Source organism: Arctopsyche grandis, chromosome 5 (assembly GCF_051622035.1).
Source record: "Arctopsyche grandis isolate Sample6627 chromosome 5, ASM5162203v2, whole genome shotgun sequence".
NCBI lineage: Eukaryota > Metazoa > Arthropoda > Insecta > Trichoptera > Hydropsychidae > Arctopsyche > Arctopsyche grandis.
The window spans coordinates 9,889,223-9,947,671 of NC_135359.1; the positions used below are offsets into that span (position 1 = coordinate 9,889,223).

Consider the following 58,449-nt stretch of genomic DNA (forward strand, 5'->3'; position numbering starts at 1 on the left):
AGGTCAAAATAAAATAATGAAAAAATAATGAAATATTGTTTAAAAAAAAAATACTACTTCCGGTTTACGAATTCTGACCAAAACGTTACCAAATCTAAGTTAGTACATAAACAACACAAATATAAATTTTCAGCTTAATACTTTCAGGGGTGTGGTCAGGATCCAGGCGACAACATTTTTGACCTTCCTTCCGGATGCTTCCGGAAGGGAAAAAATCCCACTTCCGGTTTATTAAATTTAGTGATTTTTTTTTATTTTAATCACATTGATACAAGAATTATACTTGCATTTTTTCGTGAAGACCACACATGTTTAAGGGGTCGAAAAAAATAGTGGAAGAAAAATCGAACAAGAGTAAACTGCCACTTCCGGTCGACGGACGCTTACCAAATTTTATACATAACTTGGTATTGAGCTTAAACTGATCGATATGAAATTTCAGTTCGATAAATCAAAAGGCTTTTGAGAAAAACATAAAAAACCTCGATTCTCTAGAGTAAAAGTACTACTTCCGGTTCAGATAAAAATATTTAAAAAACATAAAATTATAAAAATTATTATTTCTAGTACATGTAAAAAAAATTCAGTCCGATTCGGTTAGTAGTTTGGGAGAAAATCGAATTCAAAAACTTAAAAAAAAGAGGACACCTATAAGGGGAGGTACCATTTCCGGTCAACTTAAAAATTTGAAAAAAATTTACGTAGTGTCTATAAAAATTTCATTAACTGATACTAAGTTTCAGTTCGATAGGACCAACGGTGTTGAAAAAATCCCCAAAGTACACAGACACACACACATTTTTTCTAGATCATTAAAACGTGATCAGTAATCGATTCTGAGTTCGAATCAGTCAAAATCTCGAGTTCGAATTTTCGCATGATCACAAAACTTCATCTATTGTTACTACGTACATAGATAAAGTAAAAATACGAATGTTATTCGAAAATTACGAATAATTGAGAAATGTACTAGAAAAAGTCCTACGGCAGCCTTCTCAGAAAATGAAATTATATTTGTCTTTCTATGTATGTATGTAAAACCTATTTTGTTTAATGGAGTTTAATCAAAATTATATAAAACGACATTTCCAGACATTAATACATACATACATACATGTATATAATGTATGTATATAAATTCGAAGAAACCGGTTGATAAATTCAATGGATAATACGAACTCGTATATCCAGCTGTGCTAAATACAGCACTTAGTATGGAGGCAAAATATATAAATGTGTTTATATAATTATTTCAACCTTTATCCCTTTATCCTTCAACCGCTTAAGGTCACAGGGTGTGTACGCGTGGAGAAAATACATTATATAATACTTCGTATACTCGAACAGATTACAAACTAAATGTACGCTTACACAGAAGCTTTCGCAAGTACATATGTATAATAAATAGTAGGTGTATATGGACATACGTACATACATACATACATATATATGTATATATGTATGTCCATACTTAGGGCAGACAATATTATGCATTACGAACGCGTCTAAAATAGGATCGCGTAAAAGTTGAACATCTCGAAATCGGCTTAAATACACGCTGAACATCTGAAAATATCCACTAACGCATTTATTTCTGTTTTATTGACCGCGTAATGTTGCCGTCGAAATCAGGTTATTAGTCATATCCGATTGCGTACAGAATAATGCGATTCTACCCGATTTCGTTTACGTTCTAAAGATGAAATCTTACTTTTACTGGGAATATTCCATTACATTACTGTGCCGTAAATTAATGTACCTATTGTAAATGCGGTCAGTAACCACAACATCATAGCAGGATCGGTCATTGGATCAACTACGGGTCTACATACGTGACGAGACAGAATGTTAAATGACAGAAAAAGCAAATATCGGAAGGCAAAGATCGAAAATCGAAAGATCTTAAGTCGAAAGATCAAAAAAAAATGGTGCATGGTAAACGGTACATACGCACGTACATACTCACTTAATTTGCGCGAGCAGGATACTACAGGAACAAGAGGAACATGCTTTTCCTCCCGTATTCTGCGCGCACATTAATACGGGAAGAAAAGCTTGTTCCTCTTGTTCCTGTTGTATCCTGCTCGCGCAAATTAATTGAGTATGTACCGTTTACCATGCACCATTTTTTTTTTATCTTTCGACTTAAGATCTTTGGATTTTCGATCTTTGCCTTCCGATATTTGCGTCTTCTGTCATTTAACATTCTGTCTCGTCACGGAGACCGATCAACTACATACATATGTACATACATATGTATGTACATCAGGATCGGTATGTCGTTCGGTAAGTGTCAAAAAAGCAATCGCTTGAAATAAAATAAAATTATTTGTTTATGTATTTTACAAATACATACGTACTTGGTTTGGAAATTAAAAAAAATAATATTACATGAATGATTTAAAAAAAACTTGATAAATACAATTTTACTGAAATATTCGGGTCTCGTATCGGTGTATTTCGTCGTTGAATTTGTATATATTTAACAGTGAAACTGTTATTGTAAGTGAATTTATAATTTCACTAGTGAGATTATAATTTAACTGACTCAAGCAGTGATTACGGATGTAACAATAGAATTACAAATTCACTTCTCAATGTCAGTGAATTTGTAAATCGAACGCTAATGCACCATGCGATAACGCATGTGTACCAACATGTACAAATATATAATGTATATAAATAAATTCGTAAAAAAATGTACATATGTATATAAAAACCCCAACTTAACCTTATCTAACCTAACCTTAAATAAATAAAATCAACCCTAACTTAACCAAGCCTTAAATAAATAAGTGTTGGCTGATAAGATATTATTATTATTAATGGACAAGAGCGGGGTTGCGGGGAGGGTGTATGGGCGCGAGTTCGGCATCGGAGTGGGGATAGAGAGGAGCGGAGTTGTGACGCGGGATGGCACGATTCTTGTCAGCGACGCAATTACAATAATCTTAAAATAATGACATTTCACTATCATCCAACTGTCAAAAATTATAATTTCACTAATAGGGGCCAGTGAATATGTAATTTCCGTAGTGAAAATATACTTAACTATATCCAGTGAAAATAGATCAAACCGCAGTGAGTTATCTTTTTGGGTGGAATTTTCTTTTAAATCAAATTTCCTTTTTTATTAGGACTAAATTTTTTTTATTGTAATCTATATAACGAGTAAGGTATTCTTTAATAGTCTTGTAATTCAAATTACACTCGTCTGTGCGCGGCTGTAAAATAAAAGTCTTCGGAGAAATTTACAAACGCTATACATATATCTACAGCCGTTAAAAGTGAACGTTATTTTTTGGCCATAAGACGACTATTCCCGTTGTCGTCAGCGTCACGTAACTGCGTCTATCTCCCTCCGTCCTCTATCTTCCCTGTCTGGCGAATTTATAAAATCGCAACGAACGGACCGACGAGAAAAATCCACCATCGGAAAAGATATTTGGCACGGACGCCACCCACGCGTTATATTTCGCGGAGGGGTTACTCGATTTTTCTTGCGTCAATCTTATGTAAAAAAAAAACCACATAAATGTGTGAATTCTAGAGCACGTGTGCGTACGTGGCCGTGTCATTAAATCACAAAATAAGGAAGTGATTTAAAGTTAGTTTTTGTGACATGCATGATTTGCGTCAAATGCTACAAATGTTATACTCAAACAGCTTATTTATTCCCATTAAAAATATTGTGTATATGTAATTTGCACTTGAATCACATGCATACGTGTGGAATGAATTCGTTTAAAATCAACCTCCCTATATTACACAGTAGATAGTTCCGTAAGTATATACATACATATAATCTAATATATAATTTCGAAAGAGACTTTGTATATATGTAAGTTTTGATTCGTAGAATCCGTGACGTTAAATTTAATAAAAAAAAAAAAACAAATGAATATTCATATAAATTTAAATAAAATAAAACTATTCAAATAAATTTAATGAAATGTTCACTATTAGATTGGCCATGTTTAAGCGGTTTATATTACAAATACCGAGCGAAGCCGGGTAAAACTACTAGTATATGTGTAATATAAAAAACTTAATGGAAGAGAAAAAAAAACCAAATGAAAGCGTAATAATACCTTTTCCTGCGTTTTCATTTTTTCATTTACTTTCATACATGTCTTCCGTTTTTTATAAACCTCTTATCGATAATTAAATCAATCTACTGTTTAATATAATATGAAGTTTGATCGTCGACTTAAAATCTCAAATATATTAAGCAAACGCAATCAAGCCTGTTTAAAGGATTCGCAATGAAAATTTTCAACGAGCGAAGTTCATTTGTTTATATATTGTAGGTATATTTTTGAATTTATTCAATTGAAACTTTAACGACAGTAAAGACTATTATATCGAGCATGCTCGATTGGATTTGACACAGTGAAGTGAATTTAAATCACTACAAATATTCCGAATACACACGTCACACATCGACATACGAAAATAGCAAATAGCATGTCCCCCTGAGCGTATCCACAAGATCTCCCGAACACTATTCAAAAATAAATTTCACCCAAATAAAATTTGAACATTTTTTTCCTTGCATATATGTTTGTATGAAACACTAGAATTAAATTAGGGGGGGGGGGGGCACTCCGGGGGTTTTCCGCACTCGTCATAGTTTAAGCACTCGAAAAAAATCACTCGAATTGAATAAATTTGAAAATTGAAAATTGGTTCAAGGAGGGGGGGGTGGGGGAAAGGGTTAGGTTAGGTTAGGTTAGGTTAGGTTTAGTGTGTTGGGGTACGTTACCGGTGTTAGCACGCGTAGTTGGGTCGTTGGGTCGTTGGGTCGTTGGGGCGTTGGGGCGATGGGCGGTGGGGCAACGAGGCGTCCGACGCGGCACTGCTGCTGCGGCTGGGCGGCTGGGCGGCTGCGTCCCTCCCATCCCTCCTCTCCTGCCCCTCCCCCTTGCTTCCTCCCCTCTTCGCCCGTCCCGGGGGTATTTTTAAATCTGGCCTCAGAGAGCGCCGTCTCTCACTTATGCAAAAACCGCATTGCCTAAACGGTACATACACATTACTAAATTTATCTAATTGCCGTACGTCGGACATATTTCGCTATCTCCTCCTCGTGTATTTCTCCTTTCCAGTGTATTTGACATGATCAGTCAGTCGAGTCTGAAATTTAAAAGCCAGCGGCATAGCTCGGTCGTTAGGCTTCTGCTTAGCGTCGAGAGGCTAATAAAATATTCTCGAGAAACGAAAAATAAAATTTCTCGAGATTTCTCGATCACAACCTCTACTCAGTGTTACTTATAGCAGAGCATCGTAACCTTTGGATATTCGCGGCACACATTGTTTACGACTCGTAGAGGTTGTCAGCTACGTTCATACATATGTACTTTATCGGCAGTCGCTACTTATTCCATATATACATACATATATAGCCAGCAGTTTGGCTTAGTGATAGCGTATATATTTAGCATCACTGAGGTCATAGGTTCGTGTCCTCGCCACTGCTGGTTAGATTTGGGGGTTTTGTGACTCCAAATCGATCGTTTCTCTATCAGAGTTTGCCAATTTTATCTGATCATTGCTGAAACGGTTCCTGAAAATTGGTATTAAAAAAAATCTAATCCTGTTGTCACAAAAATCTGCCTGTGTATAATTTGTATTAATTATACACAGTAATCTGAAATCCATAGATGTCACTGTGATTATTATTTCTGATTAATTGTTATATTCTATATATTCTGATTGTATATGTATGTATTACTGTATTTCTGATTTCTGATTGTTTATGTATTTCATTAACGTACACCCGTCGCATTGGAGCAAATCTGTAATGGCGAGTGTGTATTGATTTGTGACAATAAAATAAATAAAATAAAATAAAATATGCGTAGGGAGAAAACACTAACTAGCATCGGTTTTCTCCCTCACTCGCACGCATTAGGCCGAAGTGCTGTTTGGAGAGGTTACCTGACAACTCGTTCACAGATTTTCCGTAAACCGAGGACGCGCTCCAGGCATTACGTATACGGCCAACTCTTTCTCAGCCCGTCTGTTCACCAAGATCTCGTTTACTGACGCGGCGCTCTAGCCATTACGTTTGCGGCCATCTCTATAAAGCTACGCATTGTACGAAGATATAAACCAAGGCACCAGCCGCAGACGCCAGTGAGCCTCTGGAGTTTAGCCTGTGCAACGCTAAACTCCTCCCAAGTCGAGCAACTATCAATTTCGCCGTACATATGCACAATAATACTTGTATCCACTGAATATAAATACAAATCCTCTAAATAATTCGACCAAGTCTCCATAGGCCTGTAAATACCGAGTTTCCATAAGCCAGCAGCATAGCTCGGTGGTTAAGCTTCTGCCTAACACCGAGAGGCGCCGGGTTCGATCCCATGAGCTGACCTCGATTGAAAATAAATTTTCTGAGTATATCTGTAGTCTCAGACCTGGATATTTGTAACTCCAGGTCAATCGTTTCCTATCCAGTTTTTTGTTTGCCAATTTTCTCTGATTTCATTGTTGAAACGGTTCCCGATTATAATCCTTCCTACCTATGTACTATGTCATTACCATTTGAGTATGATTAATGTACAATACAATTTATGTGCAATTCATATATGTCTCGTTAATTTGAGAGTTTTCAATGTCTCGTAATTTAGCGAGTTGTATAATAAAAATGCTGTTTGTAATTGGCCAGGAAGGCGCATTGGGGCCTTCCTGGTATAAATTAAAAAAAAAATGGTCAAAACATAGCCACCCGTCTATAACTGGTGATCCCCGAAGATATTTAAATCTACATATAGTGCTACTGGATATTTGTGACTCCAGGTCGATCGTTTCCTATCAGAGTTTGCCAATTTTCTCTGATTTCATTGTTGAAACGGTTCCCGGTAAAGTTGGCTGAATATCCTTCCTACCTACTATGTCACCACTAGTTGTTTTACCCGGTTTCGCTTAGTATTTGTAATATAAACAGCGTAAACATGGCGAATCTAATAGTAATAGCCAGTAGCATAGCTCGGTCGTTAAGCTTCTGCTTAGCGTCGAGAGGCACCGCGTTCGATCCCATGAGCTGACTTCGATCGAAAATAATTTTTCCGATTATATCTGTAGTGCTGCTGGTCAGACCTGGATATTTGTGACTCCAGGTCGATCGTTTCCTATCAGAGTTTGCCAATTTTCTCTGATTTCATTGTTGAAACGGTTCCCGGTAAAATTGGCTGAATATCCTTCCTACCTACTATGTCATCACTAGTTATTTTACCCGGTTTCGCTTAGTATTTGTAACTTCAACGGCAAACTTCAACGAAGTGAATTGAATCAATCGACTTTACCGAAGTCCAAGATTCAAATCCGACTATTATTTTACTTTATCTATGTTACGTAGTAATAATAGATGAAGTTTTGTGATCATGCAAAAATTCTAACTCAAGATTTTGACTGATTCGAACTCGGAATCGATCACTGATCACGTTTTCATCATCTAGAAAAAATGTGTCTGTGTGTGTTTCTCTGTGTTTTTTAGTTGACCGAAATGGTATCTCCCCTCATTTTTAACTTTTCTACGAGGAAAAAATCCCACTTCCGGTTAATTAAATTTAATGATTTTTTTTTTATTTTCATCACATCGATACAAGGATTAGACTTGAATTTTGTCGTGAAGAGCATACGTATTTTAGGGGTCGAAAAAATGTGCAAAGTGTGCATGAGTTAAAATCTCGAGTTCGAATTTTCGCATGATCACAAAACTTCATCTATTATTATTACGTAAATAGATCAAGTAAAAAGGCAATCGGTATAAATTAAGTTAATTGATAGTTTTTTAGTGATGCAGTTTGATTGACGATTTTTGTTTTACGATGTGAAGATTCTTGGAAAAAAAATTATTTAACCAATTTCTGCCTGCCAACCCCCCTCCCCCCCTCCCAGGAAATAGTTGAAATGACGCCCCTGTCAATAAAAATCAATAAGGATAGAGGTTTACGTATACTTAGTACGTTCATATTATAGTTAAGCTAATCAATCTAAAGATCAAGAGTTTGCCTCTTAAAAAAAATTAAAAAACCGTAGGAAATCATTTATACTTTTCAAAAATTTTAAATCATTTAAAAATTATACTTTTTAAACATTTTAAATCATTTTAAAATGATACTTTCAAAAATGTTGTGACTATACTCTATCAAAAACCATCTACAGTCTAAACTAGAATACCGTGATATCTCAAATTTCAAATTTTAAAGCTCAAAATTAAAAACTGTAAATTTGCGTATTTGCGTAAATAAACATTTCATCATTATATACAGATGCAGTATTATAGACAGCTAAAAATAATAATTCGTATTAAAATTCATTGAAGATATTGCAGATGTGCAAATTTAAATAAATGATAATTTAGACACTATCGTCATAATCTGACATGTTCTTAAATAAGGAAAATAATACCATCTTAAAATTCTCTGTAATACTTTAGCTTTCTTTTGCGAAATTTTCAAAAGATTTCAGTTACTATGTACATATACTTTACACCGATATATGTATATACGTATGTATATATGTACATCGTTAAGTTCGGGTCGCATTCTGTGTTTGATTTTTCGCCGTGAAAATTCCATTAAAACTGTTGTTTTTAACGTAATGGCCAGAAATGTCTGGATGACAGTCCAAAAATTCCGATCTTCCTTCTCATTGTGCAGAAATATTGAAGCTTCCAAAGAATGTTTCTTTCAACTCATAAAGCACCGCTTCTCTTAAAGCCGTACGATATTGTACGAAGTAATGATAAACCAGATATTATATTATTTTGGATTTACGGATATTTGTGGAAAAATTACGACTGTCGTTTTCCCAAATCTTGAATTAAATTCCTTTTTTTACAAGCTTTTATTAGCTTCACTCTATTATTTTACCTACAATGGTGGCCGTTAGATTCACTCTGTTATTTTACTCAATGGTGTGCCGTGAAAATCTCTGTTTTTACATACCTCATTTACGTTTCACTTAAGATTACAATTCAGGAAAAAGTTTGCCTCTTATCCGATCGTTTTCATAGTTAGCCATATTGCTCATTATGGTCATCAATATAAGAAATGGATCCTCCGCCATTACGATAGAGATAAAATATCGTTTAAGAAGCTTTTCAAGTCCGAACATTTTTAATCTCGGTGACAGTTGGTAGTCATTAATTTTATACATAGATGGCGGTAGTACAAAAAATGATTGGTGTTTTTATTCAAAATAATAATTTTATATACAAATTATAGAAGAGGTATGTTTTTAAAAAACTTTTTTTTTATAATAGCTACTGATCTACTGATAATTTTTATCGCACATCTTTAATTACATGTGCGCGAGCAGGACACAAGGGGACTCGGTATTACGTCACCTAGTCCTCTTTTATCCTACATTTGCAAAGTAAGGCTGTGCAACAAAAACAGGGAGACTTTCATAATACGCCACCGATACATATATGTACATATGTATGTGTATATTTTAGAAATGAAATAAAATATAATCTAAAATAGTTCAATTTTCCTTTTATTTTTTTTACGTTATGATTTTTTTTTTTTTTTTGGCATGTGAAAAATTTCTATAGAATCTTACGATCTGTTTTGAAATATTTTTAAAGATAATTTTTTTTCCAAAACACTCCCATGCGTTTCTTTAATTATTTCATAGTGATATTTCGGAAATACAGCAATCTTTAACTTACATATAATATTTCCAATACATATAATATGTATAATACATTAATACAAAAAAAATTATATAAAGCTAATTTCAAACAATTTATAATAAAAATAATATTAAATATATTCATCGATTTTTAATAAATTTATCAAATTTATAAATTTAAATATTTCTTAAATAAATGTATTGATGTGCGGTAATATCAACTAGGAATAGAAAATGAAATTTTGGTTGTTCAATTTAAAGATTCTAGAATTTTAAAATTAAAAATAATTATTATAACAGTTATGTATATGTAGGCGCATCTTGAACATGTTATTAAAATAGATTAAAAACAATAAATATTAAATGAATAGAATAGAATAGAATAAATATTAAAAAAAGACACAGATATATTTTATTACTTAGCTATTTATTTAACATACGCATATTATATAATGAATATTATAAAACTATGTATAAACTTATACTTATATAATGAAAATTACTTTATGTATATGGAATTTCTAAAACATACATGTATGTAGATACTATTATTTATTATTATTATATATGTGTGCTAAACATGTGATCGTATAATTGCATCTAATTCCAGCTGTACTGCTTCTAGCTGATTATTGAAACACACGAGTTCATCAGTCGTCAATTCTACAAAACACTTTTCGTTTGGTTTTGATGAGTTTTGAACAGTTTTCATATCCAACAAAATAGATGTTTGTTTCTCTTTCTTATTTAAATGAGAGCACAGCGCCAAGTTGAGTTGCCAAGTCGGGTCTGATAGTTGTTCTATCTCTCCTAAATTTGTAAAATTATATTCTTCAGCTATGATTTTCATTAAATCCCGCCATACATTGATGAAGTTCTCAGCTTTGTCTTCATTCATTTTCATTATACTAGACAAGTCATTTAATATGCAGACGGGTCTCATGACAAATTTTGACATCCGCTCTAAGATATAGAGTGTAACTTTGATGACTAGGGTGACTTCTACATTTTCCAATTTGAACACTCTTTCTAGGGCTGTAGCTTCATCTGAAGAAAAAATTTCATTTTTGGTTCTAGTGGCTGAATTTACTTGAATGTGTGCGAGAAACTTTTGAAATTTTGCTCCGTCTAATTGATTGATGATTTTTATTCCATTTTCTAACCTAAAATAAATATTGTACATTAAATATACATTGAACAAACTAAATAAAATTTGTAAATTATATTTTGTTCAAATAAAAATAAAAATTGATTACTCTGGAGTTATATTTATCCAGGGAAAGTCCATGTTATATTCATATACAACGTTCCAATAAAAACAATGACAGTCGTCAAACGCTGACGAAGTGTCAGATTTATTGGTCATAACAGCATCATATTCAACAGCATTCGGTGACCGGAAAAATACACTGATATAGTTGCACTCTCGAGAGACATACAAACTTTCAAAGATGCTCAAGGAGAACTAACGCAATGTAATTCCACCAAAAAGCGTCAATTGGAATTCCACCAAAAAGAAAGAGGAACAAAAAAAGCACCCTCGGATAACATGCAAATTCCTCTTAACGCTTTTTGGTGGAATTCTATTGCGTAAGTTATTTTTGAGTGCCTTTGAAAATTAGGACTTCTCGAAACTGCGCTACTATTGGCTACGTCCATACTACCGATATCTATACCCGATATTCTCGAATTTTCCATATCCAGTTCCCATATTGCAACCTGTGGTTGCTATTTAAGAACTGGTTATGGAAAAATTCGCAAATATCGGGTGTAGATATCGATAGTGTGGACGTAGCCATTCAGTGCAATTTAGTGCATCTTTCCAGGAACCGGTTTGCTGGTAAACGTATTATTCCGCAAAAAGCGATCTCGCGCAAGTCACTAAAATCGCGATCACGAAACATTTGGCACTCGAGCTTTCGTTAATAGAATATTTTGCATGGGTGCCAGGTGTTCCGTGATCGAGATTTTAGTAACTTGCGCGAGATCGCTTCTTGCGGAATAATCACCGAACCGGTTTGCTATTATTTATGGTAAATGTTTTTTTAATTTAATAAAAAATAAATCAACAATTTTATTGAAGTTTAGAAGATTTAATTTAACAAGTAAGACAAAATTTTAAATATTATTTAGTTAACTTTACCATTTTAATTGAAAGTTAAAATATTAAATGGCGTGTTTTCAATTGAATAAGTTTAATTCGAATTTTGTATTTGGGTTTTTTAAAATTCAAAACACTATGCTGTAAACCGCCTGCTATGGCCAAAATCAATATTGACAGATATAAATGTTGACTGTCAAGTAGTTTCGATGTGAGCATGCTATTATGTAAAGTTAACGTTTGAATATGTCTCGACAGCATCGACCAGCCAGACCTCTTCCTCCCGCATATCCAGACACTCCTGCTTCTAACCTCAAATACAAAAAGAAATATGCTCACCTCAAAAATAGCATTAAAACCCTCATCTTCGTGAGTTAACTGCTGCTTTTTAGTACGTATAATATAATCAATTTGTATCTTATTCTACTCTCTCTTATCTAAATCGCTAGGAAAATTCGGCTCTTTGCGACGAAGTTGCTCAAATCCAACAAAACATATTAGTGGTGAAAGAAGAAAGGAAGTTTTTGCTCAAAAAGTTACTGGAATATGAAGATGATCCAGAGCCATGCTTATCATATAGAAATTCGGCATCACCTACCACTAGTTTTTCTGACAATATTTTACCAGCAAAAAAGTTAAAAGGAAAATCTAATTCTGAAGTGCAAGGTACCAACACTCACAATCTCATATTATATATAGATATTCATACAATTTTGTATTCATAATTCAATCTCAAAATACAGACCCCATTGGAAAGCTTCTACCAATTAACTTATCAAACCTTACTGTATATTCCCTTGGCGAAATTGTGGACAAACCTCTCTATCATACAGAAGAAATGATCTATCCCGTTGGCTACATTGCAACTCGAGTGTATGGTAGTATGAGGGATCCACTCAAAAAGTGTGTTTACACGTGTAAAATTACAGATGGAGGAAATGAACCCAGGTATACATCGTTTTTATCATACAATTTAATTTAAATGCCATATCTTTCCCTCATTCATATTTGTATCGAAATATTTCAGATTTGAAATAATAGCAGAATCTGATTTCGAATCGCCTATAATCGGATCATCACCAAATTATTGCCATTCAATTCTACTACAGTATATAAACGATGTGGCCGATATGATAAATTTTAGCATATTCCCAAACGGAGCAAGATTCTTTGGTCTGTCTCATCCCACAATTCTCAATCTCATTCAAAATTTAGTCGGTGCTAAAAAATGCACGAATTATAAAAAAGGACGATCAGAGGTAACAGTCAAACCACATTTTTACCATACAAATACCTGTATATTTTAATGTAATTTCATTTTCTTAATTAGGTACCCAAATTAGAAGAATACGAAGACGGCGAAAGTGACCCCACCATAAACTTTGACAAATTACAAAGATGCATCATGTTATCATACCATACAATTGCAGAAATTAAGGAAGAGCCACCCGATGATATCCTTCACTTTTCTGATCGTCCTGAAGTCACACTCTAACTACATAGCAATAATCTACAAGACTGAATAAATACCGAGCACCCAATTACATATTTATATATATAATAATTGCGAGAACTTCGTTTTTGCATATTTTAATTGAATAAAAATCATTTAACATTTTTAATTTTTATATTTAATTGCAATCCAAGGGATATGATGTACAATGAGGGGAAATATGAAATAATGTACACTCGAAAAAAATCGTTACAATGTATATATTTACAGTCGAAATTTTTACATCGTAGCAAAATGATAAAAAAAACGCATTAGCAGAAGGCATTCCTTTTAACCCTGTACAATCGATACACATATCTATTTACAATTTATATGCTCTTATGAATATTTATTAAATTACAATATCCATTGTAACATGGTTTGGTAAAAATGACTGAATAGCTGTTTAATTCCAATATTCAAAATACATACATACATATATAAAACAAAAACAACAAAATATTTATAATTTTATATTATAATGACATTTATTAAGGTAAATTATTAAGGTGGAAAATTTTAGCGGCCTTATACATACTTACATATGTATACATATGTATATCACATTGACTAGTTGACTTCGTTAACACTTGCATTAAAATCATAAATCCACCTTGTAAAAATGAGATGTTTGATTTTTTAGAGTAATATATTTACATTGAATTTAAATTAGTTAATTTGAGCGTTATTTTATATGTATATGTATAAAAAGGAGATATTCTACTCCACAATTGCATTATAATTAATTAATATCAAAAAAAAACTTTTACTACCAGTTAAATATAGCATAAAAATATATTTACACGGATATAAGCCGAAACTGAACGTCGAATTATTCATACTTAACTTTAAATAATATCGTTTTGAAGTACACATGCATAAAAAATATTATTATTTTATTTAAACAGTCTCATGATTGGTATTATAGTTATTCATCGCCTAAAAACTTTTCCCTCATAGCAATGATATTCAAAAAATAATAATAAGTAAGCTTTGGGGATGTCATGGTAATCGAAATTTAGGAATCCGGAGATTGGTCAATTATTTTGGGAATGATATTACATATATATAGGATATTAAACATTGGTATAATCTGATGTGTATAGGCATCAGACCTTGACACTCCTTAAGCATGCCGAGTCACCTTCTAGCTGGCGTCACCTGTGCACTGGCACCTATAGTGCGATTAAATATTCCATTCGATATTGCGATAACAGGTGAAAACAATTTTAATGGAAAATCGCTAAAAGATCAAAAATATGATATTAAAAAGTGTACATTTTTTTATAAATCGTACTCAAATCAACGATAATTCTTACCATGCTTCTAGGACGGGGCTAGCTTCATTGCCACTAAGTATGAATAATGGAAATAGAATTGAGAAAACGCAACCGCTGAAACATAAAATTTCCGAATTAATCTAATCATATATACTTATACTTACTTTATAAGAATGCCCATAAAAAGTAATATAAATTTACCTCACTATATAAGAACTGGGTAATTGCGTTAGAATAGCTAAAGGCAGACCGAATCCGATAAAATATGGCCAGTTATTTTCAATAAAAGTCAATCTTTTATGGAGTTCCCAACCCATATTAAACCATTTGTACTCGAATGAATACAACGAGTAGAGTAAACAAATATGGATGAGACAAAGTAATTGTCCTAAGTAGGGAATCGGCAGCATGTTAACTAGCATACTCTGAAACAATAAGCAATTTAATAATTTAAATTCCATATATCATATCGATGGCTTGGTGCACAGATATTGCATGTCCATTTTTAAATATATAGTTCTACACAAATCATTATAACAATTACCTGAACGAGAAATAAAGCTTGTACCAATATGCTAAAAAGGGAATCGGCGATCAATTTACTAACACTCGACATCAATTGCGGTCGTCCGCGGCTATATCTATAGGCAGAATCGGCAATGTCCTAAAAGAAGTATAGCACGTCGGTTATACACAATAACACACACTATTATTTAAAGTTAAATACATTACAAATAATCTATTACCTGAAACCATAAACTGTTCACCACCTTACTTAACAAAAACAATGGTAGCACCCAAATCATACCGAACGTCAATGAAAGAAATGGTCTCATCCACGACCATATGGTATGACCTATTCCAGGATTATGACCGAATACGACCGTCAACAAGTACTTGGCCAGAGGCAACAATCCACACTCGAAGACTAAAATGCTTAGCCAAAATACGCCCCCATTCAAAGCGCAGCATTGCAATGTGCGTTTCAAAACTTTAGATTCCCTGCAAAGTTCGAAAAAAACCCAGCAATAAGAAAACAAGTATATATTTCAATGTAATGTGTTTATGTTTAAATATACTCACTCTCTTTTGGAAACTTCTGATTTTGATTTGTTCGAGTTACTCGAATCCTTGGAAGGCGACCTGCGATTGAGTACTCGTTCGTTCATATGCTTATCTAAATAAAAGAGGACTAACGTTCCTCGTAAGCTATCTATAAATCCTCTGAAGAAAGCCACAGTAACAGTCTGAAAGTGTGAGAAAATGATGCATTAAACGGCAGAGCATTGCTTATCAACTAAATTTAAATTTGAAAACTTTAAAAGGTGCCCTGGAGCGACCGTTACATTTGGCTACGTGTTTTCTTTATTTATCCAGTCAAATTATTGTTTAAATTCATCCACGTTAATGAAAGCCGTACTGGTACGCTAGTGATAGAAAAGTTAGTCAGTAGATTACCTGGACGCACGAGTCGTACGTTCAATTACAATAATTGATTGAAGTTTGATATAATAGCAAACAGCTGATGTGAATATTTTAATATTCATTCGATTGAGAAGTTGGCAAGAAATCTATTTTAGAGGGAAATACAGAGATAGAGATAGCGAATGTGTGTGTGTGTGTGTGTGTGTGTGTGTGCGATGTCTGCCAAAACAATGACGGTCCAGACTACAGAAATACATAAAAAAGTGTTACGAGAGTGGAGTCCATGTTGAGATGAGGTTTGGGGTTCTGGTTGGAGTTTGAGTTGGAGTTGGGGTTGGGGTTGGGGTTGCGCCCCCTCCCTGGTCGTCACCACGAGCAAAAACCAGCTGTCAATCTCCCAGCCAACTGTTGACTGCTGATGGTCGCTGTCAAAACTCAATTGACCCTCGCATCTTCTTCTTCTTCGTTTCTCCGCAATCTGCGACAGTCACAATCGCTCATTTTCCGACCAGATTCTTTTTTATTACCATAATTTATAATTGTGTTTTTTGCTTGAAACGGATTATTTTCCACTCTTTTAATTAATAATAACCTATTCAAAAATATAACCACAGTACTATGTACAGTCGATTTGGAAATATTGCATTATATAAATTGTACAAAACTTTTATATTAATTTTTTTTTTAGGAAAATATTGTTTATTTAAAACAATATTTTCATGTAGGGTAGGGGGTATTAAAATATTATAATTAATCGGTGCTCTCAGACTTTTATATTTAGCACTAATTAGGCAAAACTGGAAGCAAAACATGCAATACATCAGTGTGTGCACGACACGGTTCGGTGATTACCATAGAACAGTGGTTCTTAACCTGGGTTCGATCGAACCCCAGGGATTCGGTGAGTCAGTCTCAGGGGTTCGGCGGAGGTCAAGACAAACACCCGACTTCATACGAAGAGTTCGGTGAATGAGCATGTGAAACTGGTGGGGTTCAGTACCTCCGACAAGGTTAAGAACCACTGCCATAGAAGTAGAATGCATAGAATGTTCATTGTTAACAAAAGTGTCGTCTAAAAGCAAGCCATCGAAGAGAGAGACGGAAAGTCAGAAGAGAGACAAGAGAGAGAGAGAGACGAAGTTTAGCAAACAAAGAACAAACTTTTTGTAGCAACATTTTTGGAGGCTGAGAGCGATTCTATGCATTCTACTTCTATGGTGATTACATCCCAAATGTGAATCGCTACCAGGATAACCGCCGCTGCGAAAATCGTGCCGGCGGATCTCCTGTCGCACGAAAATTCACTACACAGGAAAATTGCCATACACAAAACTGCTCAAATATTGATCAGCAAATGCTTTTTTTACGAGATTTTTATTATTATCAACTAGATATATGAACTTCGCATGTTGATACGGACATGCTAATCCATAACGTCATTTTACTTTTGATAATAAGAAAAATCTCGGGAAAAAAATGCATATGCTGAGCAATATTTGGGCAGTTTTCTGTACGCGTGATTTTCATAGCGGCGGTTATCCTGGTAGCGATTTACATTTGGGATGTAACCCGTTTACCGCACGAACTAGAAAAAACCCGGGTTTTTTCCCTGGGAACTTTGGGCGACGGAAATTTTGGGAAAATTGAAAAAAAGTGTATATCAATCAGATTTTCAAATCGACAAATTTTTATTAGATACTCATATTGAGTCAATACCATTGACACATGCAACACTTGAATGAATCTAAACGTTTTCATGTAGTGGCAGTACTGTAAATATCCGGTTTGTGTTTGAGTCGCATGATTTGGGTAAATAATCTATTAGTTATTATCGTTTTTTCGAAATACGCGGTTTGCAAGTGGCAACTACGATGGTCTCGAAATTCAGAATCTCGGATATTTATTTGTTTAATTTAATTTATTATTTTATAAATAGTTTTCATCCAAGGCAATAAATTCTTTTAAATATCATTTGGTTTAATTCATTCAAAAATATAATTATTTTATTCATTCATATTTTCATCCCATTAGAAAATGGTAAAGCACTTTAACCCTTTGTGGCCCAACCTCTTTTTTTCTCTGGTAACGCTAAAATCGAAGTGGTGTCGAAATGGGACACTAGGGAAAAATAATGAAATTGTGGTCATTCCACGGCACCACTGGGACACAAAGGGTTAAAAGAATTCAGCAAGAATCCGGAACAAGTAAGAATTTGGCAATCTAGGTGCGATAAATATCAAGAAAATAGAGGAAATAAAAATAGCGAATTTAATAAACGCAGTTGAGACATCAATTTTAATGGATACCGATATTATTGAGTTACATACTCGTAGATGCAATAGACCAGCCTAATACTTCTGAATCTTCAGAAGTATTGGGCTCAGTGCCGGTTTTCGAGAGTGCCAAATATGTTAGGGCGCCGCTCAATGCGTCAAAGGCACTTTAAATTTTAAAATTAGAGCGCCAAAAGCCATACAAAATTTTAGATTAGAGCGTCAAAGGCGAAATTTTTTTCTAAGGGTGTTTAGAAAATATTGCCTGAGGGCGTCATTGGGTGTAAGACTGGCACTGAGTGGGCTGGTAGCTTTTGGTAACACACAATACAAAGAAACAGATTAACCAATGGTTTAATATTTCAAAGAGTATCAAAACTAGTTTCTGTTAGATCTAATCTAATATTACAAGCAGATGATGAAACGCATAAAAAACATCTATGTATGTATGTGATTCACCTGAAAATTCAGATAATAATTAAATAATTAAACTATAGTCTCTCACATTTTTATAAAAAAAAGGGTTTAATGTTTTTTTTGTATCTAAATATGTAGATATATACTTTTTTTGTAAATTGATGCAAAACTATTTCGTTTTTATGCAATACAATGTTTATAAATGTACTATTGTTACTTTTTACAAAATTGAGTATAAAATAAATATACATACATAAAATTTTCAATGTCAAAGAGAATCTTGAATAAATATGATATTTGACATCCAAATAATTTTACAATTAACATTTTACTACAACAAACATTCTCAATTAAAAAATACAGTTTTATATAAAAAAAACTCCAATTTTCCCAAAGTTTCCGGTTTTTTTCCTGTTCGTTCAAAATTCCCATTTTTGCCCATATCTACGAACGACACATTGGTATATCCACACACGAACTTTCTCCTTTGCTCATATTTTCGCCAGTATGCGAAAATCCTTTTCGTGCACATAAATCTATTTATAATAAGATCTTATTTTTTCAAAATATATTTTAATATGTTGGATTTGTCAAATATCAGAATTCTCCGCAAATTTACCAAAACAAGAGAAAAAAATTAACATAAAAACAACATTGACTCCGCAGTCTGGATAAAAACCAATAACTATCCAGCAGCTGAAAGCTAACATTGAAGAAAAAGCAAAATGGTCAGATCTGAATCCCAATAAAAGTGATGTTTCGAAAATACGTTCAAATGAACCGGGAGGTTGAAATATTGAAAATGGCGATTTTTTTGGCCATTCTTTTTAATAACAAGCAATGCAAAAATATCCCAAACATGTATTAAATAATTCATAAATCAAAAATTTAATATTTTATCGAAAGTTACGACTTTATTTGTACATACATATGTACACGGAAATGGTTCTATTCATATAGAAAAAACTATCAATTTGACATTTTTAAAATCCGAGTCGAAATCGTAATCGCTTTTTTTAACGACTCCACAAACCTATATATGTAATACATTGCACTGATTTATTTTATTTATTTATTGGTTTTATTTTAGGTTGTGGCTATTTGCAGGTACTATATCTGCGAATTATTGGCTATTTGCAGGTACTATATCTGGCGCAAAGCCTTCTGCGCATGCGAGTGAACTTATAATCTGATTATAATTTCTTACATTTAATGTCTGCTAGACTTGTTTAATCAATGGTTCGTTATACATGAGGTAAATAAATTTCGCACGTTATTATAATAGATTTATATCATTTAGCTAGTTCGCGGCTTGTACTTGTATGTACATAGGTATTATACGTTGTATATGATAATAATTTTCTAACAATTAATAATATTAACTAATTTGGATTATATTTTTTACTCTACGTCACTTTACGAGTTCGAACTAAATTTGAAGAGGTTTAAAACAAAATTTTAACAGTAAACACGCTGACAGTGACAGTTCACGTGCATGCACAGAAGGCTCTGCGCCTGTCGCAGATTTAGTACCTGCAAAAAGCCAATAATTCGCAGATGTAGTACCTGCAAATAGCCAATTATGTGCAGATATAGTACCTGCAAATGGCCACAACCTTTATTTTATCAAAATCCAACTCGGATCCAATTCCAACGAAAAAGCCACGACTGCGTTTCCGGCTCAACAACCTTAGTTTTTTTTCTATATAAGTTATATTTTCCTCATACGTTTTTCCATTTCCATTATACATACATACTCATAATTGAGGTCTAGTTTTAGCTGCAACTACTTTTATTATTTTTGTATATAAGTATCTCGTTATCTATAAAATAATTTTGCATATAATTACCTCGTTAAGTATCTATAAAATATAATTTGTGGGCATTTCTAATATATCTATACGTAGAATGAATTTATCTCTGATTCATTTGTTCAAGACATCGAAATAATTCTTTAATATGTACTTTGATCTTTTTGTGTAATTACAGTGTTGCGATATCTGTATCGAATTTATCTTTCGTTTGTGTTAAATTATGATTTTTTTCCTATATGAATGTGTTATCAAAATAATGTTTTCCAAATCGATGAACCTTGCACATCAATCGCAATAGAACAAAGTATTTGTATAGTGTCGTGTTGAATAGAGATCGATGAGAATTATATTACTAATTTAACATATGTATACAAATAAAATCTCTAATCAAAACATAATTCTCACTGATTCTTCAATAAAAATGAATATAATATAATACATATAGAGAATATTTTAATTGTATTTCGTATACAAATTTAAACTAATGTTTGAATTTATCTTAGCTTTTGAAAACATACATACATATCAACATATATTAATATAATTTATAATCAAACAGAATAACAAACATGAAAAGCCTCATTTGTGCACAATACGATGCTGATGATCTCCACGTTAATCATTAGCTGATATAGCATAACATTATGTCTTGTAAGATGTCAATCAATGATACTCAAGATTAATTATAAGCAAAATCAGTTATCTCTCTAAGAAATTAAAATATGTATCAAGCGATAATTTCACCAAATGTAATTAGTGTGATATCTATTATATATATACTAGATATGATAATGTTGATACATACATATATGTATGTACGTAGTAACATGTTGCAAAGCGAGAAACGCAAATTGTTAAATGTAGGCCTGCAATCTAAAGTTTTTGATTAACTATTTAGATTTATTACTAAAAAAAAAACCAATTGGACACTTTTACGTGTATCTATGTACATACATACATATAATGCTGCTAACCATACTAACACACTTGTGAAGAGTCTCGGTGATTACAACAAAATGTCTATACCCTTCAGGTATAAGCACAGATTACCTAAACACAATCTGCTTTAGGTCATCGACTTTAGTGAGTGTTTAATTAATATTTATTTATTTATTTATTTATTTATTTATTCTAAACAGACCATTGTGGCATAACAGGAATTCCTAAAGCGCCACAATGGTCAAAAAATATAACACAAAAACAAAATAACAATTAAACATAAACATAAATACACCCATACATAAACATAAAAAATAGCATTTAATAATAACAGATAAAGTAAAAATATCAAATAAAATATAGCATAAGGAATGCCTTATGCACCTACAGCCAGTTTCAATAAATATGTAAGAAACAACTACAAATACAAAACATCCCTGTAAAGCCCAAATGGAAGAGAGTTAATCAAAATTTCACTCATAAATCACAATCAATCATGAAAACAATGATGAGCGCAGACTACCAGATAAATGGGTTAGAGTAATTTCCGACAATTTACGCTCACTAAGGTGGAAAATATCACATTCAGTCTCGGCAGCAACGATTTCATTAAGAAGTCGGATAGCTCTTGGAATAGGAGCCATTCAAAAAAGGACTGTGCGGGCAGGAGGTACAGCATAATATTAATATTGCATTAGATGTATTATATGCATTTATAAGGATTGTAAATAGGTTTTTGAGCTCTTTTTCCTATTATACTGTAGATTAACATTAGAATAATATAATACTATGATTACCAACCAAATTAAATTAAATTGTAAAATAGAAAATGATCAATAGATCAGTAGCTATTAAAATAGATATAAGATGTATTGTGAACATTATTTCGTAATAATAAAAAGCATTTAAAAATCAATATAATGCTGCATAGTATAAATGGATATAATATGTACATACGTACATATGTACTTTTGAAGTTTCTTGAAATATATAAATTCCTACATATGTATGTACATACATACATGCATATGTATGTAGGAATTTATTTTTGCCAACAAAAATATAAAATGGACCATCCTGGTAGTTATATTCGTAATTTGATTGCGAATTTTTTGGGTTTAAGCCAAAATACCATTTCGCACTCATATCCAAATTTACAATTTTTTTTTAAATGCTACGTTGCAATTTTTGTTTTCTTACAATTTTTAAACGAAATTAATATTGAAAATTTCAAGTATATTTATTTGTGATTAGGAAACTAGCAATGGTCACTATATCAATATGTAAGAAATTATAATCAAGAAATTTGTAAATTGTAAGTGTAGCTATTTAAAAGTTGAGAGCGTCTGGAATCGACGAGCGTATAAGAAATGGCGCTCGTGCTAACCAGAGCTTATTTACCTGAAGAGTTTCGAGAGAGAAACGCGTACGACACTGGCCGTGATTGTTACGGTTTCGCGACCGACAACCCTTGCCCAAAGGGAAGTGAAAACGTTACATTTTTAATAATAATGACCGTGCAATAATTAAATCAAGTGTTCATTGTTCTGGTTAAGTTGTTATAAATTTTGCGATAATTGGCAAAGCGTGGCTGCAGCGAAAGCAATTGTATAATTGTAAGTAAGTTCAAAACTGGATTTATAAAATGCGTTTGATATTTATGATGTAATTCGTTACACAAAATCAAAGTAAAAAGTCATATTTCGTAAAAATAATAAATCAGTGATACTATCGTATAAAACAATATATAATATGTATATAAGTACATACATGGTTGAATTTTATACCTTTAGAGTACAACGATTTTTTTAGATTTGATTTAATAACAATTCTCTAAGTACTTAGAACTTAGTACCAACCGACAAATATCAAATATGTACATTAATCATATATATGTATGATATCGCTAATCTGTGTGTCTGTGTGTGTATCTGCGATAACGCTCGCCGTACTATAAAAGTCGTTACATATGTACGTCACAGTCAACAAAATGTAAGAATATAGTACGAATATAATAACGAAACAAAAAACTTCTATATATACGGTTTGCTACCAATGTTTCCTGTAGGCTAATAGACGGTGCTAAGTCTCTGAACATTTAGCGCCATCTGTTGAAAATTTATTTAATTAATTCATTTTTCTATTGGTGTTTTATATTGTTTATATATGTATGTAGGTATTTAGGTAGTTTTTACCATTTTTTTTTCATATTAAACAATTAAATATATATATATATATATATATATATATATATATATATATATATATATATATATATGTATATATATATATATATATATATATATATATATATATATATATATATATATATATATATATATGTATATATATATATATATATATATATATATATATATATATATATATATATATATATATATATATATATATATATATGTATATATATATATATATATATATTTTAAAGGTAGGATCGAACACAGAACCGACACATTTCTTTTCATTTTTTTAATATTTTAATATGCCAACATCCATACGATGATATTTCATCTGGTACAACCAGTGCCAGTTTTAGGGGGGGGGGCTGGGTCGGGCCAAATAAATTAGGGCGCCAAACGATGCGCCAAAGGCGCTTTAAAATTTAAAATTAGAGCGCCAAAAGCCATTCAAAATTTTAGATTAGAGCGCCGAAGGCAAAAGTTTTTTCTAAGGGTGCTTAGAAAAAATTGCCCGAGTGCGCCATCGGGTGTAAGGCCAGCACTGGGTACAACACTAGTTACTTATATATTTATATAAACTTTACCCGATTACATATGTATTTATCAATATTTTGTTTGATATTCACATATATTTCGCTTCTATGATTAATAATTTATATATTTTTTTAAACCTATAAGGAATGTGCACAGTTCATGTAACAAATTTTTCTTATTTCATAATATTTTAAAGCCAGAGTAAATAGAATTTCAAGTACAAATAATAGATATGTATTTGGTTCATATTTTTAATCAAAAACATGGCGTTAAATGTCTCAACACAATAAGCACTTATGTATGTATGTACATATTTTTATAAGATAAACAACTCAATAGAAAGATGTCAATCTAATTATCTGTTTTTTTTATCATCATTTTACAACGGTGTAACTACGTATGTACGTGCATTCATTGAAATTATTATTTTGATTTAAAAAAAGCCTTATTTTCATATGTAATCGTATTACAAGAGATCAAAACTGCCATATGGAATATAATTAATAATTACATATTTAATGTAATGTGAAAAAATCTTGTCTTTATTGTTTTTTTTGTTGTTTTTATACCGATCATAATTAACGACTCGTATTTTTATGACCTCGGTGATCTAATTTATGTATAAGCGACATATTTGGCCGCATCGCTAACTACATACATACATACATATATGTGTTTATTTCGTTACAAGTCGACGACATTGTCATTATATCTGCGGTGTTGTTGTTTATTGAACTGTTGCACTTCGTAAGAATTTGAATCGAATTATCAACGCTCGGTGAAAATGTGTCAAAGACTCATAAATTCATTATCACCGGCGATTGTCTACAAATAAAATACTTATTACAATCATACATTCGATTCGATAAGTAATTATCATGGAATTTGCAAGGTTCCCTCCCATTCATTATATTCCTTTCGAAAAATACAAATACACATTGCGAAAATAGTTTTATGCAATGATTGGATGATGATCAAAAGTGAAAATAAATACGCATTCACGTAAATTGTGTAAGAATCATTTCGCATCGCGAAAGCATCATTTCCTCACGACTGAGAGTGTAATGAGAAAATGACTTACCGAAATTTTTGACATAGCTCGTTCAAACGTTGACCCATTTTAAACAGTATGAATTTATTATGTGTTAATTTGCGGTAAAAACATTGCATGGCCTGTGTACATTGGAAACGAGAAGTGTTATTTTTTTTTTGCGACAAGAGGGAAAGTCACGTTTATTACCCAAGATATACATACATATGTATGTATGTATGTATGTAGTGAACTTGACATGTTATCTCATTTTACTGCAACATAATCGTACAGAATATTGATAGTGTAAAATATTATTTGATTGTATGAAAAGATAATTTGAACATTTAATATATTAAACAATTGGGAGAAATTACTAAAACACAAAGTACTTGATTATTATTAAAGATATTGTTTCACTTATCATAATTTGTATGTAATTCGAGTTTGAAAAATCATTATTATATACCCATCATTATATACATAAAATATAACATGAAGGAAAATACTGAATTTTAACAGTTAATATTTTCTAGATGAATCTATCAAGACGTTTTCCAAGCATTTTACTATTTAAAAAAAAAATCTGATACGTACATGTGTATTTATGTATTATGGCTTTTGATTTCCCGGATTTTTTCAATTCCCGGGACACGAGATGAGGCTCGGGATCGTTCCCCGGATTCCCGGGATCCTGGGATATATGATGTTCAATGTAATGCATTTTTTATTAACATTAAATTTATTTATTTAAAAATTTAAAATAAACAAAATACATATCTATACAATGAAAAAATGTAATTATAAAAAAAAATTGTTTGAAATACTTTCTTAAGAATACTAAAATATTTAAATTGGAATCCGAAAGCCTATTCCTAGATTTTGCACTAATGTATCTCTTTAAACTCTTTAAATTTCGGTAGAAGCTGGTTTTATAGCCAAAAGGTACGAAAATAATTTTTGGTTTATTAAAAATTATCTGTTTTTTTCTCTCGTCATTATATACATACATATACATATGTTCATAATGACAATATTCATTTATTTTTTGAAGTTGACGCTATTTTTACTGACGTTATTTTGTAGTTTTGTCTTTGATAACTCCTTGTTTAATTCTTCATTCATCGTCAAACACACAATCATCTAATCTTAATCAAAATCTAAAAGTTTCTTCCATTGTGGAATCAACAACACAAAAAGGACACACTCGCTCCATAATAGTTTCATCGTAGGATAAACATTCGCCTTTATTAAACCATTGAAAGATCGTTTCGGTTGAATTATTTTCCCCGGGATTTGAGATAAGTATTACCGGGACCGGGACATAAAAACTTCCGTGGTTTCCCGGGAATTTCTGTCCCGAGTCGGCCCGGGCAGAAACCCCTAGTGTTTACATATGTAGATATCATTTACAATACTTAAAAAAAATAAGCTTAAATCCAACTTCAATTTATTTAAATTTAAATTTGATTTTCCATAAATTATACTATGTATTTTCACAATACAGAAGTCTATTCTTATAGCGACTGATGCAATGATCATTATTTATTTTACTTAAATAAAATTATCTCATATTGTATCGTTTGCTTAATGGATAATAGAAAAAAACCTCTGTTTCAATTCGTATTTAGTATTAATAAAAAGGTTAAATTACACTGGTGCCTACTCCCTGTATTTTTATGGTGCTGGTGTGAATGGCAACGCGTATATACCAGTTTAAATACATTAGCCATAATTGTAAGATTCGTATTTACTATTTCGAAATAAAACATGGTTTCAGTATAACATACATACATTTATGTATTTAGATATTGAAAACGAGGGGTTAAAGATACATATAATATATGTGCATATAATCATAATAAGGTGAGTGGGAATGAAAAGACGCGGCAGCAAGCAAACAATTTGACAATACAAATACACGACGACGTAGGGAGGCCACTATCTTCCTGAAGCCGCTCTCATCCTCAAAGTGAGGCACGTGCCCTTCTATAAACATCTACGACACCCCTCCGTAGCCCGGTAGCATTTGTATTGTACCTTTAACAGCTTCATTGTCTGCTGCTTGTATTTCATTCATAGTTCACCAGTATAGAGGTTAGTCAAAAGGACATAAATAATTGCCTCTTTACCTCTACACTGGAGTGGTAAAACTGTCTTGCAAGCATATTATCTCTTACACATATTGCGTTTCGATGTTACGGTCATTGGAGAGATTCTTCGTCAGCAGGTGTCAGCAGCAAGTTCCTTGACTTACGATTTCAAGATTTCGTCCATTCAAAATTATGTTGGGAACAAAATGAGGACCTACATATGTAGATCGTATCGGAAAATCGAATCGTTTTGGCTACATATTTTTCATACAGTATGTACTTGGATGTGAATAATGTGCTATCTCACTAAAACAATTATTATAATGAAAATGCAACCTTCGAATTACACAATGCAACTTTTCATGCGGCTCAGTCCATTATTATTTTTCCGATTGGCATAAATTAAATACATTTAGCTAATGATGCATCTAAAAAAAGAAAATAAGCGCTGTATTAATTACACGAATATTAACGATTTTGTTCTCAGATAAACAATTATATCTGACTTTAACGTCCCAATTATTATAGATTGTTATTACTTGTACATGTACGGATGTGGGTTATCGCAGTCGCGCACGTAAACGAAAATATGCGATGTTTGGTTTTGAAAATCGAATTCCGATACGTTTTAAGTTTACAAATTTTTTAGCGACCTTGAAATATTGATGTTTACTTAGTCAGATTTGCATAAATTTTAGTTTATTTAAATATGAACACGAATCCGAACCTGTACGTTCAAAGTGCAAACTTAATCATTTGAATTTTTACTTTATAAACTAGTTAATCCGTTCGAAATTTATTTATTTCTTTTCTTATTAAGTAGGAGGTGTTTGAAAAAATACACATTGGTATGAGAAAATAAACAAAAACAAAAATTTGAAGCATTCTTTCCTTTTGACTCATTTATGTGTGTACTTATTACTAAAGCCCGGACCCAGAAGGTGCCGCGTATTGTTCAAATGTTGTAAATGCATTGTTAAAGGTTTGCCGAACCTTTTTTACAAAGGATTTACAACAATGGAACAATGAGCGGCCCCTTGGCTATCCTACCTCTACTTATAACAGCTTAATTGTATACGGATGTTAATTTTCATTGAATACATACATATATGTACGTATAATACATATTTATTGGGTAAATTTAAAATAAATTGATAATAATTACAAACGCATATAAAAAACATTTATCTTTACTCTATATTCTTATTTGATTTTTGTCAACCTTTAATTCAAAAGTAATAAAAATAAAAATTATGTATAAAAAAAGGACGCGATGTATGTATGTATGTGCGAGTGTATCGACAAGTATGGAGATTTCAAAAAAACAAATTTTAGAATACCAAAAGTATATGAACGTTATGCATAGGGATGTGGCGTGATGACCGATCGAATCGATAAGACGCGGGGAAGCGGGGAAGTGGGGAAGTTTGGAGTGTGTGACATGTGCTCCTGATATTGAGCACTTGCGTTAAAACGGGTGACGTCAGCGTCAGATGTAATGCGCGGGCGCGTACACACATACACACATCCACGAAGTCACACTCACACATTTATTAATCGCTCGACATTTTACGATTAATACGCGCGCCTATGAGTTACTATATTTATATACAATATAAATCTTAATTTTAATTCGTCTATCGATTCCTTTCCGAAGCCATCCGTTGAAATCAACGGGCACTAGTAATACATGTATTATATGTATAGGGCAAAGATCATGATTAGAGATCCGTTATTTTAGCGTCTCTATATTTTTTCGCAAAAACATAACACTCACTTGAATCGTGCAAATTCAAAATTTATTAAATATTTTTGTCCACTCTACAAACACAATCACATATATACAAAACAACTAAATTGAGGAAAATTCACGTAACAATTAATTTGCCTTAAAGGTACATTTTAAAATTTCTGTACACCTTTGTATACATTTGTAAATATTATATAATTAGAATTCATAGAAATTTACAGTATCACCAATAAGCGGAAAAATCCCGAACAATGTATAATAACAAATATTGAACACAGATGATTCATCACTGTTAATCAAATTACAATACTATCACATACATTGTACATATCGAAGGTCTAAAATACTTCCTACTAATCAATGAATAAATATTTGATAATTTTATTACTAAACTTTAACTATAAATCGTTCTACGACCTCAAGGTCATATTATATTTTAGTATAATTTGCGATACACGTGCTTGTATGTATGTAATTCTATTCTGGATTTAATTATTACGCATATTATTTAACTAAAAAAAAATTACGACATTGAGTGTGGGTTATTATGTATATTAAACTGAGAACCGCAAATGAAATTTTATATCCGAGGTAGTTATCCATTGGAGCGTAATTACATATACTATACATATGTCCATCTTAAGTGTCATTAGCTTTACGTTCATATCACTTTTAAATTATTATACAATAACATTTATTTTAAACTAATGAATAATATTAGATATTTTTTAAATATAAATAGAATTCGAAGATTCGCTTTGTGAGCATGCATTGACACGATGACGGTGACAAAGACCGTCGCCCTTATCAGTGGTGAATATAGCGCGAAAGTTTGCTTATCTCGTCCGGTTCAAAGGGTGAAACCAGTCAGCACGATCTGATGCAGCTGGATCTCGATCCTGGTCAACAGTCGTTGCAAATTGTAGGCCGAGCTCGAAGGTAAAGACGGCCAACTGGTTTTGCATGGAGAGCTCAAGGGCGCGCAGATCACCGAGCTAATTTCTCGTTCAACTCTGTTGGCATTTTAAATTATTCGCACTCGATTTGTATATGTAGGTTGATATTTTAAATATATTCATACTTATTGAATATATTTAAATTGTTTATAACCTATAGTATTATATGTATATTTCAACATCTCCATTGTCTTGTGAACTGATCACTTATTAATATAAATTAAATGTTTATGTACAAATACAACTATAAAATTTATAACAAAGAAATCTTTTGATACTTACACACAATGTAGGAGCGTATCTATAGATATGAAATTTATTTTCATATACGAACTAGCTGATTTACACGATTTTGCTCGGACGGATAAAAGTTGAAAAATTTAAATATATATGTATGTATGTATGCACGTACATATGTAGGAGGCCTTTGACCCTAAACTCCAACCCCTGCAAAATAACATCTACAAGCTTAATTAAGGAATCATGAGATATTTCTGAATTGAAAATATGTATGATGATTGTTTATTTGTCTATTTGCATAATAGACAAATAAACAATCATCATACATATGACGGGCTTAAAACCAGACTGTTACAAGTGACATTTTAAAAAAAATCTGGTTTAAGTGCTAAAATAATAGCATTTCAAATACTTCATAGTATATAAATTATAATATGAACTTAAATAGGTTTTTTATGGATTTTTTTATGTATGTAAAATATGATGAGTGTTTTTCGAAACATAAAAAATCTCACAGAAGTTGGTGAAAATATTACGATCAAAAACTTGTGAAGGAAAACAGGTTTACTTCTTAAAATGTTTTCTTACTTTTTTCATATTGCAATATTTTCGTATTGAAACCCACCTGAATTATCCTCACCAATTCAATTCTATCAGTATTTTATAAGCAATCGTACATGTACAGGTAGCCCTGAATACGTTTTAGCCTTAATTTGTTATTTGCGGTTAGTTTCTTCTTCTTCTTGTGATTTTCTCCCTTCAAGTAGCACGGCCCTGGCAATCTGTTCCCTCCCCCATCCCAGCCTGTCGTCAGCCCTGCCGATACATACATTTTATAACACTATAACATTTTATTTTATCTTTAATTGATACTAGGAAGGCTTAACAGGTAACCCCAATACGCCTTCCTGTCCAGAAACATTGTACATTTGATATAAATACTATGAAAATTATACAAAGTACATAAATACATATCAATTAACATCCTCAGAGACATTTATTGTCAAATCTGTATATTTGCAGCAATTTATACAATTCAGTGAAATTCGAGATTGATGAAAATTTGAGATTTTGCGAGGATATGGGTAAGGTTGCCAATTTGTTGAAACCGTTTCAATGCAAATCAGATAAATTGGCAAACTCTGATAGGAAATGATCGACCTGAAATCACAAATCCAAGGTCTGGCCAGCAGAAACTAGTGGGATTTGAACCCGTGACCACTCTGTTCGATGCATTATATGCTAACCACCAGTGCCGGTTTTAGGGGGGGGGCTGAGTTGGGCAGCGACCAAGGGCGCCAAATAAATTAGGGCGCCGCTCGATGCGCCAAAGGCGCTTTAAAATTTAAAATTAATTAATTAAAAAATAAAAAGCCATACAAAATTTTAGATTAGAATGCCAAAGGCGAAATTTTTTTCTAAGGGTGTTTAGAAAAACTTGCCCGAGGGCGCCATTGGGTGTAAGGCCGGCACTGCTAACCACTAGTCTATTCTGCTGGTACATACATATGTACATATGTATTTGCATACATATTATGCATTAATATGAAGTATTGCCTCATTGTGTTAATAATTCGGCTCCAATAGGCAACTAAACACTACATAAATAATTATAAAAATGTGACATGAAAACTATTGGTACATATGTATATAAGTCAAATTTGAAAACAAACCATTAAAATATCAATCTAATTTGAAACATTTAGACCGCAAAGTTGCTATTTCCATTACTCGGCCACATCCAAAACAAAGACACTGTCATTAAAATAGAAATTTTCATCATTTCAGTTGTGACCACCGCCGTAAGTTGACGAGCTACAACCACCTGAATCCACTGAGAGTCGAAACAATCTACCCAAGATGAATTTGGCAATGCGAGAGTTGCGCAACGGGTTCCTGTTTGAGGGCACCACAGCATCGGCTGGTCACTCCGAACAAGTGTACCTACCAACCACTTCGACCATCATCAACCCCAGCAATTCCTCGAAGATCGTTCCATTCGTGACTGAGGTCAAGTCCACACAGACTCTGAACGAACAGCCTCCGGCCAAAAAGCCAGACATCTTCCACAGCTCGGGCTCGGACTTGAGCAAGAGCTCTAAAGAGACGGTGGATATATACTTTGAAAACATCCACTACACGGTCTCATTGGGATTCAGAAAAGGTACGTAATCACAATGTAAATGTACCGGGAAGTAGTATATACGTAAGTATGTGTTCCTATATCAACGAAAAACAATGGTTCGCAGTCCTTGATCGTAATGTTTTCGTTGTAAAAATTGCGCGATCTAAACGTGATGAAATTTGTACTTTTCTAGCAGGGCTCTTTCGCTCGGTATTTTGTCGTGATTGAGAAATCTCTGAGCAATAATTGGTTAGTTTCGCTCTTATTTTTTTACACAAGAATTTTATTCAAGCAACATTTTACATATTGTGACATATGGTATTGAATTGTTGTAGTTATCTTTATGCCTATAGGTACATATGTATCAAAATTATTTATTATTATTTTACTCCCTTGCCTCGTCTTTTAAATTTTAGTCAAATACAATAAATTAATATTATTAATATTGTAATAAAATAAATTCTGATCTGGTATGATAAATAATCAATATTTTAAAAATGTATATTTGAATAGGAAAGAGATTTTAGTGCTTAGGGCCAAAATTTTAAAAACAGGCCTTTTTTGAAAAAAAAAGTGCCGGAACTCAATTATTGTCAAGTTTTTTATTAGAAAAGATTATATTCAAATTATATTATATAGAATATTCGTTTGAAACATAAAAAATGCCGATAAAAAAGGTGCCGGAACGCCGTTCCACTGCGTTACATCGGAAAAAGCCCTGCATATATACATATATATATCGCTATTCTGTGTATCTGTATATCTGCGATAACGCTCGCCGTACTGTAATAATCGTTTCGATTTGACATACATATGTACGTCGCAGCTAAAACACTGCCAACAAAATGTACGAATATAATAACGAAAGAAAAAACTTCTATATACAAGTTAAACATTGTCTAAATGTTTCCTCTACGCAAATCAGTGTCTATACATTTAGGGCCATCTATTTAAAATTTAATTAATTTTTCTATTGGTGTTTTATATTGTTTATATATAGGTAGGTAAGTAGTTTTTACCATTTATTTTATATTAAACAATTAAATTAAAATGATTTAAATCGTGTTTGAAAAAAATTCGACGGCGTGCGGATCGAACACAGGACTGGCACATTTCTTTTAATTTATTTTTTATTTAATACCCATGCGATGATATTTCATTGGGTACAACACTAGTTACATATGATATCACTGAATTCATCTCAATTTTATGATGTATTAAAAATTAGTAACATAATTTTGAACAAAATTAATTAACATCACTAATATTTATATTGTGTCAGTAATAATATTTAAAATAAATAAGTAACTTAGAATCAGTGGCTGGCAATTTCTTAAGTTTGAAATTTAATAGGTTGTGGCTATTTGCAAGTACTATATCTGCGAATTATTGGCTATTTGCAGGTACTATATCTGCGAATTGTTGGCTATTTGCAGGTACTATATCTGCGACAGGCGCAAAGCCTTCTGCGCATGCGCGTGAACTTATAATCTGATAATAATTTCTTACATTTAATGTATGCTAGACTTGTTTAATCAATCGTTTATTCAATGAGGCAAATAAACTTCGCACGTTTATTATAATAGATTTATATAATTTAGCTAGTTTGCGGCTTGAACTTGTATGTAGGTATTATACGTTGTATATGATAATAATTTTCTAACAATTAATAATATTAACTAATTTGGATTATATTTTTTACTCTACGTCACTTTACGAGTTCGAACTAAATTTTAAAAGGTTTAAAACAAATTTTAAACAGTAAACACGCTGACAGTGGCATAGTACCTGCAAATAGCCAATAATTCGCATATATAGTACCTGCAAATAGCCAATAATTTGCAGATATAGCACCTGCAAATAGCCACAACCAATTTAATATACATATAATAGTAAAATTTGTGCAAAAAAAAAAACAATAAAGGTGCATTGAGGTCAATTTAGATAACGTTGCATTAGTCATGTCCATTTTGATGTGTTAAAATTTTTACTATAATTGATTTACTGTGCAATTTATTCAAATTAAATAAAAATCGACATTTTCCATTATATGTACATGTGTATATATATGATATTTTAAATGCACAGTCATAATTATTAAATATAAATATTCACAAAATGAATCAAAACAAAAACATCATATGGCTTCTTCTAAAACTATCTACATAATTCGCACTTTTCACAACACAAGCAGTGATGAATCGCGTCTTCCAAGTTTTCCACTGATTTGTTTGGATACTCTTGACAAATCACGTATTGATAACATGATTTAGATTTCGATTTTGAAGATCGGCATGCTTTGCGATAATGGTGTGAATGAACCACGCGATGGTCAACAAGGTCCTCGCGATAACTTTCACGGTCATATTCATCCGCACTTGCGCTTTACGATAGCGAAAACTGCTTTTGCTTCAATTTTGAAACTTCAAGGCAATTTCAACTGACGAGCAACTAATGTAAGATCAATATACTGTTATTACTGCTAAAATCCGACACCAATGCACGATTCCACGAACATTTTTAGTGATTCTTGGCTTATTTTCCTTGAACGTACGTACATATGTATGTGCTTATAAACATTTAATGATATTGGCTACCTTTGCATTGCATTTCAATAAAATTGAAATGTTTTCGTGGATGATGTCATTTATCCGTAATCAATCGATGAGTGGAATCTACAAATAAACTCTAATTACTATTATAAAATTGAAGTTCATTAAAATTATTTTTTGGTCAAGGTAGTATTTATAATACAAAAAAAGATGTTGCATGGATGTTAATTTAATTTGAATTTGTATTTAAATAATTTCGTATCAATTAAATCTACATCTGAAACTTTTTATACTTTTTAATGTGACAAAATCCTTCATAGCAACAAGATTTCATTGATTTCAAAACTCTATTAAACGATGTGTTCGGTAAACAGGAAAATGTAATCTTAGAAACTCGTGAATTATTCATGAATTATTACGGATTATGGAACAAGTCACCGAATTATTTTATTTATTTTAATAATATTATGCAAATATATATCTGCTAATTTAAAAAAAAATTCATATGTATTTTATCGTATATATAGTAGAGCCTCGATTATCCGGATTGTTAAAAACAAACACAAATTTTACGATCTTGAAATGCATAGCATAAAATTTTGAAAACAACATGGATTAATGAGTGTCTTCAAAATTCAATACTCGAAGGACGTTTGTAAATTTAAAATTTGATCGCGATTTAAATATTTATTTTTAATATTACCAATATGGAAAAGAAAACGAGTTGTATTATCATTAAAAGACAAATGAAATATAATCAATGCTTTAAAAAACGGTGTCTTAGGAGGTTTTTGTCAAATAAATATGTTGTTGGAACGTCAATGATCTCGGATATAAAAAAACAAAGTGAAAAAATTATAAATTTTACTGATTTTTAATGTCAGAAGATGGAAGCTCAGAGTGAAGGTTATTAAAAATCAGGAAATGAAGAAGTCGAAGAGTATTTTTGTGTGGTTCATTCAAAGACGATCGTCTGGACAGCCAATATCTGGTCCATTATTGTATGAAAAGTATTCGCGATTTGGCAGCTTCAAAAAGAACAGCCAACTTTAAGCAAAAATCCATAATTGGATTTCTTAATAATAATTTAATATTGAACCTCATATTATTATATATGTAAATATCTATATATATATAAAAATGAATGTCTGTGTGTGTGTGTGTCTCGAATAGGCTCCTAAGCCACTGAAGCGATTACGATGGAATTTTCAGGATTTGTTGTATGCATGTCCGGTAAGATTACTGTGAAAAAAAAACGGGAAAAAGCGGGAACGGAAACGGGAAAACCGGGAATGAGTGTCATTCGCTATAATTTCAAATATTTTCGCGTCGCGACCAGGGTGTTCGCTGCCTGCGTTGTTCCGAAAAATGGGAACGGGAACAGGAACGGGAACGAGAACGGGAAAGGGAACGGGAACGAGAACGGGAACGTGAATTGCATGCGTTATTGTGGCATTGCAACGCATGCAGGGCTCAGCTAGTAGACAAATAAAAATTCATACTGAATGTATACGTCTTTCCCTGTCAATTATGATTTTTTCAATTATCCAGATTTTTCATTATCCGCACTACCTTAATCCCCAATTAGTACGGATAATCGAGGTTCTACTGTAGTTATATTTTATATTATCCATTATTACACTCGGTTCATAAACGAAAAGTTATGTCTAATTTAATTTAAATTTTATCAAGCAAATTTATTAAGTCGGAAAACGTTTGATATTCAATATTATTTAAACAAAAACAATCAATATTGACAGCTCTGTACTGTCAAAATAAAACATTATCATATGAAAAACATTTGGTCACATCGTTTTCGACAGCAGTTTGAAATATTGACTCAATCTGTAACAATTCTCTATTTGTAACGTTTAGTATCATCAACACGTCCACTTTTTTAGACATTGTTCTCACAAACATCAATTCAATTGCGAAACCTAGTAATAAGTTCATTACTTTAAAATCTGACCCATGCACATCTAAAATATGAGATGGGTTATCAATACGTTCATAAATAACACTATCTGGAATTTTGAAAAAAAGAGCATATTGATCATTGGACTAAGCACAATCAGATGTAAATATGTTGTACAAATAATTGATACCGGGGCAAATTGTTATATTTATACCATTACTCATCGATACAGTATAGATATTTGGATTTGGACACAAATTAATGATACTTTATATTTGAAACAATGAGTAAATATAAATGAAATTGTGACGATTTGGATAACTTTTCAAGTTATAGTTCCAAAAAAACTTACAGATATATCTGGCAAAACTGAAACAAACATTCTGGACCAAGTCCAACATGTACGACTCTTTTTATAATTGCATGAATACGCTGAAATTATCGAGGCAATGGTGTCCTCAGTGTTTGTTCACTTGTATAATTACGTATAAAATGCGCACATTGGGGGTAAACGACTTTGTTTATAAACAATACCAATAGTGATAGCACACTCTCTATCAACCGGTGAATGGTGCGGAACAAATAATACAACTTTGGCAAATTGATAACCTTAAACGATAGATATATATCATGTTGTGAAATTGAGTACGGAAATGGTGACTTTGGATTCGACGTCACCTATGTATCTTTATAATAAAACTATAATTACCCGGTGCATAATTATGTACATATATAAATGCAAAATATTAAGCATTGTCGTTTAAGATACAATGTAGTATTGAAGCTGTTGTGAATTCCAAGATTATAACTCTAGGGTCAGGGTTATGAGGAGGTAATAGAACGTTTGTATTGTATAACCATCATCAAAACAATTGGCTGTACAATAATAAAGTTAATAATATAATGAATAACAAGAAATTAATGTACGTTTTATGAATATTTCCATCATTCCTAATACTAAATGTACATACATACGTAATATACTTCATCAATTATATGAATTTTCACAATAAAACATATAATGGAAGAATTTTAAACTTTGATATTTTGCTTGAGTGATATTAAATACAATATTATAATCAGATAATGGATTGTTGTTGAAATTGATGACTCCTACGTTCAATGTATGTATGTATGTATGTACATACATATATAATAATATGATGTGCTGTGTCAACTAGCTTCCGAGTGTTTCGAGAAACTCTTTGTTCAAATTCTCTAGTAACTTATTGTTAAACGTCTCCATAAATAAATTTTCGATTGCCAGCAATGTGTTATTACATTATTGATATTGTTAATGTTTTTAAAGTGCAAATTAAATAATATTCTTAAGAGGGCTGGACACCAGCGCCTTGTCCTTACAAACGTATTACACTTCTCCCTTCCTCAATTATGGCACTAGAGATATTATTTTTTAATATGCTATGGATATCCACCATTGGGATGCATCTATCGTTTTATTTTTTTGATTAGTTATTTTTTATAGGAGCTAGAAGCCGCCAAACATCTATAAAATCGCCTATTTTTTACACCCACGAAAAGAGTCCAGCGTGCTTATTTAACGGTCGATTTTAAAAAAAATACGCACATAGTTGCACAGAAAATATCTTTCTCATACCGATGATGATTTTTTTTTTGAAATTGGTCCAGTTTCGGAGGAAAAAATAGGAGAATACGAAACCTCGATTTTGTCGATTTAAAATACGTTTTATCTGGTCGAAGCGCAACTGTCGCATTCACTCAATATATATATATATATATATATATATATATATATATATATTGATATATATTGTCGCATTCACTCAATATATACATTCACTCAATATATATATCGAAGAAAGGAACGGCAACAAAATTAAGGTTTCGGGTGTACAGCCCTCTTAAGTCTTAATAACCGATGGAGATGTGGATCTTGCATATTCACCTGTACATTGTTAAAGAAATCGGATTATATCACTGAATATGACTTAGAAAATTGTAGAAGTGATTGTATTTTCCTAATTATAATGATTCGTGTATTGGTTTTCAGGGATGAAAGAAATTTTACATGGTGTTACTGGTAGATTTTTACCAGGACAGCTGATAGCCATAATGGGACCTTCTGGTGCTGGTAAATCAACTCTGCTGGATGTATTATCAGGATATAGAATAAGCGGAGTCGAAGGTGCTGTTTACGTTAACGGACGAGGAAGAAATTTAGGTAAACATTGATAGTAAATCTAATTGAAACAATTCATTTTTTTAAGATTGAATGCATGCATGTAGATGGACATGTTTTATAAAAAATGTTAATGATACAGTTTTAACTCAATTCAAAGTTCACTGAGAGACAACGTCATTCCGATAAATTTATATATGTATATAAAACTACCTTTGAACTGATAAATTTAAAATTATAGATTTAATCTTATTTTTGACAATCAAGAATTGTGTAAATGTAACACTTTATTATTACCATGCAGATAGATTTAAGAAAATGTCGTGCTATATAATGCAAGATGATAGACTTCAACCTCTACTAACCGTTCAAGAAAATATGAGAGTGGCGGCTGATCTGAAACTCAGTGAAGAATTAGATCAATACGATAAAGATGATACGGTAACAATTTTATGATAAATATATAGCACTGACCAATGAATTGTAAATTTTTTTATTCAAAATAAATCATATATAATAGATCGAACGTATCCTAACAACACTTGGATTATATGAGCATAAGGACACGAGAGCCTCCCGATTATCCGGCGGTCAAAGAAAACGTCTTTCAATTGCATTAGAACTCGTCAACAATCCACTGGTCATGTTCCTCGATGAACCCACTACGTAAGATTCCAGTCGATAATAGTTTATATGTAGTATGTGAAAATTACAGTCTGATAATTTTGACCTCTTTATTTTCAGTGGCCTCGACAGTGCATCTTGTAGGCAGTGCGTGTCTTTGTTGAAACTTTTAGCAAAAGAAGGAAAAACAATAATATGTACAATTCATCAGCCATCAGCTACCCTATTCCAAATGTTTGATCAAGTGTATGTGCTAGCTCAAGGAAGTTGTTTGTATCAAGGCAGTACCAATAATATAGTGCCATATTTGGAAAGTGTAAATATGCCATGTCCCAAATATCACAACCCTGCAGATTTTGGTAAGAAAGTAATCTATGGAAGTACCTTTTACTTTCTGAAGATGTTTGTTCTTACATTTTCCGTTGATTTTAGTCATTGAAATTGCATCTGGTGAGCACGGTGAAGATAAAATGAAGGCTATGATAGATGGTATGGAAAATGGAAAGTGTTTATCATGGTTTGAAAATCCATCAGATGTGTGCGATCTCAGAACATTAAGGTCGAGGAATCCGATAGCCAAAATGACTCGGTACAGGAAAACTGGCTTGGAAGAAACTTCCGAGACGAATCAACTGAAGGTTTTACTCAAGAGAGGTTTCCTTAAAGCAAGACGAGACTCGGTGAGTGTTATCTACTATGCAAATCTACAATTTTCAATTTAAATCCACTTAGGGTTGCCAACATGTCTCTTTTTAAGAGAACGTGTTCTCTTTTTTTGATTTTGATTTTTAAATGCTTTTTATTATTACGAAATTATGTTCACAATACATCTTATATCTATTTTAATAGCTACTGATCTACTGATCATTTTCTATTTTACAATTTTATTTTATTTGGTTAGTAGTCATAGTATTGTATTATTCTAATGTTAATGTACAGCATAATAGGAAAAATAGCTCAAAAACCTATTTACAATGATCTCTTTTTTAACGCAATTCTTTTGTTCTCTATATTTTTTATATTATACCCATAATGTCCTCTTTTTCAATTTTGACAATAATTTCACGCAGTCCGTACTAATATATATTTTCTCTCACAAGATATGACGTGAGTGGAGAAGTCTTTTGCAATACCTGGCCAAAATGCCAATGTGTGTAGAAAGAATATTTTCCATGATCAGTGGACAGTCCACTAAAGAAAGATATTAGTTGAAAATTTCCACTGCTTGGGGTATTTTAACCGTAGTATATATTTATACAAATATATAATGTTTAGAATTTTATAAAGAAATAAAAGAAAATAGGAAACTTTTGCATCAAATTAGCAGTAAATAATAAATATAACAACAGAGATGATAACATTGAGGGTAGGTATGAAGATGATTAAATTCAACAATTAATTTTTAAGCGCACTTTTCAAGTTCCTAACTATATATGTATGTATGTTCCGGTTATTATGAAAGTGGAATAAGTCATATAATATTTATAGTCATATATATATATATATATATATATATATATATATATATATATATATATATATATATATATATGTATCGTTTGAGATAATTGGACTTTTGGGTAAATTTGTTTTAAAAATTATTTTGATACTACATAAAAATGATTACACATTATGATTCTTAGCCTTATAGATCTTCCCTGTACTGGTGGAATTTTACGATTACCTTGTAAAATAATGGTATTTTTGGTACCTTAAATAACTCCACTTTAATAATAACACATAAAGAAAATTGTAAAAAATATACATTTTTTTGTTAAATATACTCTTTTTTTGCCCTTGATTTTTTTTTTTGATTTTTAAATGCTTTTTATTATTACGAAATTATGTTCACAATACATCTTATATCTATTTTAATAGCTACTGATCTACTGATCATTTTCTATTATACAATTTAATTTAATTTGGTTAGTAATCATAGTATTATATTATTCTAATTTTAATCTACAGCATAATAGGAAAAAGAGCTCAAAAACCTATTTACAATCCTTATAAATGCTCATAATACATAATATTAATTAAAGACTCTCTAAAGTCGATGACCTAAAACAGATTGTGTTTAGGTAATCTGTGTTTATACCTGAAGGGTATAGACATTTTGTTGCATTTTTTTTGCCCTTGACACATGGCAACCCTATGTAGATCCACTAAATTTGATAATATATATATAATACATTATGTAGACTACATTTTTTAAAAATGTCTCATTTTTACCAACCCCAAATTTCACCCGCCCGACAGTTCATTTATATAATATAGATATGAAACTTCTATTATAAATATATGTATGAAATAAATGCTAACAAAAAAAATATATTAATTTATAGACATTGACACATCTTCGCATAATTGTTAACATCGCAACTGGAATTATGCTTGGTTTGTTGTTCATAAATTCCGGTAATGAAGGTTCCCGAGTGCTCGACAATTACAATCTGCTGTTCGCAATATTGATTCATCTCATGATGACCACAAAAATGCTCACAATTTTAACTTGTACGTATTCAAATATAAAAGCATACATGTATGATATGTTAAAATCTATGACAAATTATTAACATGACAATTACATTCTCATAGTTCCAATGGAAATGAATATTTTACTGAAGGAACATTTTAACAGATGGTTCTCGCTTCCGTCGTACTATTTATCGATAACGATAGTGGATATACCGATAGCGGTAAGTTTAATAAATTTACATTTTATGACCAAAATAATCAGTATGCTAAAAATTAGTTTTATTTCAGATATTTTGCTGTTTTCTTTTCAGTGTAATTATTTACACAATGTCGGGACAACCATTAGAACTATTTAGATTTGGAATGTTTTTCACGATATCATTACTGGTTGTATTCGTTGCTCAAGGGTTCGGATTGATGATCGGGGCAGTGTTCGATGTTGTTGTAAGTTCTTTATTGAAAAAAATTGCGCTCATAATTCAAATAACCATTTTATTAAAACATACTGATTTATAATTTCAGAACGGAACATTTTTGGGACCTACCATATCAGTCCCAGTTATGATGTTTGCTGGATTTGGTGTAACTTTACGTGACTTGCCCAAATACCTTTACTGGGGTTCATACGTTTCTTATCTACGTTATGGTTTGGAAGGCTTCGTCGGTGCAATTTATGGTGAAAATCGTCCAATTCTAGACTGCGAAGAACGATATTGTCATTACAAGTGAATAAAAACTGTCAATTTATTCATTATAATACAAAATATGTGCATTATAATATTAATTTTTGTTCATTCTCTTCTTACAGATATCCCCAAAAATTCCTCAGTGAGATTGCGATGCGCGGAGATCAATTCTGGACTGATGTCATCGCTCTTAGCGTAATAGCAGTAGGTTTAAGAATTGTTGCTTTCTTTCTTTTGAGATGGAAGATAACGTCAGTGCGATAGATAAAATAGAAAAATGTATATTTATGCAGAATCATTCCAAATATTTAATTAAAAAAAAACTTATATAAAAGACATCAAAAAATATAATCGGGAATAAGTTATAATCTAATTTATAAGTAAATATGTGTATGTATATATGCAAACATATTTATTAACTGAGTTTTGTTTGCTCAATTTAGTTTAATGTTTTACATTTAAAAATGACATTAGTTTATAAGGTTTTTTTATATTGAAATTCTCAATGAATTACCAAAAATGTTCTTCTTTAATGTTGCATTGTGAAGCAAAACAAAAGGAACAAACCCCTAGAAATGAAAAGAAAGCATGTACAAGTTTTAAATTATGTGATATGTTTATATTTAAGTCATATTTTGTATGTTGTATACTACATAGGATAAATAATACAAAAGACAATTTTGGTTACATGACACATGTAAAATAATATTTTAATAATAAATTATTATATTATACATTTCGTTTTATTCTATAAAAGCTATACACAATACATTTGTACTTAGCAAGGCAAATTTAATATAAAAATAGGGAAGCGATCACGTTTGCGATAAGTTCATAATGTTCGGCGAACTCAACGTATCACTAGAGAGTAATTCGACTTTTTGACCCGTCAAAATATAATTATCGATCGACGAGTCGTTCAAGATCGTATCGTCGATTTCCATTTCGGAATTATCAGCGATTGATAGCATTTCTTCGTTGTTCAATACCACATGGCCATTGTCATTTTCTATCACCGGGTAATCGACAGCCAGTTCGTACTCTTCATTTTCGCGCAGAATGTTCATTTCTTTGGCAATAGATTTCAAAACGTTTATCTCTAAATTGACAGGTACCATTTCTGTTTCATCGCCGTTAACGTGCGAGACATAAGCTTGTAGAGTATTTCGACCCGGTTTATCCGGAACTTTCTTAACTAATATAACCATAGAGCCAGGTTCCACATTTTGCGGCAATTCTTCCATACAATCATCTGTGGTGGTGGTGTTTTGTGGACTATTTTTATCAGGTACTGCACTTTTTCTAATTTCACCAACTGCATTTTCATTCTCGACTTTCGACCTTTTCCGCTTTTTCTTCGGCTCCTCATCGGCTGCCTTTTCCGGGCACTCCAAAGTCCGAAAAGCAGCACCTAAAATATTCAACACATCTAAATTTATAAATAAACTTACATAAATATATACCAGACATGATCCGTGGAAATTTCTTGCACACAGCCATTCTTCGGTGTGTGAGCGATAGAAATGGAGAAATTTCCATGACTGCCTGATATACAATACAAATGCATACACATCTATGTACACATCAAACTTACTGGACTTTCGATAGTTGTTAGGTTTTGTTTGAATTTTTTCTTTTATTGTTTCTTTGGTCTTCTTTAAAAGATCCTCCTGTTCCTTTTTAAGCTCCGCCTCTAACTCACTAATATCAAAATTCAACGGATTCATTAAAGCTCTATCAACCAAAGCAATGTTATGCCGCTCCTCCTTTTTGAACTGTAATTTAATTAAAATTTTATTGAATATAATCGTAAACACTATCAAAGCATGATATTATTGCGAATGACAGTTTATATCAAATACCAGGCCTGATCCTAAATGAAAACATATAGTAAATCAGATGACACATTTCGTTCGCAGATGTTTCGCTCACCGACAACTCGCTCACGGCATTTCGCAAAAAGCCATCTCGCTGACTGACACTTTGTTCACCGATATCTCGCTCACTGACACAACAACTCGCTCATGACCATTGGTTCACAGATATTTAGTTCACGGGTATTTCGTTCATAAATATAAAATAACTAGTTTGCAGAGCTCGTAAGTGAACGATGGAGGGTCGTTATCGAATAATTTTTTTCGGCTTTTTCCATAATTTCGTATCGTTTCGCTAATGTAATTTTTGAAAATCTTAGAATTAGAACCCGCTCCGAAAAGAATAAATTACTGAATGGAAATCGACGGATTGCAAAATTATTTAAAGCTCATTTTGTTGTTAAATAATTTAAAAAGATTTATTTTTAATATCTATTGCTATTATAGATGTAAACATGATTATAGATGTAAACATGATTCGTATAACGAATCATGTTTACATCTATTACGGTCATCCAGCTCTTATCTGTTCATTTGATAATATTTTGTATGTATGTACATATACATATGCAAGTACATATTATGTACACTTGCAAGTTTCTTTAACATAAACAATTTATCATTAATACATATTTTTAATAATTCGTGCGTAAATTTTATGACCATCATGATTGAATCATATAAAAACTGTTGACAATATCTTAAGAAGTGCAGCAACAACAAGGAGTTGGCTATTATTCTTTTTCATTTTCAAACCTCAATTAGTTATCGAGTTATTTGTATATATTTGAATCAAGAGTTTTTTCGGCGTTGAAATTCACGTAAAATCTGAAAAAATTGGTCACCATACCTCCAGATTCGCGCTGAAGAAATTGTTTTTATAAATTTTTGTTCAATCTAATATATAATTTCGAAAGAGACTTTGTATGTATGTAACTGTCGTTGGTCCATAAAATCCGGGACGTTAAATTTAATAAAAATGAATATTCAAATAAATTTAAATAACATAAATCTATTTAATTAATATAAATCTATTCAAATAAATTTAAATAAAATAAATCTATTCGAATAAATTTAATGAAATGTTTACTATTCGATTAGCCATGTTTAAGCGGTTCATTTAAAGCCGGGTAAAACCAGTAGTAATTATATAAAAATCACAATTTTCAACAATTACTATAGAACAGGAGATTCTAATGTGGATACCTTTGAAATTGCTTAAAAAAGCCAATTTTTTCACCAATTTCCTTCGCGAATCGCAAATGATATAATAATTTAATTATGGAAAAAGCCAAAAAAAAATTATTCGAGCTCCGCAAACGAGTTATTTTATATTTGTGAACGAAACGTCTGTGAACAAAATATCCGTGAACGAAATGGCTGTGAATGACAGGTCTGTGTACCAACGGTCACGAACGAATAGTCAGTGAGCGAGGTGTCAGTGAACGAAGTGTCGGCAAGCAAGATGGCAGTGTACGAAATGCCGTGACCGAGATGTCGGTGAGCAAAACATACGTGAACGAGATGTAAATTGGACCCAACACGCTACATCTAATGGCTTGAACACAGATTTACTACATTTTTACTAATCTTTAGGAGCATGTAAGCCTGCCTTAACCGCCAATATCACTATTGTGACAGCCTCGGCATAAGTCATTATAAAATAAAAATACATTAATATTACTTTCACTTTTAAGTCTTTTCTTGTTCTTCCGGGAAAAAGACATAGCATTAAAGCGAAGTCAGTTCCAATAGTATTTAAGGCTTTGTAGAAACGAAGTGTCTCAGCATCGGTCCAATCATGAGTCCGTGAAGTACGGCGATATAATCCACTGCCCGAACCATAACCATTTTCATACACTACTGATAATTTTGAAATTTCTGTTCGACTTTTAACAGTATCTGTCGTTTCAATTACCTATAAAATTTAATCATATTGTATTTAAAAAATAAATAAAATAAAATATAACAAAAAATTAATCGAAGATAATTAGGTACACATTGGTTACATAGGCACACAAACAAATACACGGCAGTTACATGAATATGATAGGCTCGCCAAGAATCGGAGTCAATAATTTTCTTTAATACATTTAAAATAAAAGCCAGCAGCATGGCTTGGTGGTTGGGCTTTTCCCTAGCACCGAGAGGCGCCGGTTTCGATCCCGTGAGATGACCTCGATTGAAAATAATTTATTCCTAGTATATTATATGGACTTGAATATTTGTGACTCCAAGTCGATCGTTTCCACTTTTTTTAAGTTTGCCGATTTTTGTGATTTGATTGTTGAAACGGTTCCTCCATTGAACTGGCCAAAAACATCCTACTTGAGTATGATTAATGTACAATAAAATGTATGTACAAGTTTAAAATTCATAGATGTCTCGTTAATTTCGAGTTTTTTCAGTGTCTCGTAATTTAGCGACTTATGTAATAGAAATGCTGCATTGTTAACAATTGATCAGGAAAGCACATTGGGGTTTACCTGTTGGGCCATCCTGGTATATATATATATATGTAAATAAATAATTAAAAATATTTAGTCAAAATGTGTCTATTCATCAAAAAGATCACTAACCTATAGTATTACTACCAACCTTGGTTTTCCCAAATAATTTAATGTAATTATTTTATTTAAAGAGAGTATCCCCCAAAATCAGTATATTGTCCGATGAAACGCCTATCACTGGTTGCGTACTGTCACTTTACTAAAACTGTTTGCGACACCTAGAGGTCATTAACTTACATGCTGTGTATTTGTTTGTGCTAGTAAAAGTGTGTATACTTGATACTCAGTTGCGCAAATAAAGCCAATAAGTACCAATATTTGCTATTTAGAAATTTGAAAACTTTAAAAAAAGAGATATTGTTATATGGGAATTTAAATATATTATGATTTTAAGCACCAGGCTCTGCTCATCGATGACAATTTCTCCATTTGGTCCCAATTTAACTTGCGGAACTGCCATACTATTTGTCTTGTCTATATTTTCTTGTTGCACATCTTTTTTCAAATTGTTCAGAATATTAACAGATGGCTCTTCTTTAGCTTGAATAGGTTCTTTATCAAATTTTTTTAAATTATTATTCAGCTTTCTAAAACATAATATTTGTATATTTATATTACATATGTAACAAAAGAATCAAAAACAGAAAATAATTCAAAATGTTGACTCACATACCGATTATTTGGTGGATTATAATAAATTAAATCACACATAGTTAACGGGTTCTGAGGAAATCTGTTTAATACTTTTTTCTTTGCAGCAGCTCTTCTACATTCACCGGCAGCCGTTACTCGAGTTCTTGTATATAAAACAGTAAAAACCATAAACATTACAAGAAAAATACATATTTAAATATTTGGTGAAATTAAGTTTGATTTTAACCTATTTATTTTTTGTCTGGGCGTCAACGGCAAATTTACATGTAAGTGTGAATCCGATGGTAAAGAACATATGGAATCATTTCTTAATCTAACTACAGAAGTGGGTGTGGCTGTAGGTTGAATTATATTTCCAGGAATGGGCAATGCCGCAGAAGCTTCGTCGCGTTTAGTTTTTCTCAAATCATCTTCCGACTCACTGGCACTGCCCTGCAAATTTAATCAAGTGTGAAGTTTTGTCCTCAAAGTTATTTTCAATAGAAAATAAAACATGCACACCGAACCTGAAAACTATTCCTTCTCATAGCAAAGCGTGGCATAGGCTTAAGCTTAGGTCGATTCTTACTCGGCGAGGGCAAAGGTATAATTGGGTCAAAATCACATTCCGTACTTAAATCGGTCGGGTCATTGGTATCGGCGACGATGTTTTCATCAATAAATTCTTTTCTCACTGGCGATACTAAAGGAATGATTCCATCAATTGTACCATTTTTTGTTTTCTCACTTCTTGTGCTAATTCTGGGCGAATTATTCAAAATCTTAGTATCGTTTTTTATATTCTTTTCCACTTGTACATTTGAAATTCTAGGGGATTTGAGAGGTGATATATTTGGCTTAGATGCATGTTTGACTACTTCTTTTTTGTCTGGAACTTTATTTCTTTTGCTAGAATTTGGAATATTGATGGAAGGTTTCATTATCCTACGTCTGTGATTTGTTTCCTTCGATACATTACTAGATGCATCATTCTTTTCAATAGCAGCAGTATTATTTTCAAGCGGTACGGCGTTATCACAGGAAGATTCATTTTTTACATTATTCACAACTGGAGAAGAGACATTTACTGTCGGTATCTGCTCTGTGTCGAGTTGTTTTTTTTCAACATCTTTTTCTTTGGTTGCATTACTATCCGTTTTCGAATCAACTGTTCTTTTCCTTATAGGTAATGATGCCACTGCTTTAATTCGAGCACGTCTAGTAGACATAGTGGATATTTATAATCTGAAAAAATAAATTATAGTAATTTAATATTTATAATATAATTTAAAAAAAAAAAAGATCGATTATACAAATTAAAACATAACTCAATGTTAATTTACATTAGTGATAGCACCGATCATAAAATTGGTTTTAGAAAAAATATGTATGTATACAGCGTTGCGAATTTGAGAATTGATTGATTGAATAATATTAAAAAAAATAACAATATAACAGTAATCTATCAAATTTTAGATGGAATCATTTAACTTGTTGTTATGATCTTTATGTTACTTGTTATGATCTAGTGATATCTTTTCACACACAAAATAGCGCTATTATATATATACCAGATAGGTTATTCATATCGAAAACAACGTATAATTAATAATCTAGGTTTTATAAAAAATTTAAAGGGTATCCAAGTAAAAAAATAATAGTTTTCTTGGTAAAATTCATAAAATTTAATACATACTTAAACGCAGCGACGATCTGTCAAAAGCAGCACATCTGTATCTCCCATCGACTCCACGCGTTCGACACTTTCAATTTGGCCATAGCACACTATTTCTGTTCCAACGACGTTTTGACGAATTTACGAAAAATGAGAGAAGCTGCAGTTGCTGGTCATGCAATAGCCCTTGATAATTTTGATTTATGGTAAAAAACACATTTTTTTCAATTGCTATGTCAAATAAGTGATCTGTAACTGTGTTCTCTAGTTCTTAAGTATGACGATTAGAAGGCTCTTCCCAGAGACATGTATTTGTATTTATTTATTTTAATTTTTCCCCAATAATTTATAGATGTGAATGTTGAATTACTAGCTATGAGTGACTCACCAATACCCAATGTTTCCATATTTTTCTAATGTTTAGGTCATATTAAAAAGGGTAAACCAGAGAAATGTAATATTAATAGAAGTGGCTTTAGGTGTTCTTTTGTTGTCAAGTGACATTCTGTCCACGGACAGATCTAAATAATTTTAGCATCAGTCGTATTTGACGCTTGGTGCTCGACGTATGGCGACGGCGGACCGCGGCTGCGGCGACCCTGCTGTCCCGACATCTCCGGTTGCTCCTGTCAACCTGAGCGTCACGACAACACGATCGCCATACCTGAAACGAACAAATACAAGGAGTGAAAAAAGAAAAAGTTATAGGCGTTTAAACAATTAAAATCTGACATAGAGAGGGCGAGGGGGGGGGGGCGAAAAGGAAAAAAACGATCGGAACCAGAAAAATGTTTGTAGGCATATAGTACAACTGAAATGATCTCATCAGGTCACTGCGACACATATCCAGGAAAGTCATTAACGCATGGCACACGCTCGCCTCGTCAGAAGGTCGACACGTGTTTCTATACACGTGTCTGGGAAACAAAGGAAGAACACACTGAACCCATAAAAACCACGAACTACGTCCAGGCGTATGAACCCATAAAACCACGCTCGCAGCATAACTAGGGCAGCGCGAGTATCAAGAACAAAATATGTGCACACGACACACTTCAACCCAAAACGTTTATAAAGCAACGCAGCAACCTCCACCGGCAGAGTGAGCCTCTGGAGTTCAAACAGATCACTTCTCCGAAGAAACCTCTTCGTACATACAATAACCATTGTACCAATTGAACGCAAATAAACGATCCTCTTTCAAACTCAACTGAATTTCCATAGGCCAGGAAACGGTCGAAACCTTTTACTCGACCACCTGTTCTATATGTTATATTAATAGAAGTGGCTCTAGGCGTCATATTGTTGTCAAGTGACGATTGTCCACAGACAATCCTAAATAATTTTAGCATCAGTCGTATTTGACGCTTGGTGCTCGACGTACATATGTATGTCGGATGAAAACTTCTCTGTTTGTTTATATTACTCGCAAGATGGGCAAACATCGGTAAAAATTGCACAATACATTAAAAAATTCACGATAAACAACATGGAATACATTTTTATAGGTAAATTGATTCGATTGTATTCCGTGCCATGTAGCGTATTTATAGAGACGTACCGCGTAAAATTGACAACAATTATTTATTCGTAAGGGCCCCTCTATTCTTATTACATCTCTCTGCCTCTTCCAAAAAATATGATTTCATAAAAACAAAAACCTTGTAAATAACTACAAAATAGCCAATTTTTGCCCCCCCCCCTTGGAAAAAGTTGAACCTGTAAACAAGTCTTTGTAAATATTTTTGTACTCATGTAGGAATGTAGCACGACTTCTACGATCCCGAATCGTGGTCGGTAATTTCATCCACGGCCCTACAAAATACAAGCCGTACGATCGCATCATTGCGTTCCTGAACGGACATTCTCGCTTTAAATATCTTCGGAGATCACCAGTTATTGACGGGTGGCTATGTTTTGACCATTTTTTTTTAATTTATACCAGGAAGGACCCAATGTACCTTCCTGGCCAATAATTACAAACAGCATTTTTATTATACAAGTCGCTGAATTACGAAAACTCTCAAATTAACACGACATATATGAATTGTACATAAATTGTATTGTTAATTAATCATACTCAAATAGTAGTGACATAGTAGGTAGGAAGGATTTTAACCAATTTTTAATCGGGAACCGTTTCAACAATGAAATCAGAGAAAAATGGCAAACAGAAAACTGGATAGGAAACGATGGACCTGGAGTTACAAATATCCAGGTCTGACACTACAGATATACTCAGAAAAATTATTTTCAATCTAGGTCAGCTCATGGGATCGAACCCGGCGCCTCTCGGTGTTAGGCAGAAGCTTAACCACCGAGCTATGCTGCTGGCTTATGGAATCTCGGTATTTACAGGCCTATGGAGACTTGGTCGAATTATTTAGAGGATTTGTATTTATATTCAGTGGATACAAGTATTATTGTGCATATGTACGGCGAAATTGATAGTTGCTCGACTTGGGAGGAGTTTAGCCTTGGACAGGCTAAACTTCAGAGGCAATGCGTACAATGCGTAGCTTTATAGAGATGGCCGCATACGTAATGGCTAGAGCGCCGCGTCAGTAAACGAGATCTTGGTGAACAGACGGACTGAGAAAGAGATGGCCGTATACGTAATGCCTGGAGCGCGTCCTCGGTTTACGGAAAATCTGTGAACGAGTTGTCAGGTAACCTCTCCAAACAGCACTTCGGCCTAATGCGTGCGAGTGAGGGAGAAAACCGATGCTAGTTAGTGTTTTGTCCCTACGCATAGCATATATGGAATAACTAGCGACTGCTGATGAAGTGGGACACGGACAATTGGGCGGTACGCGACGATTGGGCGCCCAGGACGATCGGTCGACCAGTGTTACTCGCCACTGCGACAACTGGACGACGAGACTGGCGGGCCCTGCGTCAATTGGGCCCTGCGTCAATTGGGCGCCCGTCGCACTGGGCGATCGTCGACTGGGCGACGGCGACTGGGCGACCTGGGTGCGTGGGTTACCGCCGACTCGGCCCGCTGGTGAAGTGGTCGCCAAGCTTACGTAAACTCTGCGTTTTGCAAGGAACGACCGCGACCGTCTCCGTTATAGGAATTTCCGATGCACTGACAAATATTCTACCTACATACATATGCTTTATTTTTCGTTTCAGTTTTACCAATTTTTCGTAACAACACGAATCATACTATTAATTTTTTTCGCTATATTATATTACATTTGCTGGTATTTTATATTAAACGTACTTTTATAAATACATGTGTAGCACCTTTTCACAAAAAATAATTGTAAGATGACAAATCATATGTACCTACATATTCTCCAAAATAATATAAAAGAAAAATGATCGATTGAATCTTTCGCGCAGTGCTTTTAGTTTGTTTTCATTTGGACACACTTTTTTTTCTTTTAAATGTTATATTTCAGTTTTATCAATTGGATAAATTCACACTCTATTCTCAATTTTCTCAACACTGTATTAGTTATACATAATTACAAAATATTTTCTAGTAGCGATTCTCAAAGTTTTCAAGGTTATATTTTTTTTCAATGATGAAATACGTTTACGAAAAAAAAGCGCATACTTAAATTCGTTCGCGGAGCTCGAATAATTTTTTTCGGCTTTTCCCATAATTAAATTATTACATCGTTTACGATTCGCAGAGGCAATTCTCGAAAAAAAAATAGCTTTTTAAAGCAATTTTAAACATCTCCCGTTCTATGGTTATTGTTGAAAATTACATTGAGCCACAAAAAATCACGTTTTTTAGTTACCAGAGCGGAGACTAACCAATCTTGCATTTATTTGGCAATTTTTTTATTTCACCTCGTTTATAAGGATTGGTTTTCTATTTCAATATTTTTTATTTTTATCTAAACGTACTAACTCGAGCGGTTATTGCAATTTAAATGCTTTCGTTTTTGTTGCTCACTGTTATTATAGTCACATTAAAATCTATATGATAGTTTATAGTAATTAAGGCTCATTTCGTTTATCAATAATTTAATAAGGTGTATTTTTACTAATTAATATCTTTCGCTTTTGTAAATTCGAAACATACATACATATGTATAACGAATTATGTTTACATCTAAAACTGTCATCCAGCGCTCATCTGTTCATCTAATGTATAATTTCTTTAATAATATTTTATACGTATAAAATATTACAAAGACCTTACAAGAAATTATATATTTTCAAATATTTGGACCGAATGAACGAACTCATTCAAAACGTTTTTTTTTACTATGAGTGGCAGTTTTATTGCCTAAAGATAAATAATACCGCGCCTCGTAGGATAGGCTACAGATGCTCTGCAAGTCGTTTTGATAAAAGAGTTCTCAAAACGACTTTTGAAAACTGTTTCTCGAACTACTTTTTTTCTTGATTGTTTTACATGACATGTTATACATATGTACATATGTAAGGTTTTTCAACGGGTTTTTGAGGTATCATAAATTCATGGCCCTCAAATTTGGTTTAAAATAATGCAATAACGTAAATGATTTTATACCCTTTATCCTTTTATTAAATTCAAATTATTCTGAAATGGTTTTCATCGTTTTTTCAAAATCTCTCCGATAAAATAAACGTTTTTTATTCCAAAAAAAATGGCAAAGTTTCAAAGCGATCGGAAAAGTTTTAGGAGGTTTGTCCAAAACTAAGATAAACCTTGTAATTTTCAAATGTTATAATTAGCATGGAAATAATTTTTTCAATGTATGTATGTGTGTGTTGTATGAATGTACATACATACATATGTACATATGTTATTTTGAAAATTTTCAATTTAATATTTATTTTCATTATTCATCAATGAAAAGTAAATCAAAAAACTTTATTAATACTATGATTTGATGAATATACTAAATACTGGCGATTCTAGAATTGATTTAATGTTGAGAGTTACAAATTTTACACGTTTTGGATTTTCGTAAGATTAAAAATAAGCACCAATCACACGGTTGATCCCATATTTTTTAAGATCATCGAAAGCCGATGCAATTCGCGCTATTATATAAGTATTTTTATTTTTATTTTTGAACATTAAATTTGTACGAATATTTTTTACGTAAATTTGTACGAATATCGACACAACTTAAAAATCATGCGATATTTCTTCTATTTGAATTTCATCATTGAATATCAAAGAAAAATACTACATATATGTATATACAAAACGTTTTTAAATTATTGTCTAGCATTCAAGAGTTTTTTATAACTTTCTATTGTAGGAGATATTTCGAGTCTTAAATGGTCAGTCTATTGTTCCGAAAAACGAGCGAGAATGAATCTGACACAGGTACCTACCCTTTTTTTTGTCGAAGGGATCCGTAACGGAATGCGAACACAAATTATACAAAACTTAATCTATACTATGTACATACATAGATAAAGTAAATATAAATAAAATGTGCATGGTGAATTTGAAACGCATGATTTTTAATTTGTGTTGATATTCGTACAAATTTACGTAAAAAATATTCGTACAAATTTAATGTTCAAAAATAAAAATAAAAATACTTATATACAGTTTTTGCAAGCCTATTTTACCCTTTTGCTAATGAAATTCACTTAACACAATGAAAATTGATTCAGATTAACAGAATGAAAATTGAAAAATTGAAAATAAAAAAATAAAAATAGTATTTGCACCTTCTAAATAAATATGTATGGTATGTACAAATATAAATATAAGTTTAAACTATAATACATAAAAAGCACATTTTGTTTAATTCGGTTTCTTTATTTTTTAATACGATTTTTGAAAAGGACGAATTTCATTTGCAAAAGGGTTCATTTTCATTTGCAAAAGGGTTAATATTCATTTGCAAAAGTACTAATTTCATTTGCAAAAGGATGAATTTCATTTGGAAAAAGGGTGAATTTCATTTGCAAAAGGGTGAAATAGGCTTGCAAAAATATTATTAAAGAAATTATATAATAGTTGAACAGATGAGCGCTGGATGACAGTTATACATAGATGTAAACATAATTCGTTATATATATACATATGTATGTTTCTAATTTACAAAAGAAATAGATATTAATTAGTAAAAATATACCTACATAGTAATATATTAAATTATTGATAAACGAAATGAGCCTTAATTAACTATAAATTACTATAAACTATCATATAAAATTTTAATATGACGAAAATGTCTATATTTTTAATTCTTACGGCTAATTTTTGATATATGTACATACATACATATGTACCTAAACGCATCATAACATTATGGACTCGTTATTAAATAATTATTTAAAAAGCATAATTTTCAACAATAACCATAGAACTAGAGGTTGTGATCGAGAAATCTTGTCTCGAGATTTCTCGAGAAATTTTGATTCTCGTTTCTCGAGAATATTTTATTGTAAAATTTCGAGATTCTCATTTCTCGAGAATATTTTATTATGAAAATTCGAGATTCTCATATCTCGAGAAAATATGGGATCAACCGTGTGATTGGTGCTTATTTTTAATCTTACGAAAATCCAAAACGTGTAAAATTTGTAACTCTCAACATTAAATCAATTCTAGAATCGCCAGTATTTAGTATATTCATCAAATCATAGTATTGTAACGTATACTAAACAGAGCCGCCGAGTAACTGCGATCGGATTAAGACGGGTAGACTTCCTGAGAGACCGTGAGACCGGTGTAAGTGGTTTTAGGGATTAGCAACAAGCTAAGTGCATGAAAGCTAAACAATGATTGCACTTCTCATACCGTGGGAATACATATCCGAATACGTGACTATACAGTAGGTAAGCAGATTAGACGTCCTGAGAGATCTACCCTTTATAAGGCGGTACGTAGGCGATCTCAGGTCATTCTGGACGGAGCAGTGACAGTGCGTGTAACTCCTGAATCATCAATAAATGCTGTGAAACGACTGTTGGCTTTTGACTTGGATCCTCCACCCACCCTTACGCAACAGTATTAATAAAGTTTTTTGATTTGCTTTTCATTGATGAATAATGAAACTAAATATTAAATTGAAAATTTTCAAAATAACATATGTACATATGTATGTATGTACATGCATTCATACAACACATACATACATTAAAAAAATTATTTCCATGCTCATTATAACATTTGAAAATTACAAGGTTTATCTTAGTTTTGGATAAACCTCCTAAAACTTTTCCGATCGCTTTGAAACTTTGCCATTTTTTTGGAATAAAAAACGTTTATTTTATCGGAGAGGTTTTGAAAAAACGATGAAAACCATTTCAGAATAATTTGAATTTAATAAAAGGATAAAGGGTATAAAATCATTTACGTCATTGCATTATTTTAAACCAAATTTGAGGGCCATGAATTTATGATACCGCAAAAACCCGTTAAAAAACCTTACATATGTATGTATAACATGTCATGTAAAACAATCAAGAAAAAAAGTAGTTCGAGAAACAGTTGTCAAAAGTCATTTTGAGAACTCTTTTATCAAAACGACTTGCAGAGCATCTGTAGCCTAGCCTACGAGGCGCGGTATTATTTATCTTTAGGCAATAAAACTGCCACTCATAGTAAAAAAAACGTTTTGAATGAGTTCGTTCATTCGGTCCAAATATTTGAAAATATATAATTTCTTGTAAGGTCTTTGTAATATTTTATACGTATAAAATATTATTAAAGAAATTATACATTAGATGAACAGATGAGCGGTGGATGACAGTTATAGATGTAAACATAATTCGTTATACATATGTATGTATGTTTCGAATTTACAAAAGGGAAAGATATTAATTAGTAAAAATATACCTTTTTAAATTATTGATAAACGAAATGAGCCTTAATTACTATAAACTATCATATAGATTTTAATGTGACTATAATAACACTGAGCAACAAAAACGAAAGCATTTAAATTGCAATTACCGCTCGAGTTAGTACGTTTAGATAAAAATAAAAAATATTGAAATAGAAAACCAATCCTTATAAACGAGGTGAAATAAAAAAAATTGCCAAATAAATGCAAAATAGCACGGAGAAAAAATCCGTACGTAAAAAAAATATATTTTTGACTTTTAAAATTCGCTAGACAATTAAGTATTTTAAAGTAGTGCAATATCACAATCAATAGGAAAAACATCTGACTATTGATTCCAATACTCACTTTGAGCACAGCAATACTAGGTTTTGAGTTAAAGACCGCAAAAGCCAAAAAAGTGTAAAAATCGCGCATTTTTTTAAACGCTCATATCTCGTAAACGATCACCAACCAGCAAAAATCAATATCATATTCGAATTCAGTGGGTCAAAGTTAGTAAAGATTGGTTAGTCTCCGCTCTGGTAACTAAAAAACGTGATTTTTTGTGGCTCAATGTAATTTTCAACAATAACCATAGAACGGGAGATGTTTAAAATTGCTTTAAAAGGCTATTTTTTTCGAGAATTGCCTCTGCGAATCGTAAACGATGAATTAATTTAATTATGGGAAAAGCCGAAAAAAATTATTCGAGCTCCGCGAACGAATTTAAGTATGCGCTTTTTTTTCGTAAACGTATTTCATCATTGAAAAAAAATATAATCTTGAAAACTTTGAGAATCGCTACTAGAAAATATTTTGTAATTATGTATAACTAATACAGTGTTGAGAAAATTGAGAATAGAGTGTGAATTTATCCAATTGATAAAACTGAAATATAACATTTAAAAGAAACAAAAGTGTGTCCAAATGAAAACAAACTAAAAGCACTGCGCGAAAGATTCAATCGATCATTTTTCTTTTATATTATTTTGGAGAATATGTAGGTACATATGATTTGTCATCTTACAATTATTTTTTGTGAAAAGGTGCTACACATGTATTTATAAAAGTACGTTTAATATAAAATTCCAGCAAATGTAATATAATATAGCGAAAAAAATTAATAGTATGATTCGTGTTGTTACGAAAAATTGGTAAAACTGAAACGAAAAATAAAGCGGTATAAAGCATATGTATGTAGGTAGAATATTTGTCAGTGCATCGGAAATTCCTATAACGGAGACGGTCGCGGTCGTTCCTTGCAAAACGCAGAGT

General features: G+C 32.1%; 5 protein-coding genes across 6 annotated transcripts; 2 read left to right on the forward strand and 3 right to left on the reverse strand.

Moving 5' to 3' along the window:
- Positions 1-10,222: 10,222 nt before the first annotated feature.
- Positions 10,223-10,995, reverse strand: Vlet (COMM domain containing 10 protein valette). The gene is made up of 2 exons (XM_077431595.1): positions 10,905-10,995; positions 10,223-10,811 (listed from the first exon to the last, which is right to left on the reverse strand). Exons 1-2 carry the CDS (start codon positions 10,934-10,936, stop codon positions 10,223-10,225), a joined length of 621 nt encoding a protein of 206 aa, XP_077287721.1. The 5' UTR covers positions 10,937-10,995.
- An 868-nt stretch (positions 10,996-11,863) lies between these two features.
- LOC143911748 (transforming growth factor beta regulator 1) lies at positions 11,864-13,683 on the forward strand. The gene is made up of 5 exons (XM_077430766.1): positions 11,864-12,118; positions 12,199-12,415; positions 12,493-12,697; positions 12,777-13,008; positions 13,080-13,683. The coding sequence occupies exons 1-5, from the start codon at positions 11,996-11,998 to the stop codon at positions 13,242-13,244; spliced, it is 942 nt and encodes a 313-aa protein (XP_077286892.1). The 5' UTR covers positions 11,864-11,995; the 3' UTR covers positions 13,245-13,683.
- tank (EI24 domain-containing protein tank) lies at positions 13,333-16,431 on the reverse strand. Its single transcript, XM_077430765.1, has 7 exons — positions 16,217-16,431; positions 15,605-15,768; positions 15,268-15,523; positions 15,066-15,185; positions 14,723-14,946; positions 14,561-14,635; positions 13,333-14,484 (listed from the first exon to the last, which is right to left on the reverse strand). The coding sequence occupies exons 1-7, from the start codon at positions 16,229-16,231 to the stop codon at positions 14,382-14,384; spliced, it is 957 nt and encodes a 318-aa protein (XP_077286891.1). The 5' UTR covers positions 16,232-16,431; the 3' UTR covers positions 13,333-14,381.
- A 6,319-nt stretch (positions 16,432-22,750) lies between these two features.
- On the forward strand, positions 22,751-43,312 carry LOC143911909 (ATP-binding cassette sub-family G member 4). 2 transcript variants are annotated; one of them, XM_077431002.1, is made up of 12 exons: positions 22,751-23,005; positions 31,982-32,357; positions 38,818-38,988; positions 39,251-39,387; positions 39,467-39,612; positions 39,691-39,929; positions 40,003-40,250; positions 41,916-42,084; positions 42,169-42,269; positions 42,337-42,492; positions 42,571-42,773; positions 42,857-43,312. In XM_077431002.1, exons 2-12 carry the CDS (start codon positions 32,054-32,056, stop codon positions 42,996-42,998), a joined length of 2,016 nt encoding a protein of 671 aa, XP_077287128.1. In that variant the 5' UTR covers positions 22,751-23,005; positions 31,982-32,053; the 3' UTR covers positions 42,999-43,312. The 2 variants fall into 2 exon arrangements, with proteins under 2 accessions (XP_077287128.1, XP_077287129.1); XM_077431003.1 differs by having other exon boundaries at positions 22,783-23,009; positions 42,857-43,307.
- A 104-nt stretch (positions 43,313-43,416) lies between these two features.
- Positions 43,417-51,227, reverse strand: Bdp1 (transcription factor TFIIIB component B'' homolog Bdp1). The gene is made up of 8 exons (XM_077431004.1): positions 49,448-51,227; positions 48,279-48,996; positions 47,999-48,204; positions 47,792-47,914; positions 47,516-47,705; positions 46,293-46,526; positions 44,329-44,509; positions 43,417-44,145 (listed from the first exon to the last, which is right to left on the reverse strand). Exons 2-8 carry the CDS (start codon positions 48,978-48,980, stop codon positions 43,550-43,552), a joined length of 2,232 nt encoding a protein of 743 aa, XP_077287130.1. The 5' UTR covers positions 48,981-48,996; positions 49,448-51,227; the 3' UTR covers positions 43,417-43,549.
- Positions 51,228-58,449: the final 7,222 nt, after the last annotated feature.

Coding starts and splice junctions, on each gene's coding strand:
- Vlet (XM_077431595.1), bottom strand. CDS start 10,936: ATGGACTTTCCCTGGATAAATATAACTCCAGA. Junction 10,812..10,904: donor TGGATAAATATAACTCCAGA/GTAATCAATTTT, acceptor TATTTATTTTAG/GTTAGAAAATGGAATAAAAA.
- LOC143911748 (XM_077430766.1), top strand. CDS start 11,996: ATGTCTCGACAGCATCGACCAGCCAGACCTCTTCCTCCCGCATATCCA. Junction 12,416..12,492: donor ATCTAATTCTGAAGTGCAAG/GTACCAACACTC, acceptor CTCAAAATACAG/ACCCCATTGGAAAGCTTCTA. Junction 12,698..12,776: donor GATGGAGGAAATGAACCCAG/GTATACATCGTT, acceptor GAAATATTTCAG/ATTTGAAATAATAGCAGAAT.
- tank (XM_077430765.1), bottom strand. Junction 15,524..15,604: donor TCAGAAGTTTCCAAAAGAGA/GTGAGTATATTT, acceptor CGAACTTTGCAG/GGAATCTAAAGTTTTGAAAC. Junction 15,186..15,267: donor TGAACAGTTTATGGTTTCAG/GTAATAGATTAT, acceptor TACTTCTTTTAG/GACATTGCCGATTCTGCCTA.
- LOC143911909 (XM_077431002.1), top strand. CDS start 32,054: ATGAATTTGGCAATGCGAGAGTTGCGCAACGGGTTCCTGTTTGAGGGC. Junction 32,358..38,817: donor CTCATTGGGATTCAGAAAAG/GTACGTAATCAC, acceptor ATTGGTTTTCAG/GGATGAAAGAAATTTTACAT. Junction 38,989..39,250: donor CGGACGAGGAAGAAATTTAG/GTAAACATTGAT, acceptor ATTACCATGCAG/ATAGATTTAAGAAAATGTCG.
- Bdp1 (XM_077431004.1), bottom strand. CDS start 48,980: ATGTCTACTAGACGTGCTCGAATTAAAGCAGTGGCATCATTACCTATA. Junction 48,205..48,278: donor TGAGAAGGAATAGTTTTCAG/GTTCGGTGTGCA, acceptor TTAAATTTGCAG/GGCAGTGCCAGTGAGTCGGA. Junction 46,527..47,515: donor TCATCGATGAGCAGAGCCTG/GTGCTTAAAATC, acceptor TAAATTTTATAG/GTAATTGAAACGACAGATAC.